Here is a 72,089-nt window from a genome sequence, read left to right as displayed (position 1 = left end):
GTATTTAATCTGCAGGACCCATATGGTTTTGAGTTTTTCAGCCTTAGTTCCATGTTGGCTAACCAAGTGTAAATGTTGTGTGTTACAGCCAGATTTATAAATCAGCACTCAGAGGAGCCTAAATAGACCACTTGAACACAACCAACAAAATTTTCAACAAGATATTTAAGAAATCCATTTAATAATAATAATAATAATAATAAATAAATAAATAAATAAATAATATTGCTTATGTCACAGCTAGTACCGGATCTAAAAATGACAGAGCAGAAGAGATGAGTCATATACAAAATTAAGTGGGGTTTGTAATACTTACATATTTAGTTTAAGCCAGTTCCTTATCTTTAATATGGGCTATTCAGCAGTTTATGTTTTAGAAAAACTGCTTATTCTGGGCCCTACCTGTTTCTATACAGCCTCTTTACACATGGACTCTTTATTTTCTCAATAAGCTTTCTATCTGATTGAAGCCAATGCTGGTTGTTTTTCTTGAATGCAGATTTGCATTCCTTTAAAACATAGGCTGTTGCAAATTTTTTTCAAGTGGCTTAATATAGTTTCACTGTATATTTGGCCAAATATATATTCTTCTGCTTTCCTGATTTCACATTTCCCATTTAAACATTTTCCTGAAAATTGATGTAGTATTGCAACAGTTAAAGAATCCGAATACATAAACAGCACCTCTATGATGATTTCTTATTAAAATCTTAACATCACTTAATTTATGGTAATTTAAGATAGTCAATTTTAAATATCTTTTCACTTAAATTCATTTCATTTTCTTCAGGCTACAACACCCAGACTCCTGAGGTTGCCATGTTTCTTTTCTCATGGATGATGATAGTGTTCAGAGGTAGAGAATAGCTCTGGAAATGTCTGTTCAAAGCCATATTCCCTGAATCCCAGTGAATTATCCTGCTGTCATGGAAAATCCATAGATGTACTGCATATGGGGAAGGGAAATATTATGAGGAAAATCAATAAGATTATTTGTAGGAATCACATTTAGGCTAGTTTAAATGCTTAAGACTGAAATAAAGTGACCATCATGTAAGCTAAGAATGGAGGAAAGGTCGCTTCAGGAATACTCTGGCTTTGGAATCGTTTGATATCCAGTAACAGCTGAAGTTTTTATTATATTCCAGAGAAGACTATTTAGCAGAATGCTCCAGAACCTCACACTTTCAGAAGTTAACTTTTTGAAGTATACACTGGGTAGATCCAAAGTCTACCAGATATAAACTAGTCTCTTCTTCTCCATTTCTTGATTTTGGTGACAGTTAATGAAATCTGAAATGTCTTAAATGATAATTCATCTGCCAGTTTACAGCAATTACTTTCAATGAGAAACTTTTCAGAGAGAAAGAAAGCAAAGTCTTATCATCTTCAGGATACAATAAATTGAAAGTGATGTGATTTGGAAATTGAAGTCTGTCATAATTAGCCAAGATCAATATCTTCTATTTTCTGTCTGTAATCATTATCATTGTGCATTCAAAAGTAAAATCCTCAAAGCTTAATTTGATGGGAAGTAACTGCCTTTTTGACAGGTTACTGGAAAACATAGAGCTAAGAATTTCAGTCACTTCAGGCTTTCTATAACCTTTTGAGAGAAAGATCTCAGTATTGACAAAAGGATAAGCTTTGAATCTAAGAGATTGCCCATCAACTATAGCACAAGAACCATGTCAAGATCTCTGGTGCTCACAGGGCCGATGACATAAACTATAAGGTTATGTATAGCAATGCACACCAGTTTGCTTAATATCCAGAGGCATTCAGACACCAAATAGTCTTTCAAACACTTTGAAAAATGATCTGCTTTGTTTTGTAAGTAGAGGAATGATATAGATGTTAGCTGTCAAATGACAGCAAATTACACATCCTCTTCCTTTTATACTATCATTTATCAGAATCAGGTTTTGTAATATGAAAAGTGGTTTAGATCAATAGCTAGAAATCTCCTTGTGTTGTATTGATTTCCTGAGAAGATTATATATGAAAATGACAAGTAGTTATGGCTGACACAGACCAATTTCCAATTGCCTAATGGATTTAACACTTTTCAGTTCTGTGAGTACAATAGACTATTGAAAGTACTTTAAATATTTTTTCCAGTATGTTCAGTGACAATAAGAATACAATCTGGAGACCTTAAACTAGAACCATTGGCATGAAAATATAATTTTTATCCTTTAAGCATCATTTCGTAAACAATTAGTAAGTCAAATATGTGTAGAAAGCAGACTTGTTTCTTGGTATTATATTTTTTAATTTGTGTGGCTAAACTACAGATACAGAAAACATTAACAAAGAAATCAGTTCTGTGGTAAACATGAGTTAAGTAATGGGAAAATGTGACAGAGCATAACTGAAGCTTCGTTTATAAAGTATCTAAGCTCCATTTGTTCACCTCTTTTTATTAACAAACCTGCATCCATTCACAGTTCACAGCAGTTGAATAAAACGCAACATTCAAAATAATTATGGGTATTTTTCTTCTAATTCTTGTCTTTTAATTGCTAAGTGTTTCTTTTTTTTCCTACCCACTTGATATTACTTTATAAAAGGGATTATTTGAATTTAATCTACTGGGACATCTGATGTCACTGGGAGTGCTGGTGGAGCAGAGGCTGGACATGAGGAGGCAATGTGCTCTTGCAGGCCAGATTAGGAATTATAATTTCATGGGGGTTTTTTGTATTTTTTTAATTTCATAAAAAACCCAGCGTATATGTATTTCACACATACTTGTTAACTACATTATATTTGAGACAATGAATGCTTAAATATTATGAAGCTCTCATGACATGACTTGGTTTCAACTGGATTTTAATAAAGAAAGTTTTAAGAGCCTGTCCACAAGAAATAAAAATGTACCACTATGCGAGTAATTTTCATGAATGGCAATGTCTTAAGAACAAAGGACTGTTGTTCCTGATGGGAAGGACTTGGAGGTATTTGTTGCTATATGTTATTGTTAATTTTGTGCCATAATTTTGTACAGCTCTTAATACTGACATCACTTAACTTCTGTCAAACTTCCTGACACTGTTGGTGAGGAAGCCAGCTATTGGAGGCAGAGGTACCCCACTGGACCTGCTGTTTGTGAACAGAGAAGGACTGGTGGGTGATGTGATGGCTGGAGGTCATCTTGGACATAGCAGTCACAGAACGATAATTTTCAATTCTTTGAGAAGTAAGAAGCAGGGTCTTCTTAACTGTTATCTTTGAATTCCAGAGTGCAGGCTTTTCACATGTTTAGGCGACTGGTTCATAGACACCCCTGTGAAGCAGTCCAGAATGGCAAAGAAGTCCAGGAAGGCTGGACAATCTTCAAGAAGGAAATCATCAAGGTACAGGAGAAACCCCATATGCTCAAAAGATTGGGCATAACAGAAGAAGACAGGCCTGGTTAAACAGAGGACTTTGGCTTTAACTTAGGAAAAGACCAGGACAGTTTATTACCTTTTTATAGGAGCAGCCAACTCAGGAGAACTACAAGATTATCATGAGATTATGGATGGTGAAAAATAGAAGTGCCAAAGCCCAATGAGAACTTAATCAAGATCCTTCTGGAGAAGATTAGATGTTAGGAGAAATTTCTTCTCTAAAAGGGAGCCCTGGAACAGGCTGCCCAGAGAAGTGGTGGAGTAACTATCCCTCAAGGCATTTAAAAGACCAGTGTATGTGACACTTAGGAGCATGATTTAGTGGTGTCCTTGGCAGTGCTGAAGTAATGACTGGATTCAATGAACTTAAGGGTCTTTTCCAATGTAAACAATTCTTTGACTATATGGTTCCTTAGATTTCTTAAAATGCCACAGTACATGAAAATGCAATAAAAATTTTATTTGGGCCAGTGTTACAACTGTTGGTTATGCAAAATGAAATAATTATTTCTTAACAGAATGAAATTATTTTATAGTGTTTCAAACTTTATAGGTATTTATTCATACATTCTGGGCACCACTTTTTACCTCACTAGAATCTCAGTTTACACACACTTTTTACTTAGCTTGTGTTGGCACTTCACACACTGAAGACTTCACTCATCTCTCTGCAGTACAGCATTATAGAAGCATTGATGATACAGGATTGGGTACTAACACAAATCTAAAGGTTTAATGAAACAGAGAACAATCACATCTGATTTTCTTTCAGTCCCTTCTAATGGAAGATTTTAATTTCACCATATCGAAGTGAACATTATATATTTTTCTTTCACAGTGTCTGGCTTGGTGAACCCCTTTAGCCTTGATGGGTTGGTATTTGTTATAATCTAACAGCTTTCAAAAAAGTATTTACCATTATTACCAAGCTAGGAAATGTCACTCTGGTGACAGGCTAACATCGGCCTTGGAGTCCATCTAGATGGCTCAACAGAATATTTCCTCAAAGGAATGCATTGCATGGAGAAAGAAGGTAAAGAAGAAGAGCAAGTGCAAATAAATTAATGTATTTATATCTTTGTATAAAGATTGTTTTCATCACTGGAGCTAAGATCAGTCTATTTGCCTAAAACATATTCTTCAGAGCTTGCACCATAATTTACTGAGCCTGAACTACTAGTGAGGACAGGCCCTCCTTACCCCTTACACAGAGAACTTCTAGAAAAGTTTTCTTCCCAAATCGTGCTGTAGCCATGGAATCACAGCAGTCAGACGGAAGAATACCAAGAAAGTAGATAAAAGATATGCACTGCAAAATTAGAGTTGGTGTATTATACACCTTTTTAGTTTTTGAGTGTGTTCAAAATAATGAAAGGAGAATAAAAGAATGTATAGGCACAACTTTGTCTGCCAGCTGTTCCTAGGAACATGTAGAAACCCACATGATTCAGCTCCAGAAATACTAAACAAAAATATTTTGACTGATTATCTTACAAAGTATGGAGTTAAGACAGAAGTTCTACATCTTTCCACCTTTTCAGGTGTATGACAAGGACAATCAGAGCTGGCTGAAATAATCTTTTGTTCTGTCCTTTATTACTGGAATATTATAATTACTATATTTTATAAATTTGAACTCTTTAGATAACACCTCAAAATGCTGAATTTCTCTTGTTATAATGCATGATTCTGGCCTGAAATTAACTGCATAGAGTTAGTGGACTTAGAAGGCTCCTTGCTATCACCAAGATAACAGCAGTTTTACCATGTATTCATCAAGTATTTCCACATAAGAATATAATTTATTTATCTGTTTTTTCCAGATATCCTCTAACTTCACCAGACTGGTTCCTGTGAGGTAGTGGCTGAAAGTAGAATTAATGATTGTTACAAGGATGTTTGACATAAGGCTTCATTTCTCCACCTCCCCCCCCACCCACCCCCCCCATTTATTTATTTATTTATTTATTTATTTATTTATTTATTTATTTCTTGCCATTTCTTATTGCCCCAGGTAGTACTGGACTACAGTAGTTATTAAAATATCTATCTATATATATCTACATCTTATCATACAATGTATTTTCATATGGCTAGGCTCTAAAACATTTTTCAAAAACCTATTAAAAGGGACTTGTAAGAAATTCAGTTTTTTTCCCCAGAACATTATATTATTTCATTTTGATGGAAAATATTTTTGTTTCTTTTTCTTGTGTCAATTATTTAATTTTATGTGGCTGGTTCTGTCCCCACACCAGGCAGGAGCTGACCTCTGGCTAGCTCGGGTCAGCACAGCCACAGAAGGTCCCAGTTCGGATGGGCACGCAGGCTATTACCTGCTGGCTTGGTTTCTCGGCAGCTGGACCAGATAGTTTCTTGACAGCAATGGCAGCAAGAAAAGAATGGCTCTCAGCAGGTTAAAAGATGTTTATTCAGGCCGGGCTGCGGGAAGTCCGCAGCTGGTCCAAACCTCAGGCCACGGGGGCCAGCGAGCGAGAGAGGAGAGCAGAGCTGAAGAGAGTTTGAATCTCCCTCCTCCACCTTAAAAGTGGGGGAGGGGTTCAAGGGAGGTTACAACAAGACAACAAATCAGGGGATTCAAGGGGTAACAAGGTGTGCCCACCCCCAAGCCTCTGACCAACCACCTCCAGAGGAAAAGAATTTCCCCCAGGCTACCTATCACCTGAAGCCCTCTCCCTGAGATTTTGCAATCTGGGAGGGACCCCCAAAGTGACAGACAGGCTGCCCCAGAGCGAGGAGGGGGCAGAGGGGATGGTCCAGGATAGGTGGGGGGTGGGAGGACTGACACAAAACACCTTATTATACAGAACTCACAAAAGGGTTACAGAACTGGGATACAATGAAATGAACCATAACATAAACTTCTTATAAAAAACCTAACAAAACACTTCTTGCAGCACCACAATTTTAGTTTATATTTTTTCTTATGCAAATTTGTTTGATAATTCAAATTTAAAATAGAAATTCAAATTTAAATGTGTACAGTTTTAATGTAAATGTGTCTATTTTATCAAAGAGTATAAAAAATACACAGTAAAGTCAATGAAATACACTTATTTATATCTGAGCAACAAAAAGACTTTTGAATGCATTTTTTAATTTTTACTTGTTCAGTTGAATAACTTGTGGAGCAATTTTTTCACTAGTTGATAAGTCAGAGTAGCATCATATTAGTAGTTATATATGGATGAAAGGACTGACGTAATTTGTGTTAAGATTTCACTTTTGTCTAGGCTATTACTCTTACTATTATCAATAGTGTTAATAAAAAAAACTCTGATGAGCTAAAAAATATTTAAGAAAAGCATGAATAGTTTTTTCGTTTATTAACTGTGAGAAACCACTCCCTGTCTCACATAACATGGGTTTTATCAAATTCTCTTTCTGCACCTTCTGGCCTGTTTATTTCTAATTGTAAATTAAATCACCACAGAATTGTATTGCAACAACCCTAATACTTAGTTGCTCTAATTTCCAGTCTGTTTCTTCTACTGCACTCACGATTATTCAATTGTCCACTGTCAAGAAATGCGCCTTTTGCTTTTTTTGGTACACATTCTTAGTACACATTTTATTTCTATAACTATTAGATGAAATAACAGTTATCAATATAAGCTTTCATCTTCTCAATGGGATTAGTAATTTTATTATTTAAATAAGGTCAAAGGCAAAATGGACAAAACTCGTCTCTTTTCAAATTCACCATCATGTAATTTTCATAATAGTGTACTTACTGCAACTCTATTATCTTTTAAATTATAAAAATAATTTAATCCAGTTGCATTTAAATCCAAGACTGAAAAACACTGAGTCTTCAGGTCAGGTAAAGCAAGTAAAAAGGGAATATTAAGATCCATCTCATTTATTCTTTATTTTCTCCAGATATAGCTATTACAGAACAGACTGGTAATGCATGAGAACAAAATGGCAAGACGTAAGAAATTATTCTATTGTAGCAGCTGTTTAAAGAAATCAAAACTTCCTGAGATATTAAGTGACCTATTTAAGAGTTTTATTCCTAGACAGAGTAATACAAGAAATTTGGATGTTATAAATGAGCATCAGGTATGGAAACACAGTTCACAGATTAGATACTAAGTTAAAATTTCAATTCCGCCATCCTATCTAGACTGTTTTTCTTATGGCAAGAAATTCACTAATTCAGCACACTTAACTGTAGGGACCAATCAGTAAAACAAACATAATTGTCATATTTGTGACATTTCCAGAGGTATCTGAAACATTCACAGAAGTCTAAAAGACAAGACATAGAGGGGCTTCTTAATGCCAGAGAAATTATTCAAAACAACAGTAGGCCTCCTCATGCTTAGAGATTAAACACCTACTTCAAGCGAGGTTTGCTTCAGTTTCCTAGTTTGCCACATATTCAGTGCTAGCAGAGATACCTTGCAATCCCGTTTGATCCAAAGTCAATACTCAGATGAATGGAGGACGTTGTATCTACAACCAGAAACAGAATCACAGAATCATTAAGGTTAGAAAGGACATCTGGAGATCATCCATTGCTCCTGATCCTGTCATTGGGAACAAAGAAGAGTCTAGCACCATCCTTTTGGCACCTAACTTTGAGAAATTTATATGTATTGACAATATGCCCTCTCAGTCTTCTCTTCTCTAGATTAAACAGGCCCAGCTCCCTCAGCCTTTCCTCACAGGAGACATACTCCAAATCCCTAATCATCCCAGTGGCCTCCACTGGACTCTCTCTAGTAGCTCCTTGTGTCTCTTGTACTGAGGAAACCAGAACTGGACGCTCAAGATGTGGCCTCACCAGGGCAGAGTAGAGGGACAGGATCAACTCCCTTGACCTGCTGGCAATGCTATTCCTAATGCATCCTAGGAATATCCAGGCTCTTCTGGTTGCAAGGGCACACTCTTGGCTTGTCATCCACCAAGACTCCCAGGTCCTCCTCAGCAGAACTGAGAAGTCTACACAGCAGCCTTTGCTGGAGGTCTGAACCACTATCCAGCAGCGCTTCTCAGTGTCCCTGGCCATGCCGGCAGTCTTACCTGACAACTGAAACGGATGGCTTAACTTGCCATGTGAATAAAAGTGTATGCAATGAGTGCCATAATCTCTTTCCCTTCTTTGTGTTTCTATTGACTATCATACTTTACAGAGTAAAAATCTTAGAGCTGTGCAGGATGAGTAGAACATAAATAGTTGTGCGGAGCTGTGCTCCTTGGTGAGAATGGGTGACAGATGCCAAATCAATATTTCTTTCTAGAAAAAAAGAGTAACACTCAGCTATATGGATTTATGAGGTTTAGTGCTGAAGATGACTGTCTAAGCTAACAATTAAAAAAAGGAGGGTTTTTTTTGTTCTGTTACCATTTGTCATTTTTAGATTTTCACCTGGTATTTGGCTCAGAGGATCACTTAAATAATATAAAAATACATGAAGCTATTCACATTTCTCAAAGAAACTGAAGTACTTTTATGAGAAAGGGATATTTGACTATAACACTTGGTTATGCAAATAAAGTCATAGTTGAATTTGCAGTGCAAATATATATTCTCTCCCTCTCTTTAAAAATTTGACCAACTCATTGCAATACATCTAAGTGAACCCCAAAGGTTAACAGAAAATAGCACATATTTTTTGTTTGAAATCACGGTCTCCCTTTTCCTAGTTTTATGTGTAAAAAGAAGAAAAAGTCTAACTTTCAATTAGTATAACTACATTTATATTTTATAAGAGTAATGGTGGTAGAAAAGATAGATATTGAAGCAATAAGTCAGAGGTGTGAACTAACAGATACCAAGGGAAAACAGGCTGGAAGAATAAAATACCTGTACAGAAGTTGAGGACTACTATATCTGACAATTTTATTATTTGGTGAAGATGACATTTCCTCTGTGATGTTCAGTAGAAGACTGCTAGACACAAGCAGTACAAGCTGAACTCAATATTCTGCAACAATAAAAGTTGTTAGTGAAAGCACAATGCATGCCTAGCATGAAAAGCAGACTTCATCAGCTACATAGACACCTTGGTCCACTTTGCAAATGAGGATGTGATGATTGGATTTTCGTGGATAGTAGGTGGGTTTAATCTCCTGTAATATTGAATGCTTACAGTGCAGGTAGCTATATCTGAGCCTGTGATCAATGATTTTTTTAGTAATCCCAGGCACTACTGGGCCATTCTAAAGAGTAAATGCATACAGTGTGCATGTCAAATGTGTGGTGTATAGATTTGCTGCCAATGTGATGGCCTAATTGCTACATTGTAAACATAACCCTTAGTATCTAGGTCATATTGTAATGAGTAAGACAATGGGTGTACAGTGATATGAAATTAATCTTATGGTTGCAATATTCATTCAAGGAAATTTTTTTCTTCCTTCAGTTTTTCTTCTCATATTTTTTCTATTCTGCTTTTTTTTTTTCAAAAAAAGAATCCCAAATATAATCACATATACGTTTGTGTATTTATTTGACTAATTCAGAGAGAGATAATTTCTGTCTCTTAATGTGAAAAAATATTTTGATTCTCTGTTATAAAAATATGAGTTATTTAAAGGAATTCCTCTACAGCTGAATGCTTGGAGCTTCACCAGCTTCACTCATCAGCACATTACTGCAGCTTGAAAAGGAAATGGGTGGTATGGTTAGTAGCAGCCACATAATTTGTGATGAAAAATAAAGGGAAAATAAAAATAAGCCTTCTTAAGTCTTTCAGTGGGAGCTATTTCTTAGTGTTTCTATTAATTCTAATATCTCCTTCTACTTTCTCCCTCAATCTGTCTTCTCAGTCAAGCACCTCTGGTATTACAGTGGAGATGGATAAACACTGAGATACAACAGCAAAGAGGGTGAATAATTGCGTGCCAGCATGCCAGAAGCCTCCATCAGCTGCTCCAGACAGGTTTTTTAAAATGGAATGTATGAGACAGATGTTTGCTGAGATGCAGATATTCTCAGAACCAGCACGTAAAATAAAAATGTTATCATACCTTCTGATTGTTCTATGTGTAAGATTGAGTCATCATTGTGAAGTAACCACTTACAGAAATACTCTTCCTCTGATACTTCTAGGACAGCTGGAATTTACCCAATAGCCCCAATATAAATATTTTTATTTGTTTGGGAGATAGCTTTCATTCAAATTTTTTCCTCCTGTGAGGGAGTTAACTTCTTTCATGCAGTCATACAAGTGAGTTAGATTTCACGAGTGGAAATTTTGCAAAATTAAGAGCAAAATTTATGGGGCAGTGAGGGGAACTAATAAAATTTATGAGACTGAAGACACACTGAAAGATCTTCTTAGGCGTACCTAATGAAGCAAAGATACGACAATCTAAAAATCCCCTAAACAAAACTCTGTAATGGAGCAGAAAAGAGAAGTTCTGCTAAACAAGAAGCTGTTAAAAAGGAAGGTGGATAGAAGGTAACTGGTCAAAATTCAGGTATGGATGGGAAGTCTAAAGGAAATGTTTTTACCTCTTATTTTTGTGGAAAAAAAAAATCAGGATTTTTATGATGTCAGTACAAAAAAAAGGATAACAAATATTAAACTCGGTGAAAAATCCATGCAGTTTAATTATATTTTAGAATACTTAAAGACAAAGCTCAAAGTCCTACATAGATTACTATTATAGACTACTACTATAGATTACAGATACTCTGTAGACCCATAGTCTGAAAACAGTCTGAAAAGACCCAAATATGCAAGAAAGGCAAACATGAAAATGCATTAAGGAAAGATAAATGAAAGAATAAGGATTAAGACCCTAGTTGTCTCAAGAAGTAATATATTCTGCCTCTTCAAAAATTCTAAAAATTCTAGAATGAATGAGAGCCAAGAATTAAAAATTGAGTAGGAAAAAAGAATAAAAGCCCCCCCCCCCCCAACCTCTAACTACCAGACTACCAAATTTTTGCTTTTGCCAAAGATGAAGAAAAATAAGAGAAACTCAGCAATGTTTCTTAAAAAAAAAAAAAAAAAAAAAAAAAAAATAAATAAAATAAAAATAAAAAAAAATTGGAGCTAGAAAAATTTTTTTCTAAGCTTGCAAATATGGAGACTTTTGTGTAAAAAATTAGTAAAAATATGTATATTAGCAAAGTGGTTTTTAGGTTCACTTTGAGATTAGGCAAAATAATCCAAAGGAATATCTTAGGAACTTCAGTGGATGCTTCAGCATTATATACAGAAAGATCTGTGAGAAATCATTCTTGTACTGCTTGATAGGCTCAGTAGATTTTATATGTATTTTCTCTTATTTCACACAGCTCTGGGTAGTGTTTAGGTGTGAGCCTACTTTTCTCCAAGATAAGGAAAACTGTTCCCTGCTATGCGGGGTTATTTCTCCTCACAAAATGACAGTGGCATAGCCTCTTTTCTTTCAGTGATGCATGCATTTGTAAAATATGTAATACTTATTTTCTGATTTAAGATACAAAAAAAGAACCTTGACACTACCTATTTTTCTCTTTCAAACACTCAGTCTATCTGGAGAAAGATAAATATGATGTCCATTTTCTTAATAGCTTTATAATCATGACTTCAATGCCTGTAGGTCTCAAGATGCATAACAATATATAACTAAAGATACAAGGCAAATCATGACATGACTCATTGAGTTTCAGAGGCCTTAAAAATGTAGGGAAAAATCCCAACCACTACTATGAAAGTATATAAACCATTCAGTGAAGAAAATTTTTATCTTTTTATCATTTACAGTGTTTCATTACCAATTGACAAGACCTTTAAGGGCTTTAAAGATCATCTACTTACAATCCCCCCTGCCATGGAGAGGGACATCTTCTACAAGACCATATTGGCCAAAACCTTCATCCAATCAAGCCCTGAGCACTTCCAGGAGTGGATTATCCATAACCTTCCAGGACAACTTTTTCTAGCACCTTACCATCCTGATAGTAAATATTTTTTCCCTAGCATCTAATCTGAACCTACTCTCTTTCAGCTTGAAGCCATTTCCCCTTGTCCTATCACTACATGCTTGTCACCGTGAAACACAAAGAAATCACACGAAGACAAGAGATTTCTGCAGAGGTTCTTCTGATCCAGCTTCCAGCTGAAAGGGTGGAGAGAAGACACCCCTTTGTTTATTCTTTTACTTTTATACATTTGTGGGTCTAGCAGAAGATTGGCTTTTTGGGGTTTCCACCCCTCAGCCTCAGTGGCCAGACGAATTGTCAGTTACAATTGTTTTCAGGTTAGAAATATGCAAACAAAGGACAAAGAATGAAAAACAAAGGGTTTGTTTATATTACTTCTGTGGGAAAGGTAGAAAAACTGCTCTAATATTCTACAGTAACTAAAAGATCTGACTCCATTTATGAAAATCAAAAGGCTAATAAAAAACTCAGAAAAACCAGGGTAACACATGCTCTTATAAAAATGTTCCTCTCCATCTTTCTTGTAGGCGCCTTTATGTTCTGGAAGGTGCTATAAGATCTCACTGGAGCCTTCTCTTCCCCTGTCTGTACAATCCCAACCATCTCAGTCGGTCTTGTTAGGAGAGGTGCTTCAGCGCTCTGATCATCTTTGTGGCCTCTTCTGGACTTGCTCTAACATGTCCATGTCCTTCTCATGTTGGGGGCTCCAGAGCTGGATGAAGGACTCCAGGTGTGGTTTCACCAGAGCAAAGAAGGAGAATCACTTCCCTCAATCCGCTGGCAATGGTGCTTTGGATGCAGCCCAGGACTTGGTTGGTTTTCTGGGCTGCAAACACACATTGCTGGGTTATGTCGAGCTTCTTGTCCACCAGCTGTAAGTCCTTCTCCTCAGAGTCTCTCAATCCATTTTCCATCCCGCCTCTATGCCTGAATTACCCCAACCCATGTACAGGACCTTATAATGCTATAAAGATCCTTGCATATTTTACACAGTGTAGTAGAATTATTACAATGAAATAGGTTGCTTCACTCAGCTGTTTTCTGCTGGGACAGATTAAGTTTTCTTCATCTGTGAAGGAGCTGTGTTCTGAATTTGTGCTGGAAAGTGCTGAAACAGGAGTGTTTTCATTACTGCTGAGCAGTGCTTACACAGTATCAAGGCCTTTCTCACTCTACTAGTGAGGGGGCTGTGGGTGCGTGGGGAGCTGCGAGTTGACACAGCCAGGACAGCTGACTCCAAATGACCAGAGAGATATCCTGTACCATACGGCATCATGCTTACCATGTAAGCCTGGGAGAAGAAGAAGGAGGGACTGTTAAGAGTGATGGTGTTTTCTTCCCAAGATGCTGCTACATTTGGTGGAGCCTGGCTGAGAATCCACCTGCCCACAGGAAACAGTGAATAAATCCCTTGTTTTTTTGCTGGTATGAATAGTTTTCGCTTTACCTATTAAAGTAAATTTATGTTAACCCACAACTTTTCTCACTTTTAGTCTTCTGATTCTCTCCCTCCCACCACCAGGGGTGAATATGTGACCAGCTGTGTGGGGATCCTCTGCTAGCTGGGGTTAGGTTAAACCACAAGTTTTACATTAGAGAATTTTTCAGGATATATTTTCCACCCCAGTTTATTGGTTATGAAATGTCTCTCTTTAAAGAGTTTGTCACTATAACTGTGTCAAATTCAAATTTTGATAGCTACATTCTCTTTATGGATATTACTAGTAGGTTTAATTTAACCAAAGTAACTTTTTTCTATTATTCTCTGTTACTTCAAGTCACATCCTCTATTGCTAATCAGCTGATATGTTCAACTAAAAAACTGGCTGGAACACTGTGAAAAACTACATAGATGAACTTCCATGGAGCTTGATGTCTCTTTTTTAATAAAAAATTGGTATTTATGGAATATACTTATTTAGTAATTTAGAAATACTTTACAAACATTTAATTAACTTCAGAGAGTTACTTTGCTAGTAAATTAGTGCAATTATTATTCTAGATAATAGTCATTGAGGTCAGAAAGCTGCATAATGATGATGACAGTTTCCGACTCCCACAGCTTATTTTCATTCTTGAAGTTTAATCTTGAATAATTACTTTCTAAACCTGAAAATGGACATTTCTAAAAAAAGTACATATGCAAATAGAACAAGAGAGTCCATTACAATTTAAATTATAAAATATTAAGTTTAAAATATACTAATGTATAAAAATAATCAGCCATCAGCATGAACCATACAATAGCTGTACATAACCATTTCTCTGCATCAGGTGATTGAGCTATGTTGTGTTTTCTGGCAGGCTTTGTTTTGCATATAAATGTTAAAATAAATTCTATTTCTAACAGGAAGGGAATGAATTCCCAAAGTGGTTGGGGTTATTCTGCTGCTTATTTGTTTTCCTTTCTAGGAGAGCATGAGTACTTCAAGATTCAAGAAGAATCTGTTTGGGTTTTTTTCCTATAGAACTTAGTTCAGGATTTTTGATCATTAGGCTTGAGTTTATCACCCATTTATGCACATGACACTTTTACTAAAAGATAGGACAAGTGTTTTACAGCTTCCTAGTTCCTCTCTTCCTTTTTAAATGTCTGGGGGTGTTGTGCTTCCAACATCTCAGGGAATCAAGCTCAGAGTTTTTACGAGATAGGAGGCTGCTGACTTCTGATCTTACTTCAGTACATTTTATTGCAGGGCAAATCTCAAGCTCCCACAAAATTATATATATTTTGTTGATTGAGGATTTTTTTCTCCTGTTTTCTTCATTTTTCTTCTTCCTTGACCTCTGCCCCTCCCCCTTTTTATTTTAAATATTCAATCAGCCCTTACTAGTTTAGTGGCCTGTGCAGAGCAGGTTATAGTTAACAGTAACAATGTACCATTCTGAGATTAAAGCTGTTATTCTTGTGACACAGGGACATCAAAAGCCATATAAAAATACTCAGTGACAGGTGGCATTTACTTTGTTACTGTGCTTTTGCATGTGTCTTTGACATCTCTTCACAGAGACAGTGCGGCTTTGATTCCTTCATGGTTTGTATTCATGCACTTTCCACAGTGCTGCTGTGGCTCTACAGTATGCTAGGAATTGCAGAAATTCAAAGCATGCATGTAAAGGGAAAAATGATAAATTGTTGATGGGGAAAAAATGGCTGTGGTCAAGCATGGGAAATAACCCATGAGAAATTTGTATTCCAGAAAGAGTAAAAACTCCCATGACGAACATAAATTATGACTATTGTTTGTCCTACAATTTTCAACAATTCCAGAGAGGTTTCCTACTAATACTAATCTTAAAAATAGTTGATCATCAACAAAGGTCAAAAATGAATCCTCTCATGGCTGGGTAGTATATTTTAATCCTGTAAGTGTCATTGTGCCACTCTCTGGTTCAGGATTGGTTTCCCAGTTTAGTATTCAGAGAGCTAATTCATTTTGTTGCTGGCAGCAGTGCATTAATGATCAAGCTACGACAATGAACACTGTCTGCATAACAAATGTGTCTTTCTCAAGCTGCAGTAAATACAAAGTGATTAACATGAAATAACTGCTCTAGCAAACTGCTTCTTGGCTTTTAAATAGATACTAGTGTTATTATTTAACCCTGCATTTGTCAGATATATTTTGAATGGCCTTGTTTTCATTTATTTTTTGGAGGAGGGGCAATTGCTACCTTGTAGCTTTATTTTACAGAGTGCATTCTCTTGGAGATCTGCTGCTAGCACACTGGATGCAAATGATTATTAATACTCCGTTCCCTGCTTCTGACATTTACAAAGGCAGAAGCATCCAACAGAACTAAATCACATCATGCTCCTTCCAGCTATCTTAATCCTGCCGTCCTATCAGAGATAATGAAAATAAGGTCTGAGTAGGTTAATGTTGCAGTTGTTAATAACCTTTAAATCTAAAAGAACCCAATGTGAAGTTGGTTTGCATCCCAAGTCAGGCAGGAAAGTACAAAGAGAGAAGGTGGTGAACAAGAAGAATCAAACTGAAGTTGCTTTCCCCTCACAGCTCCACCCCCATTTTTTTTTAATTCTTAATCCAGGCATAATGAAAAATCTGAGCAGTGCCACTGTATTATGAAAAGATATGATAATTCTATTCTTAGAAGAAGTACGACAGAGACAGAAACAGAGGTAGAGATAGAGACAGAGACAGACAGGGACAGAGATAGAGACAGTTGATTTGACAGTTAATGTCCCTTATCCTTGTTGCCACTCAATCCCTGTTGGGGGAGCCCCTACCTGAAATGTTACAGGAAAGCAGAAAAACATAGCACCCTCCATGAAACACTTTGAAATGGTTCTCTTGTCCTCCAGACAATCCTCTAAAGCCGTGCTGTTCACATTCCTGCTGTCATTCACTTCATCTCGTGATAATGTGCCAGTAGTGTCACTTTCTACTTCACAACAGTCTTTCAGAGACAGAGTTTTATTAGAAAATGTTGTATAAGAGAGCTCAAGTATTCATTTTTTTTTTTTTTTCTCTGCTAAGGTGTTGCTATAAGGACTAGAATTTTTTCTCTTTTACACTGTATATGTAGCACTTTTGCTATCAGTTTATAGAAATGGAATGACTGCATTCTGGAAATACATGTTTTTACTGTTCTATGAAGGCCATTAAAAGGTTTATCTCAGTGAAAAATAAACAACATCATGACAATGTCATGCATATTCAAGAGTAATGCAAGAGGAAAATCAGAAGACAAAATTTTGCTTTCCTCAGGGAAATTGCAAAAAGTATTAACATTATGTTGGGACTTTTGAAGACATGCTGATCCACTTACCAGAAGTATTGAATAAAATTTAGAGGGCAGGGGGAAAACAAAGAAGTATCTTCAGGCTCTGCTTAAAATTTTGAAAACTCTTTTTTTTTTCATTTGTTAAGCACAAGTCAGGTTCATGGAAGCTTTAAATCAAAGGGAAATAATACCCTCAATTCCTAAGAATGTGTATGTGTTATTAAAAAGGAAAAAGGATTTGGCAAACAATTTCTCTTGGAGTAGGATGCATATGGACGTGTGACCACAACATAACCTATCAAAGCCCATGAGTACTGGAGAAAGAAATGGCTGGTAAATAGGCAAAACACATTTCCTGAAATATTCCCTTGACAATCAGAAGCTCAAAAATAATCACATTTGAATAGGGTGAGATGAACAGAGAAGTGCTGGTTCAGAGACAAAAAGATTCTCATAATTACAGCTCTCATTTTTCATTTTGGTAAGCTAGGGTAGTTTGAAAGTAACATCCAGGTAAGGTAAGATGAGGTGTGCCTGCTGTGCTCAGGGGAAGGATTATCTGAAATACCTACAACCAAAAGACCTGCTGGCATTTAAGTAATCGCAGAAGAAGTAACGTCTTCCATCTCCCATTTTTGCAGTGTGTTAGGTGTGCAATGAACCGCCATAAGCACTTACTCCCTGCTACTTTACTCCCTGCTTTTTTCTACTCCACACACTAAAGCTGGTGGCATGGGACAACAGATTCTCTGACATAGCAAAGCTAGGTTCGGGAAACCTGAGAACACATAAGCATCTGGACCATGGGCCCTGCTAATATTTGTCCCTGCTCTTTTAAAATTATGACTACTGAAGTTTTAGTTGGTTAAATCAGATTCATATTGAGATCATTGAGCTAAGATTTTTTCCTTTCGCTTTGCCTAAACTAGGGGTTATATGCCAAGCTTTAAATGACAGACAACTAATGAGAATTCTGTAATAATGAAAAAATATATCTTTTTATGAAAATGATGAAAAATAGCAGCAGTTCATGAAATCAAAGAAAAACCACAGGCCCAAACTCACAGCTCTCATCAGTAAAACCAATTTGAAGTAATTTCTGTATTAAACAAAATAACCAACTCCCTGACAGACTGCATTATTGAATGAATCAAAAATTTAAGAGTATGAAAGAAGTTCTGATTGTCATGTGCTGATGATGAAAGTATCAAGTCAATAAATTTTCAGAGAAAGTTGTTTAACTAGCAATAAACTGCTGTGGGGCCAACAGTCACTGTTTCTGAAGGGGTTTATTGCCAGAGGTGTGGAAATTCTGATGAAATCAAGGCATAGTTTTTGAACACCATGGAGAAGCCATACAGAAAAAAAGAATCTCAAATATTTTACAGAGTCCATTTAAATTTTACATTAATAAGGTAACCATTATTCTTTGACTAAATTATTTGGACAGTTAGTATGCAATCAGAAAACTAACTCTCACACTAAGGAAATTTGACAAGAAATGTACCTCTGCACCATCTGCATTCTTGCAAGGTATTTGGCAGCATTATTTATGGTAAGATCATGAACGGAAAGATGGTGGTAGTGATTGGAATTTTTGAAGAAAACTTCTAAGTATCCATTCAGAGTCTTCCTTTTTCTGCCCTGACTTTTCACTGGAGCGATATTAAGTCATAAAAGGTTTTATTGACACATGCTTTATGTTTACTCAAGCAGGAAAAACATCTGTGCACCGGGTCTGAGGTAAAGACTTTTAACCATAATTAATTTTACTTCTAGATCCTGGCCTCTTTTTTTTTTTTTTCTTCCCCCTCCCCCCCCCTCCAAAATTGCTTCACTCATACAGTTCTTTTTTATTATTTTTTCTTCTTTTCCACTTGTTCACAGAAGACTAAGTGCAAAGAGATATCAAACAGGTCAGAGTTGAATAGTTTTGGCCTTATGTTGGTGCTATAATCATACTTTCTCAAACCATTTAATTTTATACCGATTAATGCAAACAACTTTCTCATCCAAGTTCTACCTTTTACAAGTCTCCTACATTTACATTACTGATTTGGTTTTTCCCAATTTTGATTAAAAAACTCCCATGCGATGTAGATTCTCTTTTCACCATTATTATCAGCTAAACTGTATTTTACATTATTTATCAATAGAAAAAAAAATCAAAATTTATACTGTACACTATAAAATTGCATTGTGTCCTATTAAAATTTATGTTGACTGGATGCCAAATAATGCTCTGTTTATAAAGTCTCCACTGGAGTTCTGTGGTCTGTGGTAAGCTACGTAGTGTTTGGGGATAGTGGAGTTTCAAACAGCTTTTGGCAAACACTGAAACACAGATAAGAAACATCAAGGAAAAAAACAGTGCTGGCACACCACATTAAGGTTGCATTAGTAGAGTTGTGATAAATTGACAGTTTACTGCCTGGTCTTCTATTCATATGCTATCACTGGGGAGAATCGGGCTGCTGAAGTAAATATCATGGATGGAAGAAACACACGGAAGCCCACTGGTCTGCTACGAGCAGGGGATGGTTTGGTAATTTATCAGCATATTCTTAGTGCTTTTCCTTCACTAGTGCCAGGCAACAATTTCTGCCCAAATATGGTTGCAGGTTCTTACTATCTTGCTTATATTTCTTCTCAGTTGCAATGCTAAAAACAGGGAAATCCAGAACAATACTATGTCTTTCATAGTATGAAATTTTACTATTAGGAATAGTTGTGATATGATATGATGCATCACACCAGGAATATTGATTAATGTTGAAAATCTTGTGCCAAAATTTTAATTTAAACTATTTGTTCATGGAAATGTTAAAAGGCAGAAACTCTTTTGTAAAAATGTATGATCGTGATTGTGATTTAAATGTCCATATTTTACCCTATTCTTATAAGAGGTATCTATTTAGTTCAGTAACAAAAGACAGTCCTTTTTTCAATTTGTAACAGAAAGCTTTTTACAATAAGTCTATAAAGATTTTGAGTAGCAAAAAGTTATTGTATGTTTTTTTCAGTTTAAATAGGTAAACTAGGTAAAATACCTAGGTAAAATACACATGTGGATCATATTATCAGTGATAAAAATAAGAAATGATGAATATAAAAGAAAAAAAAGATAACACTTCCTTCTCCCCAGTAAAACTTCCGCTGGTTGTGCATTGTATTCTTTTTGCTTTACATTGTTGCATTCTTACTGTTTCTACTTAGTCACATAGGGTGGAGTGAAATGAGGATCTTGACAACCTGTTTTCATGCCTCTTGATACTGAAGTGATGAAGAGCTGCTGGATTCCCACTGGTTACCCCTGTGGATTAATGAAGGGCAAGACAAAAATTGTAGAGCTGCCATGCAGAATGACCTTACCTGATAAGACTGTTCTGCCTTCACTGCAGTAGGTGAGAAGGGCAGGCTGTATGCAGCAGGCTGTTTTTTCTGTACCTTAATGAGAAAAATTGACCTGTTTATCCACCACCTGTCTTCTTTGTTTTTGATTCAAGTAATTTTTGGAAAACCTTTTCTGAACTTAAATGTTGTATTAAAGCTGAATCCTCCAAAGAATGATTTATTGTCAGCAAAATCTGGTGGATTGCTACAAACTATAGAAAAACACCTGCTAATAAATGCATTTATAGGACAATGATATTCACAGACCACTTCAAGAGACATAGTATTACTGACTTAATTTATATGATTTGAGTCAACAAGAGCTCTTTTTTCCCCACCTACTAAAGAGATTTTATTGTCTTTTATAAACATTTTGTATAGCTTAGCTTTGCTTTTTTTTTTTTTTTTTTTTTTTTCCTGTTGCTTGTTTAAGACATACTTGGATGAAAAAATAAAAGATGAATACCTCCAAATTATAGCTAGGTGAGGGGGACGGAGGGTTTCATGTAGGAAATAAACATTTCAGTAACATGACTGCTTGGCTTCCGTCTCATGCAAAAAGTTAAGTATTTTCTAGTACATGTAATAGAAAGAAAACCTGTGCCTCTCAGACTGTACAAGAAAATGAAAGTATTCTGTAAGGTTCAGTATCAAACATTGATGAATTAGGAAATGCAAAGGTAAAGGTGAAATGAACAATTCATTTAGAATCAAGGTAAACTGAACAATTATCCATTTCACTGCTCTTTTTTGGGTTTTCTCAGTTCTTGAATCTAGTACTTTTGTGCAGTTTGAATTTTTCCCCAGATGCTCATCTCAGCATCTGATTCCTCATTCAGCCATTAAACTCCTGCTGCTCCTTGATTTTCCTTACTTGCTTCCAAATCACAGAAACACAGCAACCCTTCTCTCCCCCAGTTCTGTATCATGCTCAGACTTTCATTCTCCCCATCACCCAGGTTGTCAATTAACAGATCAAAAACTACTAACACCAGTATTCACCTCTGAGGGATGGCACTGTTAACCATTCACCATTCACCACCAGGACTCATCACAACATTTTCCCCCTGATGATCCAGCTGGCTTTCAATTCATCTTTTGGCTTGCTTGTCCAGTTCATGTGTCTGCTAAAGTGCTATGGGAAACCATATAGAGGGCTTTACTAAACTCCAGGTAAACCACACCCAGCTCTCCCTTGAACCTCAGTGCATCATTTTAACATTAAGAAAGTAGTAAGTTTTGTCTGGCACTGCTTCTTCTACATAAAATCATGTTGGCTGATCCAGGTCACCTGCTTGCCATTCCTAAAGCTGGCTACCACTTACAGCGTTAGCTGCTCCATTGTTGGAGTCCAGGGCATTCCTTTGGTTGCCCTGGAGGGTCAGAGACCTGGACAGGGGGGTCTGGGACCCCAGCCCAGAGCTCAGAGAGACACTGGCTTTGATGTCAGTCCATGGGAAAGGCTTCTTGTGCTGCAAGAGGGTTTACAGGCCACAAGAGTGTGAAAAATAGTAGTTTAGTATATCACAGGGTGGAAAAACACTAGGTTTGGGATTTTTGGCATTTGAAGTGAATGGGGCAAGATGGAGAATTTGGGGCGTTGTCTCCTTCTTCTTCCTTCTTTTTCCCTCGCTCCATTTCTGCAGTGACGTTGGCACAAAGTAGTTAGTGAGGATTGGGTCAAAGTAAAGATGACCTTTTTAGTAATAGTGATAGACATTGGTAAGAAATAGTAAATAGAGAATACGTAGCAATTAGTATAAAAGATAAGGACAGCCCTGGGACAGGAGGAGTCGTCAGATGTCCGAGCCACGGCAAACATCTTGCTGGACACTGAGAAAATTGTAAGATAAGAAACAATAAACATGAAGCATGTAACCTTGAAGACTCTGTCTCTTTAATCCGTTTAGCTCAGGAGCTTTGCAGAGGGCAAAAAAGACTCTAAAACCACCTGAATGCCAGGGAATTTAAACTCCTGCAAAGGAGCCCCCGAAAACTGGCGTCCCTGAGTGGGCAGAAACACTCCATCATCTTCTCATGCATTCAGGTGAGGCTGAGCAGCCTGTTTAGCTAGATGCCCCATTCTGCCCTTCTTTGAAATGAGTGGGAGCTTTTCCTTTTTCTCATTTTCAGTCACCCATGAAAATCTCCCCCAGTCACCATGATCTTTCAGATAATAGATATTGGCTTCACAGTGACATTGGCCACACCCCTCAGCACCCCTGGATGCACCCATTTGATCCCATGGACTTAAGTATGCTCAGAAGTCTAAAGTGTTCCCTCCCTCCATCTTACTTTGCTCTCTGTAATGCTTATTCCTATGCACTACCACTTAGACCTGTGAGCAAATTTTCACCTCACCAATGAAAACTAAGGCAAAGCAGGCAGTGAGAATCTCTGTCTCAGTTTTTTAAGCCTTTTCTTGGCCACCATTTTTTAAAATAATCCTTTCTTTTTGCCCTTCACACCTCTTACTTTGACGCCTGAGCTTTGACTTCCTTATCTCCTGTATTTTTGTACTCTCAGACAAAAGTCACTGTTAAAGCCTTAATTTGCAGATGGCTGATTCAACCCTCAACATCCACAAACTACCTTTTGCAGTACATACTGCACAGTTATTTGCTGTAGGCCATTTTCACAGCCACCTTAACCTTGCTCCTATTGCAAACACAGATTTCAGCTTGTACAAAATATCTGAAATTTATTTATTTTTTTAATATAATATTTTAAGCAATTCTTTTTCAGTCCATAGGTTGCTTATTAATTGTGTGCTAAGGTACTTCTTTTAGTAGTGTCTTATAACTCACTCATTTTCATGAAGCAGCACATAATTCCCATCTACTGTGATGTTTCAAACATCCTAGTGCTTGGCAGAAATCAGTCTTGACAGCTCCCTCAGACTCTGGGAGTGTGTATTTTCAACATTCACAAGGCAGTTAAGTTCAGTTAGCAGGTAGTGATATATGTCAGTATTGCCATACTTGCTCCACATGATCAGTAAGGACAGCCCAAGTCTCTCAGACTAATTCACTTACCACTTTGTCATTTCTACAGTGTACTTTGTCATATGTAGCTGTTGCTCAAAACTGTTGTGAATCAGCAAGCACTCCCTTCCTCAAGCATTTCTGGAGTGAGGACCACAAAACAACAAGTTCCCAACAAAAATCTGAAAACAGCACTGCCAAATATATTTGTTTAGTCACTAGGTTTATCAAAACTCCATTAGACAAGAGCAATGTGGGTAGTCAAAGACAGCATTTCATGAAAATATTTGTTAGGTTTTTATAAGAAGTTTATGTTACAGTTAATTTCACTGTATCCCCAGTTTTGTAACTGTCCATTCCCTTTTGTGTTCTCTGTATAATAAGGTGTTTTGTATCAGTCCTCCCACCCCCCACCTACCTGTGTCCATCCCCTCTGCCCCCCCCCACTCTGGGGCAGCCTGTCTGTCACTTTGAGTAGCACTCCCAGGTTGCGAAATCTCAGGGAGAGGGCTTCAGGTGATAGGCTCCCTGGGGGGAATTCCTTTCCTCTGGAGGTGGTTGGTCAGAAGCTTGGGGGTGGGCACACCTTGTTACCCCCCAGATCCCCTGATTTGTTGTCTTGTTGTAACCCCCCTTGAACCCCTCCCCCACTTATAAGGTGGAGGAGGGAGATTCAAACTCCCTCTGCTCTTGGTCTCTGGCCTCTCTGGCCTGAGGTTTGGACCAGCTGCGGACTTCCCGCAGCCCGGCCTGAATAAACATCTTTTAACCTGCTGAAAGCCATTCTTTTCTTGCTGTCGTTGCTGTCAAGAAACTATTTGGTCCAGCTGCTGAGAAGCCGAGCCAGCAGGTAATAGCCTGCGTGCCCATCCGAACTGGGACCTTCTGTGGCTGTGCTGACCTGAGCTAGCCAGAGGTCAGCTCCTGCCCGGTGCGGGGACGGAACCAGACACAAATATTAAAAAACATTTGGATATCATAATAAAGTTTGAACAGATAAGAATTGATGGGAACTATATCTATATTTGGATTAGATATAATAATCTCATATAGATTAGATTATATATGCAATTATATGTGTATATAGATATGTTTTATATACAGATAGGCTGTGTGTTCTATAAACAAATGTGTTCTATAAATAAATAAATAGATAGATAGATAAATAAATAAATAAATAAATAAATAAATAAGTAGTTTTCATGTAGCTATCTAGACCTTGGTGGCAGGGTGTTGTCTGTGAGGAAAAGGCCAGGAGCTGCCTGAGCAGGATGCACCAGATTCCAGCTGGCTCCTACAGACCTAAGATGGTCGTGCCTCTGTAAAAATATACCTTAGAAATAGCGGAACACCACAAAGCCGAAAAACGTGAGGGAAAAATCTGTGAGACAGCCCTGCAAATACAAAGGAGGAAGGAAGGAAGGAAGGAAGGAAGGAAGGAAGGAAGGAAGGAAGGAAGGAAGGAAGGAAGGAAGGAAGGAAGGAAGGAAGGAAGGAAGGAAGGAAGGAAGGAAGGAAGGAAGGAAGGAAGGAAGGAAGGAAGGAAGGAAGGAAGGAAGGAAGGAAGGAAGGAAGGAAGGAAGGAAGGAAGGAAGGAAGGAAGGAAGGAAGGAAGGAAGGATTAGGTGCTCCAAGGTCTAGAGCAGAGAAAGGACTACACCAGAGCAGATACCCACACTGCAGTCCATGGAAGATTCTGTGCTGGCATAGATGAATGTACCCTGAAGCAGCTGCAATCCAAGGGAAAGGCTGTAGACCTTAGAATCAAGTGCCTGAAGTTCACCAGTCAGCACGGTTTGCATAGTCCTAACTGGACGTTATCAAACTCTGAGGTTGTTGGCTTCTCAGGAAGAATACCTCAGTATTTGAGCCGTACACATGGCCATGCTGGTAAACACAATGGGCCTCTATAGATGATATGTACCTGCCATATACAACTTGATCTATGTAGTTATAGACATGAAGTACTTTTACCCACACTTTTTTTTTTTTTTTTTTTTTTTTTTTTTTTTTTTTTTGGTCGCCTTCTTTTTCTCTTCTTTCCACAAAAGATCACAACTTCAGTCATGATCTGTCTCATTCAGAGGCACATGCCAATGGATCTGATCCTTTAGACAACAGGCCTTTGTCATCCTGAAAATCAGTGACATTGTCTCCAGTCATGTGGGACAACCTTGGAGTATCTCTGAAGAATTTAACATAATTTTTAGAGAAAGGTGAATTCTGTATGCCATGGGAAAGGTAGAAAGCTGCAGGTGTTTGGACATATGTCCCAGTGCTGGCCCTAACTTCTTGGTTAGGAAGATGCTTCTGACTATGCCAAGACATAGAATTATGACTGCAAATCTCTTCTAGCACAGGAAATCCTGCTGCACTGTTAATTCTTAGGGCAAGGTGTAGGGATACATTACTTTCTTGGCAGCACTGCGGAGGCAATCTGGACATGTTCTGTGAAAGACAGAAAGATAGATAAGATTGGAAAATGGAATAGTTACTGCCTTACATTTTCAATAGCATCTGGCTTGAAGAAAAAGCTCACAATATTGAAGTCTACTGAGCTGTAGGCTGACCAAATGGAGCTGTTGCTGGCACTTAAGAAAGAGCTCAGCATCACCAATCACATCACAGCATCTTTTTCCTGCATAAACATGTTAGCAGGAAGTGTGGAGTTAATATTAATAATATTGTGATGTTTTGAGACAATTGTCCTGCTCTATCCCTTTGTTTGCTATGCATTTTCATCTTTTTCTGTCAAATTTTCTGTCATATTGTGTGGCGGAGTACCTAGCATTGTCCAACTGATGTCGTGGGAAATCTAAGAACTTGTCTTCTAAAGAAGACTTACAAACAATCCTAAGATTTTGGGTTAGAAATTGTTGGCAATAGATGGAGGCAAGAAGAGTAGTAGATAATTACTTGGGGGAGTCCTGCTCATTTGCTCCTTTGCAGACGTGAGGGGCTGCAGCCTCTCTTCTCACTCCCCTCTTCTGTCCTCTTCTTTCCATTGACTGGGTTAAGTAGATTTCAAGAAGTGGGCATGTGGCTGTGATCTTAGCTACATTATCTTTAAGAGATTAATACACAACCTTTCCCTATTTATTCCCATTTTACATAGATGAAATCCCTGATATCTTCAGTTCTTCTGAAGAACTACACAGAATTTGTCCTATAGCTTGTTAACAAATAGAAGTTTTTGTCTTATTTGACATATGCTCTAATAAATTGTTGGTTTTTTCCTCACCTTATGGATGTGAAACTTATAAACATGGCTGATTTTTGCAGAAATTAATGTAGAGATAATGACATCCACATTTCTAATTATAAGTCAGTCATGAGGTAGAGGTCCTTATTAAATCAATAGGAATTGTACATAAAAGAAAATGTTTTACCACATCCTTTTATTATTGAAGTGGGGAAGATACTTTTTTTTCCATTTTTCTCATAAATAGAAACTACAATTTCTTATGACTTTTTTTCCTAGACCGATATTAGTGTTACTGAATTCCATATGAAAAGTTTTTACTATCTAAAATGATTTTTGTAAGTTTAGTCTTTCATCACATATTTGTAGGGTATTGATATGTGGTCAAATGGAAGACAGTAATTTATTTACTTACTGTAGCTTAGAAGAAAGAGTGTCAGACTATCAACTACTACAATAAAAAGTACTAGATTCCATAGCTAATTTAATACTGTCCTGTGCCTTCCTTAAGAAGAAGATATGCATGCAAAAATATTGTGCTTTTCCAGCTGACTTTTGTTGCCAGATTTGTAATGCTGTTAATGATGTAAATAAAAAGAAGATAAATCCCTGTTAGATCCTAGTTTGTTCACTGCTATGAGAGGTCTTGTTAAAAGAATGAATATTGTGTACAGGTATTTCACAACATTTTGAAAATGATCATTAAAATAAGGAGTGTAGTTGGGAGATAGAAAATTTTCTTGTCTTATCCTGCTACCAGAATTATCTTTCTATGAAATAAAAGTGAAAAATTCAATTATTAAATTATAATCAGCCAGCATTCTTGGCTTTTCATAGCAGATTTTCATTTAATAATTAAAAAAAATTGTCAAGCAAACAATATAATTTTTTTTAAAAAAATATTTGAGTGGCAATATTGCTGTGGCACTATTTTGCAAGGCACGCCATTTTGTTCTCTGCAGTTATATGCGTCATGCCAGTTAGGTGTCATCTAAAAACTACAAATAACAGTTTTTTATATCTTAAAATGAAGAAGAATATAGTAACAGCTTAATGCTTTTGACAGAGATTTATCAACATAAGAGGGAATTCTAGTTTTCCCAGATTGCTTTGTTCAAGAAACTGTATAATGATTAGAGAGTGATTATAATACAGTAGTCACTGAGTATATTAACACACGAAGTTAATTTTCAGAAAATCAGACAGGAAAAGAGAGTTACTATTTAGCTTTTAGATAAATACCATACATACATAACCATACATTACCATACATAAATAACATTCATTAAAAAAAAAAAAATCAGAAAATTGTAAAATATCAAGCAAGTTGGGTGGAGAGACCCATGCAAATAATTATCCCCAAGAAGCACTGTAACTTCAACAGACCCCTGTCCTACCCAAGTTGTTGTCCTTCCTAATTTAATTCCCTTTAGCAGTACACAATAAGTGTCTGAAACACTCCGGGAAAGCAGGACTGATGAATCTCAAATTAAAATTATAGATCTGCTGTTATAAAAGTACTAAATGCACCTCTTCTAGGAGAGAGAGAGAATGAAATTGAGAGGATCCATGAAGATTTAATCTATCTTTACTATCAGCCTATGGTGAATATGTTGCAATGCCCCATCATGGGATGATTCAGCCCTAACTCACCAAAATGGGTTTGCTTCATCCTCTGAAAGAAACTTCAATCCACAGGACAATATTCTATGCAGATGAGTTACATCCTCATTTTTGGGAAAGAAGACTTCAGACCAAGAAGTAAAGATCACTCTTTCCTTTATACTATTGTCTCAGGAGGCTGACAACTCTTGGGCTGACAGATTTTCCATCCTGATGCTGTGCCTGGTCCATAGAATGCTACAACTTTCCTACACATAACTTACATAGTGTTAACCAGATTATTTTCAAGATATACAGAGACAAATGTGGTCTATCTCTTTATTCTACTTTTGATCATGACCCTTTGATTTTTCTTTTGATTTCCTAACAGCAGAGATTTACTTCAACACTTTCAGCTTTTCAAATGAAACTGTAGTGGTGGTTTGGAGTTACATAGACTAAGCCACAAGGGAACTCCACAGAAAAAATCTTCATATACTGCAACACTAATGATTAGAAATTTATGTAAATATGGGAGCTTACATTCTCCTGTCTACATCCTTCTCTTTCTAATATGTCTTTATATTAAGCACCTCACAATGGAAAGGATTGCTTAGTCATATAACTGTGAATTAATTGCATATCACTACTCTGCCATTTAAAATGAAATTTCAAAGTTCCTTCTCTGTTTGCAAAACAAACAAACAAATAAAAATCCCAAAACCCCAAAAAGACACTTTTCCTGCCAGACATTGTCTAGCCCAGGCAATTTGTAACTGAGTTTTGAGCCTGCCCCTCATGCAGGGTGTTTGCTCTCATCACTGCTACATTGGTGAAAGTAACATGCTTGAAATTCTGACTTCTGTCTAGGATCTTGAGGAAGTGAAGAAAATTATCTACACGAAAAGAAACAGTGTCTTCAGTTTAGTCCAAATTTAGAATTTTTCAGGAATTTGTAGCAACCAAGTAGATGGAGAGTGAGAAGTACGAGAATGCCATAGATCATTCTGGCATTCTCATGCAAATTGCTTGTATCAGCAACAAAGTTCAATGCTGACTATTATGGGAATGGTCTGCAGTCACTTATTTTCCATCATTGCATGTAAGAAATGAGGTATCTGACCCATCAAAGAATATCAAATGTAGATTAAACTCTGCAAGTAATTTCCTGCTTCTGTGAAGACCTGCAAAATATTTTATATCTGTTTAGTTATTTTTGCTTGCATGCATACTGTGTGTATCAGTTAATATGTGGTACTCTGTTGGCTGAAATGTATGTGATGAGAGAACGTAGGTGAATGGAGGAAAGCTTTTAGTCTTCTGCTAATGGCTTGTGATTGCTTTAACTTTCCAAAGGGACACAGAGATTATAGTTGTACTACAGAAAAAAAAAAAAAAAGGATTTTTAAATGTTCTTTATATAAAAAGATTCTTTCTTTTTCTTTGCTTCTAAACTATTGATGAGCAGGCTGTTTTCTAAATAAATTCATAGCTAATAGAAGAGAGAGCTTGAGGAAATAATTACAAAATTGTGTCCAGAAGCAGAGTTTTTTCTCAGTCTTCAACCGCAATTATTCTTTTATTGGAAACCAGAGGTATTGCAAAGGATTTTATTGAGTGAATTACGGAGAAGAAAATAGTAAGGGCTTTAAAAGTGAAAAGGAATACAGAGAGTTTCTGGTCACATTTGTTTTTTGGATGAATCAGTCTAGTTATTATTGGGTTTAGAGCTAAGAACGGCTGAAGGACGATTTTCAAGAAACACAAAATAAACCACTTAACTAGATATAGTATTTGAGAAGCAAGAAATGTGCACTTTCAACAAGAATTGCAATATAAACCACAATACTTTAAAATCTTCTGATGGTATCCATAAAACTGTTAAATCCTCTAAGAGTCAAGAACTTAGGCCTCCGGCAGTGTATGAACAGTAAACATTTAACAAAAACAACTCCCATCTCATTTTTCCTCCTCTTACTTCATGCAGTTTAATTCTTTTTATTGTTTCATATTTCAGTTGATCGCACACTACCTTTTCCCTCCCCGCAATACTAGTCAAGAAAGTGTATGGTAATTAGATAGCATGCCTCTGGCACAAGTTGTTCACTGCAGTGGAGTCAGAAGGAATTTCTTCCAGTTCAGAAGGAATTTCTTCCAGTGCACAGTTCAGAGTTGCATTCTGTGATAATTTAATTTCAAACTCCTATGTATTTTCTGTGGTGAAAAAAGAGCCCAAAAACTCATTAAAAGAATAAACATGAGGGAGGGGAAAAGAAGGAATTGAAGGTGTTTTTTTCCTTAAAACATGAAAATTAGCCATGCCTGATGGCCACGCCACTGCTGTGAGCCCTCCAATTTTATTTTCACTGCATATAGATTCTTTTAATGCCCATTTGCATTCTGTCCACCTCCAGAGCTTCTCCCAGACGAATACATCTTTTCCCAAGCAAACTCCCATAACTTATCTTCAGAGATTTTTCCTATTAGAGTAAGGCTTTGGGTTTTCCTTTATGTATCTTTTAAACCAGGCAGCAGACATATCTCAGGAACCTCTGGGACATAATGCTATCTGTTCAGGACAAAAGTCTTAATAAAATTTATCTTAAAGACAGATTCTACTGGGAGATTTCTAAATACCTCCAAATAGGAAAAGACAACAGAAATAACATAGAAGGGAGGTAAATACCCTTGTTCAAGACAGTTCCCTTTCAAAAAGAAAATGGAGTTTCATTCTACTTCTCTCAGTCCCCAAAATTAATACAGTAAACTTTTTATTCACAAACTGTAGCTGGCTGAAAGGCAGGTTCAGAAGGTATTTTTTTGTGCTTGAGTTTCTGATTTCTCAGGGTCTTTTTTGGAGCAGGTGCTCAAGAAATCCTATGAAAAATTGATAAGCTTCATTTTTTCAGACATGACTATGGTACAAAAAGTAAATAGTTGCTTTAGTGCACAGATATACCTTAACTAAACTAACCCCAGGACAAAATGCGCTTGGAGAGTATATTTTCCGTTAATTCATTTTCAGAAATGTCAGCAAAGTCTTGCATTCCTCAGAATTTCCAGGTGAATCTGGCAAGACTGTTATTCTATAATTTTGCAGGTATCTACACAGATCAAGAGAAGGTGGGGTGGGCAGTGGTCACCTACCTTACTTAATAGCATTATTTTGCCAGAACTTCCCTTAGGGAGGCAGCAAAATCTTCCAGCTGTCCCAGCACCTGACTTTCAGCAATGATTACACAGTGGCAAAAGAAATACTATTAGCACACAGATAGTGCCAAATCTGCTTCCTGCTTCTGAAAAAGGGATACACCCCAGGAATGATAAAAAAAAGTCTTCCTTGCTGGTGGATATTGTATGTAAGCCAGGCTATATGTTGCTGGGCAGGACTCTGATGGGGTAGGAGAATTGAGCTGGCACGTTGAAGACCCTGGGTAGGAGTGAGTGCATTGACCTACAAGTGTTATGAGTTACCCACAGCATGCATATGACATATCTGGATTAGCTTTCTTATGTGTACCCATAAATTAACTAAAACTTGGCTTGGATGTGAGACAGCTCTATGTGGGTTTCATCAATCTACTTCTAGCTATTTGCCTTGCTCCAAGACCATGCAACTGTTTAGAAGTGACCTCTGGAAGTCAGTTAGTCAAGGCATAGTTAATTCAAACTTAAATCAGATTGCTCAGAGCTATAATCAATCAAGTTTTAAATATCTCTGAAGACAGATTCCACAACTTTCTGAGGCAACCTCTTGCAGTGTTTAACAAGTCTCTTGATGACTTTTTCTCCAGTCACAATTTCTGGTTTTGCAACTAGTTGCACTAGTTTTTATTTTTAATTTCTACCTGAAAATAGTTCTGCATTGCCTTCTCTATAGTCACCCATTAAATACTGGAAAAGAGCAATCAGATCCTGTTTTAGCTTTTTTTTCCCCCTCAAGGCTAACTTCTCTACTCACTCTCTCCAACTTATCAATATTTCTTTTGCGGCAGGGAGCCTGTAAGTGGTACAATATTCAAGATGAAGACTCTCAACTGGTAAGCAGAAAAGAAAAATAATTTCCTCCAACCTGCTGGGTCTAATTCTATAATGCAGTCCAACATTCAATTAGCCTTCACCTCTGCAAGATGTACTGGTGATTCAGTCAGCAGTCTCTTTCCGTAGGGCTCCTTAGCTAGCCAGTCTCCTGCCTGCGTGGACACATGTAGCTATGCAATAGAGGAAACCTATGTCCAGCTGTTGATGAACTGTCATTTTTATTTGCCACCATTTTGTTTTGGACCTCACTGACTACATCAGCTTCTCCCATGATCACTGGAGCACTGAAAGTATCTCTTGCTATCATTATCCCCGTTCTGCTCACCTTTCTCAGATTGTGCTCCATTTCAGCAATGCAGCATCCTGCCTGGTCAGTACTGGGTCACCTGTGGCTCCCAAGTCACTTTCCCTGGGGAGGAGGCCTGCTCTAGCTGCTCTCAAGAGTGGGAGGGCCAGACTTCCACTCAAACAAGTCAAAATCTCTTTGTCTAAAATCTGGGATCTCCAGTCTGCAGCTGGTCTTACTGCAGTTCCTCAAACTTAGATATTACCATTTCATAGCTGCTTCAGCCAAAGCTGTCATCTGTTAATCAGTTTTTCTTTATAGGTATGTGCATAGCAGATCCTCCAATGCACTTTCCATTTTTGTCCTTTCAGCACAAACATTTAACAATTGTACCTAGCATAGTCCAGAATTTTCTGTGTCAGCATGGATTGGAAGTCCAAAGTTTTCCATGGAAAGACAGTCATGTGATTATCACGCTTTCCTTAGCATTTCCATTTGTGGACAGGGCATTCAGGGTATCAGAGGCATGGGGTAATTGTGTGAGAAGGCAGTAGAGTCATAGGCTGTACAGTAGAGGGAATGTCCAGATAAAGACTGGATACACGGCCTACAGTTAAACACTGAAAGAACAGATACCAAGGATTTTGGAAATACATCAAAGTTTTGCACTTAACTATCCTTCAAATTGATTGTGATTGTGATATTCTGACATTACTCCTGGTTAGGAAAGTGCAGCACTGGGTAGCCCAGGTCTCAACACAGTGCTGGCAGTGGAATAAGGTTCGCAGAGAAAGTGAGGTACCCTATCTCTCAGAGCCACAACATCAGGGAAGACAGGACGTTGCTGAGGCAGATGAGCAGCTCTCTGTTTATGAGTCCATATGCATACAGAAAACTCCAGTTCTATTAATAATTATGCTCCCAGTTTTTTGATGACGTGGAACATGATTCCTTCACAGTATGGAGGGGGTTATCCTGCTGCATAGAAATCATAGGCACATACTCTGTAAATGAAACTGAGTTTAATCTTCTGCCTTACCTTCATGACAGCATAGTATGAACCCCGTTGTGCATCTTTCCCAGCATACTTTTAAGGGTTCTAAGGCATGTTATGGAAAGACCATTCATGACTGCTGCATGACCTCTGGAGCACATACTCAAACAGGTGCCTCCTGTGTGCTTTGATCATGGCTCGAATGTGTTTCAAAATGTCATGGGAAGCCCGGAAACTTTTCTTTGTGAATATATCTAAAACTGTTGAAAATAGGAAGTGTAGACACAGTTAGGAAAGTTAAATGCTGTCCCAAGACAACCTAGGAGACTAGTGGGGAATTCAGTGTTGAGTTCAGGCTACCTGAGTCTGAGTTGAGTGATTTCACAACGACATGGGCACTTCTCTGGTGTTTATCTGAAACCTCTGGCAGAGGATGGCTTCCTGCTTCTGATACATTATATTGAGTTCATGTGATTGAGGTTTTTTTAACACTGTATTCTCCAAGATAAGTCCTAACTTTTGGTATTGAATTAAAGCTGATAAGAACTAACCAGAAATACCTAAGAAGGCATGTACTCATGAATGGTAGGAGACAAACAGCAAAACTAAGGAAAACAGACAATCCTTAGTATCAAAGATCATTTCCTAGCTCTGTATCAAATTATGTTCTATAATTTACAAGAGCTTTCTTTTTCTTTTTTTTTTTTTTTTTTTTTCAGAATTTCTAGCTTAAACTGTCAGATAAAAACTCAAAACCATCAGATAAAAAAATCAGGAAAAATAAAACCCAAAACACACACAAGCAGCCCCTCCCCCAAATCCACCAGCACCACCAACCAAAACCAAACCAATCCAAAGTAAACCAAAGCAAAGCAAAGCAAACCAAAGCAAAGCAAAGCAAAACAAAAACCCCCAAACCCCCAACCCCCCTCCCCCCCCCCAAATTCTAAAAACCCCCTAATCAAGAGAAAAAAGGCAGCAAAAAAATCAGATTGGAAAATTATATGGGGTTCTAAATTTAATTTTTTTCCCTTCTTTCTAAAATTTGAAAAACTAAACTATCTGTTGTAAGACTAAAAGGTAGCACAGAGAAATTAAACAAACCAATAATGTCAATGATAGCTTATTGGTATGTTTTTTCCATTATCTAATGATGCTTATATAATAAGCTGAATAAAATTTCAATCCTTGCTTTATTTCTTTCTAGTTTTTAGATTATAATTGTATTATATTTTTGAATCTTCATGTTGCATTTTAATAATTACATTTACTCTGTGCATGGCAATATTTGTTAATGGAACTACAAGTTGACAGGAAAATAAGATATGTGATCTTGATTAAAATGTTAAAGCATAAAAATTGCAATAAATCAAAATTTAAGTGGTCATTTCAAATTTTATTTAAATCTATTGGATAGCTTTTAATTTTCTGAGTTCATTTAAACAGACTATGATAAGTCTGATTTACACAGTTTTCTGTTTAAGTGCGAATGTAGATTCTCTTTATATTAATACAACAAGGCTGAAAAACAAGACACAAAACAGCCCTGACAGTATCACTCTCCTGCTCTGACAGTTTATAAAAGCATGCAGAGATGAAATGTAGGTTGCTTTTCATGAAAGCTCAGACAAGGTACAGGAATGGAGGAAAGGTGGAAATTCAGGTTACCTAAAGAGTGTCTGCTGAACCAGAAACTTCAACTACTTTTATAGTCAATGGGGGATGTGTTGACAATTTTAGAATATGACTCATACAACCTATTTTAAATGCCTGTTTGAGGATGATACAAAGCCTAGTCTATAATAACTCTTTCTTCTGGCTAAAACAGGAAAATAACATAACTATTCAAAAGTAGACGTCTATTTAACCAGATGAGCTATACCCAAAACCTTAGTTTCTTCCTCTATTTACTTTGATAGAACATATAATCAGTAGAAGTCCTACTGATTTTCTTTGCTCTTTTCTAAAGTGAGAATATTTCTCCATAGCTTGCCCTGAGAGATTCATCACATTGCTCTAAACAGGATGAGACAAGGCTCTGGCCTCTCCTCCCATGTTGACGTGATGGTTTTTGAGAACCATAGAAACCCTTCACATTTCCACAAAGAAAACCATTATATGTCCTATTAAAGTTAAGTTTCCCACTTAGCTACACCTAAGAGAGTAGAACTTGTCCTTTGTTGTAATGCATTAATTGGGTTTATATTGTGTTTCATCAGATTTGTAGTTTTCCCTGTTCCCCTTGGAAACAGTATCACATGGTTTGTCCCTGCTCGACCACGCCCATCCCGAACACTGGAATGTAACCCAACTCTGTTCCACTCCCACCTTGTCCCTGATTGGGCAGTGGCTTGTCCCTGCCTCTGGGCCCGTCCCTCCTGGGAAAAAGCCTGGGGACAGACGGGGCCAGGCTCTTTCTGGCACCGGGGTGGATGAGAAAGAACTGCAGCTGGCAGGAGCAGGACTCCAGAATAAAGCCGTGATATCCCCCCAGTGAGAGAGTAGGCTCTTTCCTTTTGCCATTGACGGTCATCTGGTCTCATAAAGAAACACCACAGTCCTTAGTTGAACTTACTGGCTAATCTAAATTAGTGAATTGAATAGTGTTCCTGGATGTCGAAACTCCACCATCCGTGCTCTTCTGTGGTTAGAATGGTCCCTGGCATGATTTTTTCAATGGACCAAAAAGCTTTCTCAAAGGCGTGTTCTGGACTCATAGACATAAACAAAGACAAAGGATAATCTTCCATATGCACTCTGCATACAAGTGTCATTTTGGGGAGAGTTAAAGCAATTAATCATGCAGACACAGGCTAGTGCATGCCAGTAGATCTAAATGCTAGAGAATAGTAAATCTTCTGGACATATTTATTTTTCTACTACAGACAAAATTCAACAGCCCAGGTGAAGGAGATCATATATTTCCTTCAATTAACATGTCTGTCATTATTTTTCTTCTTAATGATACTAAAAAAAATAATTAGATATGATCTTCTTCTGCAATATCCTCATTCTTCTGCTTTGTTTTGCAGCAAAATGGCTGATCATAAGGCAGGAAGCATAACATACACTAGATTTAATTGTCACTGAATAAAGTAACTAGGAAAAAATTAGTTTGTTGTGACTCTTCAGGTTCAAAGCAGACAAAAAGGGAACAAGGGATAACAAAAAGGTGTATCACAGTATGATGACATTTAAGTAAATCTCTAGAAAATGTAGCTATCTTCACAATGGATAACAAAAAAATTATAATTGCAGGAGGAGGTTATTGAGATTCATTACCACATATTGAAGTGCTTTTTACTGCTGTAATGCATTAATTTGGTTTATATTTCATTGGATTAGTAATGTTTTTTTCTGTGTATCATGTGATCTGTCCTTGCCCAGCAGTGCCCATCTCCCACACTGAAACGTAACCTAACTCTGTTCCCCTCCCGCTTCTCCCTGATTGGGTGGTGCCTCTGGGCCCTGCCTCTGGGCCCTGCCCCCTGGGGAAAAAGCCCCAAAGGGGGAGGGGCCAGGGCTCTCTGGCATCTGCGAGTCATCGGGAAAGGTCTCCAGCAAGCAGAGCAGGACTTGAGAATAAAAGCTGTAATATGCAACCTGGTGCCAGAGAGCCAGACTCTTACTTTTGCCATCGGTGGCCGTCTAGTCTCATGCGGAAAACTACATTTTACAATGAAGGAATATGTAAAATACACCTGAAATTAATCAAATTATATTATACTTCAGGTTACATTTTCACTTTAAAAAGGTATTGCCCGTAATTAAAAGAGCAAAAAAGGTAAATAAGAAGGCAGCACAGCTGTTACTTTCATTCCTTAGACTCAGTGATTTAAAAAAAACCCTCTTGCATCTGTTTCCTAGAAGGATACAGTTTTAAGTTGTCCCTACACAAGGAAAATAATGGAGTTTGGACTTACACTGCTTTAACATCAATAAATAGAAATCAAAAGAAAACAAGGGCCTAGTCCCACATCCAAAAACACTGTCACCTTAGCATCATTCTGGACCTTTCTTGGTTCCAGGTCTATAATTTATACAGGTTTGTTATTTTTTTTTTTTTTTTTCTTCTTCTTCTTGTACACTTCTTTATGCAGACCACTTTTAACAGAATATTACTTTGTATCTAAACCCAATGGATTTGACTCCACTACAGGAAAATTAAAATCATGTATTATGCAGATGTTTTTATTTTTTCCACTATTCTTATCATGTTCTAGTATTTTCAGTGTATTCTTTGCATGAGCAAAGAAAACTTTCATATCAGAAGTGTTTTACAACTCATTAAGAGACTCCTTAGTGCTTTACATCTGAGGCATTCACTGTTAGCAAATAGTAGATAATTCTTTTTTTCCCTTGTCTCTTTTGCAGTAAAAGTTAAAAAAAATATCTTTTATAATAGGACTTAAAAAATAAAACAAACTTTTCTAAAAAGTGTGTTAAAAACCTTATTATCTTTTTTTAGTGACAGTACAAACCAAATGGGAAGGAATTTATTGTTCAAAATACTAAGCACAATTTCCTTTGGCATTAGAACAAGTACTACATATGTATATATGTGTGCATATTTTTTTCCTAAATAACGTATTAGAAACAGAAGTATACTAGACAAAATTAACCATATCGTAAACATTGTTCTGGTGAGATATTGATAAAGAATGCTGAGTTTTAATTTATTTATACAATTAATAAGATTTCTAATAAAACTTAATAAAACAGATTTACAGATTCTATATATTGGATTTTGAAAAGTTGTAGCTATTTCTATGATATAGCATAATGATAAATATTTTGTTGACTGATGTGTTAATAAGAGGTTAACTTCAACCTAAGTAGTGGAAATTAAGATCTCTAAACCCAAAGATTACCCTCAGAGCTCACAAGTTTGCCAATTTCCTCTTGATGGTAGTGCATATATACTGTGTAATTAGAACAAGTAAGAATTTTCTAAACTAGTATTTTGGATACTCATCAGGACATTCTTTAGTCCTAAAAAGCTAGGTCATTCCTCTCAAACTCAATGTTACCTTGTTTTTTTGGAAACCAACAGCTAGATAAATCTTTTTATTCACTTTGTACATGTGTGTGAAGTGCGCACACACTGAGAAATTTTATCTTGAATAAACATATTTTCATTATAGAGGTAAAAAATGACCTTTAATTTGCTTCCAGGCATCAGAAAACATTCCATTTGAGATGTATAGTCTATTCTCTACAGCCAAGTTAAACCCAAGTAGTGACAGTTTCTTTTGTCACCTGTGAGACATGGCTCTGCATGGCTGTACCTGTCAGGTATTGATGTTTCCAGTTTGCAGTGACTAGTTTATTTACAGACATACTCTTTCTGGGGTATGATTGGAAATGTGTCTCTTTGCAGGATTTTACTGGTTATCACAATGACTACCATGCCTGAACAAGATGTCAAAGATGATGCCAAAGAGGGAACGCAGTTCTTCCATACTAATCTACCCAGCACGGTTTGCATATTGGTAAGGCAAATTCCAAACCTCGGAGGGAAATTCTAGGTGAAAGAACTAGTCAGAGTATTCCAATTCACAGAGAGACATGAGAGGTTACACTATCCAGTTCCCAAGAGTCTTCACTAAAGAACTGAAAAATGTAAAAATGTCTCCACAGCTAATCTCTGTAACTAGGAAAATGCAAATAAGGGGTGGGTCTGTGTTGTTTTGTTTGTTTGTTTGTTTGTTTGTTTGTTTCCTCCTAGTTGTTTTTTTTTTAATGCACAGTTTTTAAAATTTCTTTCTTGCAGAAGGCTAATTGCAGTGTAGCTACACAATTATATACCCACACTAGATACAATTATTATCCAAGAATTAAAAAATCCCCAAAACAACTATATCAGAAATACATTGGAATAAAGAACACCCTTCCAGAGATAATTAATCAGGACTTACACAAAAGTTACTTCTAATGCAATATGTTTAGTTCAGAAGCATTGGCCAGCTTCTTTGGCATATATTTATCTTATTCTTCTTATCTGAGAATATTGTGTTTTGCAGCATTCTTGCCAGTTTAATAATTTTGGATGCAAAACTTAATGAGCTGAACTAATATAATTTTATATCTCTGCCTGTCTGGCCATAGTGACAGTTTCTTTTTTTTAAAATTATATTCTTTCAAAGACTAGCAAATTGGATACTTCAAAATAGATATATTTTTCTGTTTCTATGATTTTCCTTTCCTTTCCACTTTCTCATCATCAATTATTCTTTGGCAACTTGTCCATTAACACAACACAGAATGTAACATCCCCACTAGAGAAACAAAGTTAATTCACTATGAATTATTTTTTTAGATGATTTTTTTTTTTTTGGTATATTTTTTTCAAGGCCAAAATTGTTTGGTTTTCTTACCTGGTTTTATACTCTGATGTAAATGATTTTTCATCTCTTTCTCAGTGTTCATTTTCAGTGTGAATAAAAGCTACAAAAAAGCTTTGAATAGACATTTTTCTTCTATTAACTTCTGATAATTCAGCTGCAAAATGATGGTTAGGGTTTTCCATGAGTTTTCAGGGATAAGAGTGATGCTGGTCCTTTTATAGCCCTAATGGAGATTCTGGCAAAGCATGTTTTGTGCAAACTGTTGGCTGATCATAGTTCTCAAGTCTTCAATTTTTTTTTTTTTTTTTTTTTTTTTTTTTTTTTTTTTTTTTTTTTTGTCATTTTGTCAATTTTTGTTCCCAATCCTTTCCCAATATTGAGGGAACTCCCCACCACTTCCATACCTAGAGTGAAACAGTGGGTTTGCTTCTTTTACTCTTCTAGTCCTTCCTCTAAAATCTGGAAATAAATATTGCATTTTTTTCATATCTTTTGTTCATATGAGCCAGGAGTATGCTTGTAAGCCAAACATTTCATATTGTAACTCTTTGATAATATCTATTACATTAAGTAGAAAAGTACCAAGGAATCTGAATAGAAAATGTAAATTAGAGTGGTGGAAGGATGAAAAGTAGTCTGATAAGCTGAAAAGGAAATTACTTCATCTTAGCATGTGTCACTTTGTATATTGAATATATCTTACAATTTTAATTCTTGGTATAAAATTTAGCCAGTGAAATGTTTACAGGAGGAGGAGAAAAGATGCATTTTAAACTCCACTACAAAGCTGTACTTTTCCTGATCTTTATACTTCACTTCATTGTACCTCAAGGAACAACAGTCGATAAAGAGAAAGTTATTTAGCAGTAATACTGATGGATTTACCTCTAACTATAAATATTATATCTAAATATAATTTCTGGGTAAGATTAGTTTTAGCAGGATTTTTTGTGTCTGTGACCATATCTTGACTAACAAATTTGGTACAGTGTTCCCTTTTCACTAAATTAAAAGCTAACACAAATATTGGGGCTAACAAAAAGTCTGCATATGAGAGCTTATACCTTCATTTGTAATCATCACATGATTGTGCATCTGCTGTTGTCATTTGAAGGTTCAAGTGGTGTTCAAGACAGTGATTATGATCCAAAGATGATCCAATGGGAAATTAAAAACTTACCCAGTTCAAAGAACATTCTTTCCAGTTCAAAGAAAATCTTAGGTGAGACTATATGCTCCTAGTTTTTTATAGAACAAGTTGGAGAAGACGTAGAAAGGTCCTTCAAAATAACTGTCACACAGTTCATCTTATTAAATAAAACACATTTTATTACTACACATTCTTCTTTATGATTTATTTTTAGACAAGTGGAAAAATCTGTTTTCTGTGATCTTCTAAACAATTTCCAGTGATCCTGTGGAGTCTTGACAGCCCTGATAATTTTTTCTAAAGTGGTAGATCACTGTCAGTGCAGTTATATCCACAGAGCCAAACAACCTAAACTTGTGATCTACAGATTGATTTGATTGAGACTCTAGTATTTTTTTCTATGACAGTTGATATAGAACATTACCTTTTCTTCCAAAAGGTTTCTCTTTTTCCTGCCTTCTAGTATATAATCCTGCATGATCATAAATCTTTTCAATTTATCAGAGGCTAAGATTAAAATTGTTTAAATAAAGCCTTAAGCCTTTTCACATTCAGCTTATGGAACTCACACAATACAAATTCTTATCTTTCAAAGCAGTTCCATACAAGAATTTAGCACATGTCCAAACTTCTGTAGTGCTGGGTTTATTTCCTTCTCACTTTTATTTCTGTCATAAAGGCTAGTATTCTGTACACACAGATTACAGCACTCTTAATTCAGTCTGAAGATGTGGACAAATGAATATGCAGCATTTGCTGGAACAGCTGCCTTGGAAAATAGGCATAACAGGTGACATAATTTTGTGTTTGTAGGGTCATCTAATTATTAGTTCTTTGTTTTTAATGAGTACCACCAAGATAATGATAGATTAAAAAAAAAAAAAAAAAACACCTTCATCCTTGTTTCAAGAAACAGTCAACACAAGTACTTTTCTCAACTGTCTTGTGTAGAGATATGAATTCTAGGAACATAAAAAGAACAAACTCCATTTCCATTGCAGTTCTGTGAAGTTCACACTGTCTTCAGTGTCTCCTGTCCCAGGATATGATCTCTCACTAGCGATGGTGAAAATGCTTCCATAGTCACAACTCCTCTTTGCTGATCTTGTAGCAGTAATATCCTTGTGCTATTGTAGAATGCACAATGTCCCCTTTCCCTTCCCTCTCAGTCTCCTTTCTGCCTAAGGTACTAAAGTCAACTGGCTCTGTTAAAACAGTAAGTTGCATTTATGGTGTTTGGGCTAGTTTTCAGCCTTTTGAGCAGAAGGTGCATTATACATCACCACTTCCAGAGGCAAAATTTAATTTCCCGGTGGTGCTAGAGCTCTGGTCAATCCTTTGAAGGGCTCTAGAAAACATGTTTTAGTTCTACACTACCTGTAAGTTCATGCTTTTCTCTCATAGCCTGATAATTCTCTTGAGACAGTTTTGTTCAGCTTATTTCTTTTGTTCCTCTTTTTGTCTTAGACTTTATGGGACAACATTGGATCAAATGCAAAGATTTGTATTTGTAAAGGTGACACAAAAAATGAAGAGGCTGTGTTAACACCTCTCTATTACAAAAGTATGTGAAATCCTGAATCTTAATTCTATGCTATTAGAATGTTGACTGAAAGTACTGTTAAAAATAATCTTATGCATTTTTATACTACTTACTGATATTGAAATAAATATTATATATAAGTATAATATATATGATTCAAAAGGTCCTAATAGGATTAAAAATTTGACTTCTTTTTTTGATGGCCAATGCAGAAAGCCTTATAGATATATATACATGATATAAATAAACAAATAAATAATTAAATAAATGTTTGTGCTACTTTTTCCATTTATCTATAACAAATAGTAGTTGTACTAATCTGTTTGCTAATGACAGGCAGAACTGCAGCAGAATGTTTTGGCAAGCTGAACACTTCTGGTTCCCACATCACTGCCCTTTCCCCCCCGGTAAGATCTTCTAGTCTCCAGGACTTTCCTCCTCTACCATAGACTGTAATGAATTTTTGGGCTCCTTATGACTCCCACAGAACACCAGATCATGAACAGGTTCCATTAGAAATCTGACATATTTTCCCTTCTTGGCAAAATCCTCTGTATTCTGAGGTGCTAAAATTGTGTACTTCATTTAACCTGTGATACTTAACTTTTGACCATAGTTGCCTGTTTCTGCATAGAAAAGGATTTTCTGGTCTATAAAAGGTTTTTTTAATTATTATTTGAGAGTTTTTCCATCCTGAAATGGACTGAAAACTGATCTCTTAAGTTTCTATAAACACACTGCTAACTAGAAAAGGTGATTAAGGTGTTTGAAACATTTCAAGTTTGAAATATTTTTTATTTAATATTTTCTTAAATATAAGAACATTTACATAAAAATGATGAATGAAACTTTGACTTTTAGAAGTTAGAATAGAATAATTTATAATATTTTTCTTTTATTCGGACAGTCACTTAAATGAGGACTTTCTCTCAAGGTGATTTTTTTTGTAAGTCCACTGTTTCTGTTAAAAACATTCAATGAAATATTTACAACCCCTTTTACCTGTACAATCAATGATTCTTAATAGAGATTTGACAGGACAGAACACACATATGCTGAAATGTAATCAGAAATTAGTAAAGAGATCAAAATAAAAAACAAAAGTGAAAGAAATCATCATATTTGAACTTATGTATGGAAAAACCTATTGAAAATAAACTTAGACAGAAAAAGAAATAAGATGTCAAAACCTATCCTGTATTTGCCGGAACTGTAATACTGAAATGTAAAATATGACTGAGAAATTGTATCTGCAAATCATGCAATAGCTTCTAATGCCTGTTAGAAATACAGAGTTTAGTACACTTAGAAAGACACAGAATTACAGGAGAATTGAAAATCTTCACTTTGAATGTCAGAAAAAAGCAAAATAACAAAAACAGCCAACCAAAAAATGAACTAGAAAAGTTGAGAAAATGTAAGATAACTTGAGGCAATCCTTGTAGAAAGCAGTCCAGTAGAAAAAAAGAGATTCAGTAGATGCATTGTTGCTACATTCAAAGGAGTCAGAAAATAGGAAGATTGTGTCCTTTACATATTGATTAACCAGGAAGAAAAATAAACAATTATTTTGAATTACTTTGAAAAGTAGAAGAAATTTGAAAGACTCTTTTGAAAACGCAAGAAGATGATATTGTTTTTTATAGTTATATGGCCATTATTAGTAACAGCTATGGTCTTAATTGATCTCAGTTGCCATAATTTTCTAATGGTAGACCAAAAAGGATAAAGTAATAACAAAGGAAAGCAGATGTTAAGGGACACTTAATGAAACTAATTTGCAGGAAAGTAATAATATGTCTCTTTGATTTTGTAGTATCTTTTGTATAGCACTATTACTTTGTATATTTTATTATTATTATATTATATATTATAATATTTCCATATGTTGCTGCTTAAGATGGTGTCAGCAACTGTAAGATGAAAATTTCTAAATTACTTATTTTCTCCATTTTCTCTCTACTCAGTATTTTCTATCTGAAATTTACATTTATCTTTTTTTATTGTGTCTATAAAGTATACATAAAATTACTAATGTGGGCCTATTTACTAGTCCTCCTATTGCCTGGGAATTTTACTTTATTACTTGTTTTTTTCTGTTTTCATTTTTTCTCTTCTACCCAAATATTACAGGTTTACCTGCTAATCAAAACTTTTCTGATCACATTATGTATTTAAATGCACAAAAGTAATTAAAAGCTGCATTTCAGGTGTCATTATCTTTTTACATTCTCTGAAAATGGATAAACTCTGTCTTCTGTGATTTAACTTGAATCATTGTTTTGGTAGCTCTGTCAATTCAATCTGCAAAGATAATGTTGTCCTTCCCTGGAAAAGTGCCCAAAATTTCTATGTGTGGAAATTTCTAACATTTTGAAAAAGCTTTAAAGTCTCATTGCAATGGAAATAGAAACCTAAAACTTAAAAGGAAAAGAAAAAAACCCTGAACCACCAAGCAAATTACAACTTTAATTTAAAGTTTAAAGAAAGTCTCTGTAAAAGATATTGTCTCAAAAAAAAAAAAAAAAAAAAAAAAAAAAAAAAAAAAAATCAAGCTCTACATGATTTCTTTAGCTAGAAAGCTCTATGAAGAGCTGAACCCATTTGTTGTCACAAAGACAAGTCTCACAGAAGCATTTTGAACCATGTCATACCTGGGAGAACCCAGATGCTCCACGGAACTGAAGTCTCTAACAATCACACATCCGAAACTTCATCAACCGTATTGCCCAAGGGCAAGCTGCCAGCTCCAATACCCCAGGCTGTGTCCCCAAATCAGTCTTGTCTTTTAGCAGAAGTTCTCAAAAGATGTCTTTTTGTTTTGTTTTGCCAATACTAGATTTTGTGCCAAAAATGTGATGGAATTTTAGTTTGTTTGCTTTGTTTCCTTGGCCCATTCTATTTCCTAGCATATTTCTACAAGAAATAAGTACTGAGAAGCAAAGACTTGCAAGGACCTACAGGCTCTGTCCTATTCTGGAAGTCCTTATCAACATTCTGACTCATGTGTAAATAAGCAAATTATATCAATTCCCTAACTGGTTAGAACAAACTAAAGCATGGTGTTGCCTAAGACAAGGACTGGTTTTCTCAATTGAAGCAATTCCTTCATAACATAAAAGGAGCCTTAATTAACAAACAAACAAAGAAACAAACAAACAAAAAATCTTGTGCTGATTACTGAGATAAATCCAACTCATGACACTGAAATAAAGCCATAGAATCACTGTGGTACCTCGTGTTTTCTGCTTGATTTAGTTCTATCTCTGTAGGTGTGGTGGGCTTGCATTTATCCTCTCATTGTCAGAAGGTGACATTAAAGTCATTAGTACTAAAAACAACTAATAGTAATTGTTTCATGTTATCTTTTTCCTTAAAGACATCTGTGTGCTTAGAATCAGAAGAAATTTTTCTAGCCTAAACATTTTAATAGTAGCCAAGGGAAAACAAAAACAAACCAACCAAACAAAAACAAACAAAAAACCCCCCACAAACAAACAAACAACCCCCACCAAACCCAAATACTAATCCTTGAATATGCCAAAATGTGAGCACTTCTTTTCTGAAAATCTCTTACATATTTGGATCAACAGAGGAACAAAACATTAGGCAAATAGAAGGATATATAGTGCAGTAACCTACTGTTACAGATTCATTTTGAGTGCTTGTCCCTGCTCTGGTAATTTGCACAAACTAAACATGTTAAAAATCCTAGGATCAGCTAGTGGGGCTTTATTCCCCTTTTCATGTGGATACTTAGTAACTCTGACAACAAAATACTATTTATCCTTGTGTTTCCTACCTCTGAATTAATTCTTGAGTTCTTCTCTGTAAAGATTTGTCTGGAATAACATTGATTGCTTCTAATATTGAACATCCCAACCCCCCTGTACACTACTGACTACCCGATCCACCAGGAAATACGAGGGATTTGAGTTTTCTCAGGCAGAATAAAAGCTTTGATCTCCTGCATTTTCTGTGCATGTTCTGACCATTACACTAGACTATAAAAAGACCAAGTAACTTACACTAAGGGCTATCCTGCTAATGAGGATTTCTGTAGCAACCATGAGAAGAACAAGAAGACCATTCAGGGATTAAAAATATAATCTGTAACTCCTTTCTGCATACTAGAAAGAAAACATCAGTTTAGGCCAAAAAAGTTTTTGCATCCTTCGCAATTTCTTTGACAATAATTAGAAACTCACTAAAGACAGAAACTCAGGGCAATGTCCAACTCAAGTGGTTTATGGCACTTTAGCTGCCTCTTCTGAGAAATATCTGAAAACTCTAGCTCTGCTACACAGTCTGAAACAGGGAGACACAACAAATAAGCATGAAAAGACTACTGAATTGGGAAAATTTACAGTACCTACAATAGCTTGCTTGCTGTATGTGAGTGGCAAACAATCTAAAGGATGTTTGCCAGTCAAGGAGCTATAATTGCTGACTATAAACTAATTGAACTAAATACCATGATATTTTTAAGCCCTTCCTTGTTGTTCTCTAATGCATCTCTGCTTAGAAAAACTGGCTAAAAAGCAATGCAATCGATCTGCAATTCACTATCTACTCCAGGGTGAGCTGGACAACTTTTTGACCACACAGCTAGATTTACATAAACTGTGAAAGAACATCAGAGACTTGGCTCACACACAATCAAGTGGATGAGTTGGGATGACACAGATCCTATGCACAGAAATGATGCAGAAAAGCAGTGGCCTCAGGAAGGGGAATATTCAAAAATTTTAACCTCTGTGTGTAAAGATAAAGGTCACCAAGGTATTATGAAGGCTGGATTTACTGTTGAATTGATTTTATTTTGAAATACTACTTATTATAATAATTGGAATAATTACTTTAAACTGAAATGTATAAATATCACCGGCATAAAAAATAAATTATCCCTGGCATTCCAGTGTCAGAAGACTCATTGCAAAGTCTTTGGACTGAAATAGACTTTGTATGTGCATCAAAAAATAAAGACAACACTTTTACTCATATCTTTAAATGGGCTTCTCTTCCAGCATTCTTTGCTTCTACTTTAGTTCATTCATAGTCACTTTGATATTAAGAAGTACTTCAAGAAAAGTATCAAAGTAATTTTAAAATTTAGACTATTAATTGAAGACTCATTAATGTTTCTAAATTTTCCCTTTTAAGGATTCAATTATGTGACTCTACCATAAGATTTCATAAACCTTCATTCTTGCTATCAGAATTAAGGTCTATGACAGTAAGCACATGGTGCTAAATTTTACAGTGCTGGAGGATCAACAAAAGAGTAAATCCATAAAATATAGCAGCCTGCCAGTACCTAAAAGGTACAACAAACCCGGAGAGGGAAAGGCCCTTTTAGAAAGCCCCTAGTAGTGATAGTAGTGATAGTATAAGGGCATAAAACAACTTTAAATTTAAAGATGACAGCTTTAGATCACATATTAGTAAGAAAATCTTTACTGTGAGGATGGTGAGGCACTGGAACATTTTACCCGAGAAGCTGTAGATGCCTTATCACTGGAAATCTTCAAGGCTGGGTTGGATGGGGCTCTGAGCAACCTGGTCTAGTGGGAGGTGTCCCTGTCCATAGCAGGGATGTTGGAAGTATAAGATCTTTAAGATACCTTACAACCCAAAATGTTCTCTGATTCTATGAAATACATCTGAGATTTTGCGTTAGTACATTGGCCTCACATTGAACACTTAGTGGCAAGGCACCACCATTCACATGAAGTGCAATCTGAATATGGTAGAATTTTAGATACAGTTTGCTTTCTTTAGTTCCTGAACATATTAAGATTCATTTATACCTTGTATGTATACCATTTCTTGCTTTCAGGTAAGAAAGTGATATTTTATGTATGGGATTGCTGCTGGCACAACACCATGTCATCAAGATATTTGTAGGATACAGAAATGGAAGACTGCAGTATTTGCTGATCTCCATGAGCATGTAATTTGTTCACAGTATTCCATGAACAGAAAGTGAAAAAGTGTGTCTATTTACATATACTTTTTTTTCTTTTAAGTTTCTGTACTAAATGTCTTTCAGTACCAGATTTCATTAAACTGGGAAAGTTGGAAGAACATTTTGTTTTCTTCTCTTTGCTCTTCAGTTTCTTAAACTGTTTATGCAACTGTAGCATAGAAATGGTGAAATAAAAAATATTGTTATCTTTTATCAACATTTAAAAGCCAGAATTGATTTGATTATCTGAGGCTTTTGTGTATTAATCTTCACTCATATCCCTCAGCTGGCGTATATTTTGTCAAACTTCTGCTCCTTGTTTGCAAGTCTGCAGGATGTACTTGCATTTTCTTGTCAGGATTTCTCCCTGAGAGAAGCCATGTTTACAGTTTCAGGGCTTAGCTTTGGGAACTTGCAGATGTTCCTCATTGTAACAACTTTACCTCCTTCAGTTCCTGCTGAATTCCCTTTAAATACCTAATTCTAGTTCTCCCTTTAGAACTCACTTAACATGACGAAACTAGAGCTCTTTTATTTTCCAAGTTTCACATTTTTCTTCTTTATGATAATGTCCACAATACTTTTTCATGAAGATATTTTATTAGTTAGGATCTGGTTTTGCTTGGTGCAACCATAGTTCTCATTCCTGGACACAAAACCTCCTATGTTTACCTTTCTCACATCACACAAACCATTTTAAGCAAGCTGATTTTCACAGTGATGAATAAAAAACGAGACTGATATTTTGACTGCTCCCCACTATCCTTCCATTTCAACATTATTATTTTAATATTATGAATAGCAATTTTTCCACAGAATTTGCTTTTGTCTAAACATTTGCGTACCAAACTCATGCAGCCTCCTATATGTACTATTACCAATATAATGGCTATATGAGAAAAAAAAAAATGCAGCTACAATAATACCAAAATATTTTATCTTTTCCCTTTATCACATAATTTCCCAAATGTCTTCTTATAAAATCTTTGGTTTAAAATTTTCTCTTACTGTCATGCTTTAGACTGGCTCAGAAATGAAGGGACAAAAATACTGGGAGAAATATTTTAATGAGTAAAATGTGTGGTGTCTAATACCAGAGAATTTGGATAGAATTCCCCACCAAGTGATTGTAAGATTTCCATTTGCCCTCTTAATAAAAAGACCCCAAAATTCATAAAACAGGAATTGCAAAAAATGGATGATGAGTTTTGTATAACAATATCAATGAATTGGTAAATATAAATGCTAGAACTTTGGTTTCTGGTCCTATATAAACAAACTGTTTATGTTGTATTGATCTTACTGTGAATATGCTTTAAAAACTACTTTTTTTTTTTTTTTTTTAAAGTAAAGACACTGTTAGTAGTGTACCAAAAATTTACAACAACTATGTTTTAAGACAGACATTTAAGCTCATCGTATCTGCTTGATACCTCTTTGTCTGACTGACATCCTTTTGTGTTCATAATATGCATGCTTGGGGTACATTATTGACTAATTATATTAATGTTAAATGCAAATTGAGGTAATAGCTTATAAATGCCTCATGTATGCCTTGCTAGACAACATGCAAGTTAACCTGGTCTTTATAAAAATCTGAACATTATAAAAACATATCATTGAAGTAGAATTTTAATGAGGTGTAAAAGGAATTGCTATGTAGAAATTATATGGTATGGTATTATATAAAAATGTGTACAATATCAGAATTTCTTGGAACAATTCCTTGTAGACACCACTTCTATATACTCAGATTTTTAGCTAACAATCACTTTCTAAAGGCTGACAAATAGCAGGTCACACTATCCCACTGATTACCATGCGTGAAATCTGACAAATCAACATGTCCCTAATAAAGACACAGTGAAAGTCGTAATATTTCATGTTCTGGAGAACTGCGTTTTGGCAGTGTCAAATCAGGAATGCACATGGAAGTAGCTGTAAAGAACTGGAGACTACAGATTTTTTTTTTTATTTTGCCTTGCCATGTGCTGATGTGCCAAATGCCTTAAAATTATCTCTGTGCATCCTTTCTCTTAATACAACAATATATGGATGCAAAAACCAGCTTGTCTCACCAGGCTTTATGAAACTGCCTCTCTATTATATGTGCTGAGTAAATCATACATTTTTCAACCCCAACAGTATAAAAATCCCTTGCAGCAAGCATATAATCTTTCCATGAATGAAGAAACAGGTAAGATGAATTTGGCAATTAGAATAAAACTGAATCAGAACTGAGGAGAACAAGAAAAGAAAAAGGAAGAGACTGAGCTAGTCATCGGAGGTACATCTACATCCACAATTGTCTCTCAGCTGCTTCCTCCTTGGAGAAAAACAGGGAAGGGTTTACATCTATTACAGGATGTGCCTTCACAGAAACACACACACTATGAGCAGCTTAAGCTCCCAAGATGCTTTTTTGCACCTTAACAGGAAATATTTTTCACCTACTTTAATTCAGTAGACACTGAATTAAAGTGCAAGTCAATCCAAGGTACCATCACACACTACTTTGCTTGGATTTCCTCTTCCATTCTGATACACAACATGGGTTTGACTGCCTCACCCTGCCTCAGCCTGTCTTTCTCAACAGCAGCAGCTTACTGTGAAACTAAGAAGTTTCCTCAGAATGAAAAATAAAGATAGAATATTGCTTAGAAGAGTGGAAATAAAAAAGCATGGAAAGCTAATAGTAATGATATTTTATTGAAATGTTACCGGCCTGTGGTTGTTCTGTTTTCAGATACTGTTTTTTTACCTGATGAAGTTAATATAACAATAACTAATATACAGAATTTAGATGGTCAGTCTTACTGTATTACATGAACTTCTTAACATCATAAGTCTGCTAAAAATTTTTCACTAAATTAAGTTTTCTATAATCCATCACATAATACTTTACATGTTTGGCTTTTCCGTATGACCTTTTACAAAGAGCACAATGTCTATTTCCTATGACTTTGCTATAGCTATAGCAGTATCAAGGTTGATACTTAAGTTAGTCTTCTTTTGTAGCCCCATGTAAGCTCTGAAGAATGTAGCTGTATTGCTACCAAGACATAAGACTGATTGCAAAATTCTCTGCCTACAATACATTGCAGCCAGCTTTCTCATTGTAGATATATTCTGAGCCTTATGGAAATGCACAAGGTCCATCAGAAATACTCCATTTCAGAAACTGTATTAAGACTCATTAACTAGTTCTTCCATGAGAGCATTCTTTCCCTGTAGAGATGTATTTCTCACTGAGCAATATTTCAAATGAAGTCATGCATCACATAAGTTTATTGATTTTTATTGACGTCAGCAATGAACATACATAAACCAACAAAAACAAATAAACATAAATCAGCTAGTTACAGAATAAAATAAAGAATTTAAAATCTGGCAAACCCCACACTCAGCTCTTTGAAGCTGCATAAGTCCTTAACAGTTCATAATAAGAGTTGTTTACGGTATGAAAAATAATAAATAAAAATAAATAGACTTACCTCATTATGAACAACCTGCAATGAAATGGAATAATTTTATTTTAGGAAAATATTTATATGCCCAATAAAGTAGTACAGAGATTAATAAAAAATTAGTAGCTACTTGAAAAATCCTAAAAGTGTGAAGAACCTGGCAGTGTCACAGTATCAACTATCTGATGTGTGAAAAAATCTAGACACAAGGACATGGGATGCTTCACAGCTGAGAAGAGACTCTAAGACACTCAAGAAAGCAAAGTGGTAACATAATAATTTAGTCCCAAGAAGTCCATAACTATGTTTTATCCATATGGTTGTTCTAGATACCTTTAAAATAACAACACAGAGAGAGATCAAGGTAGTCTTCAGTGACTTACAGTCATTCTGAAATTATCAGATTTTAGTTTCAGTTATGTGTACTTCCAGAAATTTTCTGAGACTTTTTCAGGTGTAGGTTCCCTCAAAGAGTCCCCACAAAAAAGCTTCACCTATGTTCCAGAATTTTCTAAATTTTTTTTCCTTCTGTAAAAAGAAAATGAAAAGGCAATTGAAGTTGTGCAAATTACAGGAAGTACAAGTGTGGTACAGGTAATAAAATCATTATCAGACACCCCACTATGCCATTAGTTATTAAGAAGTCCAGGGGAAGTTCGGTTTTCAGGATCACAGTTAAACAGTAATCTAGAAAAATTATCTAACAAGGTATTGTCTGAGAAAATTCATTCTCCATGTCTATTCCCAGGGGCTATTCACACACTCTGTGTTTTCACTATCTAGATGTATATAGTAGGCTTCTGAGTTACAGTCAATAGAGACAATAAACACTTCTAAAGTGCAATTAATTTAATTTTAAAGAGATATTACATCAAACTATAATACTCTTCCTACAAGTGCCCCTTTTTTCCCACCATTGCCTTTGAAGGAAATCCAGGCAAATTAGCTCAACTTTGGATGTCTGGACCTTATATATCTATTTAAATTAATTACAGTAAATGCATTTCTAAAGCTTTCCAATTCTCTCTTTCACAAAGCCCCAGTTCACAAGGTGTACTAAACAAAATTGTGTTGCATTCCTAAAAATATTTGACTTGCCATTTAATTTGTTTCTGAGTCTGCATACCACACATGTACCAGACTACTACACTGCCAAACGTACAGATTCTAGAAGTTCATGCTTTGTCCTCCAGGCCCAAAAAAGAAACAGAGGAGCTCGTATTCTCTCTGCTCAGGGATAATTACTTCTGGTGAAACCTAGTGAGACCCATATGAAGAGCATTTGGTCATGAGTTGTCTCATGACGATCTGGTGCATTTATGGGGCTAATAAATTTATGTGCTCTCTTTCTCCTTTGCATTTAGTAGCAAAGGTGTTAATAGTAGCAAAAGAGTCATTTATGTACATACAGAAATACAAGATATTTACTTTGGGATTACTTTAATTTGGATCAAGTCACTTTAATTTGGATCAAGTCTTGACTAATTTAGGTGTGCACTGACTTCAGAGAACATATTTCAGTCCCTTGTCTGTGGAAAAAGCATGCACAGGGACACACTTACCATCTTTGCCTACCATTACTTTGCTGCTTGTAGTCTCATTTTGAGCTGATAATGGAAAGGAATAAATGTCTTCTTAATGATACAATCAGTTTCCTATTAAAAAAAATTGTTTTCTTATATATAGGAGAAGTATTCCTAGGACTATGAAATTTATCTTTAAACAGAAAGACTAAAAGATTTTTAACATCCATTCCAACCCCTTAACAATTTATCATTTTATGACATGCTTTGATTGTTCAGAGTCCAACACACACGTTTTCCTATGGTAGGTATACTTTTACACTCTTAATTAAGTTTCATGTAACATTCTGCTCTCTTTAGCTCATCTGAAGACATTTGTGCAAAATTCTAAATACTTAGTGTTTAGGAATGAATCATAGCTCCAAATGTTCTCATTAACACAAAATTTTCAAAATATTTGTTCTAGACACAGAGTTAAGAGGAATATTAGGCAGAATTTTGATAGTAGATGTCTTTACATCACCCTAGGAGAGCGTTACAATGATTACTTTATTTCCTCTGTGTCAATGCACGCCTATTACAAGATCTGATTTTCTTTATTAGATGAATCAAATAGCTGAGTGTATGAAACACAGTCTGGAAGTCTTAGAATTTAAAAACAGTCAACAGCATCTGATCTAACATGATTAAAAAATTATTGCTTCATTATTATCAAATTTTGACCAAAACCAGTGTGCAACATGAGATGATGTTTTCACCTGAAACCATCCCTTCTATGATCAGAGTCTGCTACTTGCATATTTAAAGGCACTCTTGCCTTTACTAATTATCATGTAAAACCCCATGATTATTCTAAATTTTGTCTTCTTCCCATTTTAACATTTCTAAATCAGTTTTGTTTACCAAATTCAGGTGTCCCATTCCCACTCATATTTTAAAAGTAACTCAACACATTCTGTCTTATAGGAAGATTGCATACCTGAAATTTATAAACTGTAACTGGAGATGCCTCATTTAGATTAGTGCCTTTTTTTTTTTTTTTTTTTAGATCAATAAATTTTGTAGCAGAGTACAGAACTATAAATGGGAAACCCAGTACTCATACATCTTTGTTTTAGTTTCTATTTTTGATACTAATCTCTGTAGTAATAAATAAATAAATAAATAAATAAATAAATAAATAAATAGCACATTTAGAAATATGTTTCAGACACTTCGTTCTCTGATTGTCAATTTTCTGTTTTATAAGGCATGTAATGCTCTTGCTTGGAAGGGTGCTCATGTCAGTCTAGGCTGACCTCTTTTTTTTTCATTGGTCAATGCATTGTCAATGGCTTTGTGTGCACCTGCTAAATGAGTTTCCTTTCAGATAACTCTGAAGAGGAGTAAAGTTGCCAGATGTCCATTTAACTTAGAAGCTGTCTCTGACTGAGGCCAAAGGCAACTAGCAAGACAAAGGGAGGAATTGTCCCCACTGAATGCAAAAACAGATGCAGGACAAGCAGAAGGACAACAGACAGGTCAGATATGAGAAAAGTAGAACAATTAGTGTGATATAACGATGAACATATTATGGTAGTGCTCTCAGAAATGACAGCTTCTATCTCTTGTTGTGCTTGTCTATTCTATTAACAGCACTTGCCTAAATTATAGGCTACTGGAGATCAAGATTTCATGCATATTTTTCTTCAGCAGTTGGCTGGTGACTAGTGAAGTTAGAATAAACATGACTCTAAACTTAGGTTGTTAGAGACCTTGAACTGTACTGATTTGTATGGTGCTAAGAAGACAAGAATTATGGAAACATACTCAGTGTTATCTGATTGTTAGCTAAATCAGTTAGCATTTCTGTTTCAGTGAGTAAGGCCCACACAGAGGTGTTCTAGGTACCCTCATTGCTTTAGGTCTGGTTGGTTCTTTGTCCAGAAGCTGGACAAGAAATAAATACTTGAGGTACTTTCTAAGACTTTATTTGAGTCGAGAATGAGGAATCATTGTAAAACATAAAGATCCTGTCAACTCAAGTATCATACAAGCATAATAGGGCATATTATTTTTGTTTCAAAGAGATGTATGTTCTTTCCTTCCATTTGCTGTTCTTTCATGATTTAAATGGTTTAAAATCTTAAATTCTCTCTAAGAAAAGATTTCCTAGTTCAGAAATCACACTCTGAATGATTCAGAATCACATTCCCTTCCTTGGCTCTTGAACGTAGCTGTTGTGAAGTTACACATTTTTCAAGATGCCAGAGCATGTTACAAGATTTCCAGGAAAATAACCTCTGGGTTATAAGTAAAAACAATTATCAGCAGCAGTGCAAGCTATATGCTTACTTGGTAGTGTAAAGAAATGTTTTATAGGTTGTTTTGGTAACTATCCTTCGTCAAGATTCATTGGTTTTCTTCTTGCTTTACAAAAACCCCCTCAGGTCTCATTTTATACATATTGTAAATGATGGAGCTATACTCATGAAAACTTTATATCTTCCATAGATGGAAGCTTATTTAACTTTGTAATAATATAACCAGAGGCTTCTTCCTTCCACAGAGTAGTATGTTACTGAAAGGAACAAAATTATCAGAGCTGCTGATAGTCTTGGCTTTGCTGTGGGGTGGGGGACATTCATTTAGGCTATTTACCATTGACATGGAAAAGTCATTGGAAGATATTAGGTAGACTATGACAGCTATATTTGCTTCCCTGTTGTTTTCTTTTAATTTCTGTCCAAATTTTCAATACAAACAAAATAATTTAATGGAGAAAATAAGAATGTTTCAAAGTAAGTAGCAGGTGTGTTTTTTTTTTCTTTTTTTTTTTTCTTTTTTTTTTTTCCTTTTTTCCCATATTTATATAAAATACTTTAAGTTATTAAACATACTGTGGTGTATTAGTAATCATTTACAATTTTATGTCTTATGTAATACTGTCACAGACTAGTTAAGAATTAGTGAAAATATAATCAATTATGCAACTTAAGATAAAACAAATCTTACTGTTTTTTAGTTCAAAATTTCTCAGAAGATATTTCTTATTGTTGAAAATTTCTTAAAGAAAAGATTATATTTTGAAATTAAAACATGCATTTTAGTGAAGAATTCTGAGATTTGACCAGCTTTGAATTTAATTCTCAAAGCTGAATCAAGAAGAATATCAACAACACAAAAAGCTGTTGAAATGTGAAGCAATTCAAAGAAAATGCAGAACTACTCATCTCTTTCACATTAATTACATTAGTATTGGAAAAAAGAGTGGGATAGCAGTGACCACTAATAGAGAGAATTTAGGGGATGGGTTATCTAGCTGTTAAAAACATGCAGTCTTCATAACTTACCTAAGGTCTTTCCACAAGTCTGTTCTTAAAAAAGCCTCTGATCTTATTTATTTCCCTCAAAGGCTTAGAAAATAGGGAAACTCAAATAAGAGTAGGCAAAGAAATAATAGTACTTAATTAGCACTTGGTGCTGAAAATCTCCAAAGTGCCCTGCAAATACAGACTAACCACCACAAGATAATTTTTAAGGAGAGATAAATGTTTATATGCTAATAAAAAAAGTTTAAAAAATATTCCCCAATGTTAAATGTCTTCCCTCAAGGTTAAAGCAAAACAGCCCAAGAATTTGGAAATTAAAAATTCATAGGTTTTCATCTACATGCCATGTTTAATCTAAGTTCAGGGTCAAAAGTAGCTTTTAATTAACAGAAAAAAGAAAACTAATTACTTTTTTGATAAATTGTATTGTCACAAAAACTTATAAATTGCAATTACAAAATATGAAAACTTCTGTATGATAAATTTATAAGAAAATTTTTTACTATTATGTATTTTAAATCAGGAAATTTAAGGCTCCAGTTGCCCTCTCCTTGCAGGAGGAGTGTACCATCCCTCTAATTACCTTTGTGGTCCTCCCTTGGCCTTGCTCCAACAGGTCCATGTCCTTCCTGTGCTGAGCACCCTGGAGGTGGATGCAGCCCTGTGGGTGGGCTCTTACCAGAGCTGAGTAGAAGGGCAGAATCCTCTCCCTCACCCTGTTGGCCCTGCTGGTTTGGATGCAGCCCAGGGTAGAGGTGGTTTTCTGGGCTGCGAGGGCACTTTGCCAGGTCATGTCTAGCCTCCCTTTGACCAGCACCCCCAAATCCTTCTTGGCGGAGTTGCTCTCAGTCTGTTCATCCTCCAAGCTGCCTTCATACTGGTTCTCGCTTGGTTATTTGTACCTACTACCCATATTTGCTATCAAAAGAATTTGAATTTTGATGTGAGACTGCCTGTTTCATCCTGACCTGACATATCCTTAACACTGACATCCTGTCCCACCAATGTGGCAAGCTTGCCACAGAAACCAAAGTGAGACAAAACAAACTTTGTACAGTGAGAAAAGGACCTTAAGCAGACCTTTTTTAGAATCTGTTGGTCCACATGAGGTTCCATGGAGGTAATGTCTCACATTTTCCTGCAGCAGAGCAACCTCCTCCTGCTGATCTGCACTTTAAGGGCTATAAGAGAAGAGTGGAAAAATAGATTTAAATGAGTTAGGATGTGTCTAAGTGGAAGGATAATCTCAGACTTTCTCTTTGTTTGTCAACTCCTCAACTGAAAACTCACAGAGGTGACAACTGTGCATTTTATACCTACAGGATATCTCATCTGTGAAGGGGGATTATTACTGCTTTTTGTGAGCTTTTGAGCTACTAAAGTCTTTCTATGAAGTGAAAGAGAAATAATCACCACCCTTCACAGAAGAGATTTTATTTGTTCTGCAAGAAATCATGTCTTCATAAAAGCCCACATTTGAGGACTGAATTAGTAAGCACATCAGCTTCAGTCAGTCAGTTTTTATTTCTGCTTTCTATCCTTAAGGAGGAATGCTAGTTCTTAACTCTCCCTTGGAAGGAGGCCAATCTCTCTGACAGAAGGAGAAATTCTATGGAACATCAGGAATGTACATGTCACAGGGAACAGCAAGTCACAAGTGCTGTAGAGCTCAAACCTTTCCATTAGCTGAAAGTAGGTTATATATTGGATATTTCTTCAGATAAAAAACAGTAACCATATTTCTTGAATTTTTCAAAATACATTGCCTCTCCCCCATATCTTGAAGACCCAAGTTTCCATTTAAAATTTATGTATTAAAGTTCAATGATTTTAGTGGTGCTTTTTTTTTTTTTTTTTAAACACATTTAATTTTCAAAATTATGTGTTCTCTTTGCTGGCTGACCTGGGTAAAAGTGCACAGCTATAACATCTTGACACCCACTCAAGTACACACTAATTTTCTGCACTACATTTCTAAGGAGTGTTTTGTTGAAGATGCCTGGATTGCCTCAGCATATGGAGTTCTGCACATTATTATTTTTTGTACTTCTGAAGTACTACTGGCACTGAGTGTTGTATTAATACATTAACACACTGAGTATCATATTGCCCCTGATTCAAAAGGGACTGCATTTAGGTGTTTCTAATTTGAAAATGGATGTGAGCTGTAAAATTCAGAGTAGGCTTTCATGACTCTAATCCCTCGAAGAGGAATGGTAACACTATGCCTCACAGAGTACAAGTAACATTTGCTTTGAGTATTTTACTTTTTATACATGAAGTAGAATTGTATTAACTTCACTGAATTTAGAGTCTATCTTCCCCAACACTTAATTCTAATGTATTCACTCTGTAAGTCTTATCTGGATGATTTCACATTTCTATTCTCATTCTAGTTAGTCACTTGCTGTTTAAAACATTTAACAGCTCTGAACTCACTTCAGAGTATGGAGTCATGCTTTTGGGATTTAAGCTTTTGCCATGCTGCCCACTGCAAATGTAGGCACTGATTCATGAGTTTTCTAATCTGGGCCTTCTTTAAATTAGGTTTATGGATTTGTTCTGAACTCTGCATATTGCAAAACACCATTAAATTGAAAAAAAAATCAAATTTTAATCATTAGAAAACTGCAACAAACTATGATATTCATGGTAAAATCTCCGTTTCTTTGGCAATTAGAAATCAGTGAGATGTGCTGGATGTACTCACAGGCAACTTCACTGGTATGGAGCTGCTCCTGAAGAGCACAAGGTTGGATTTCCCTAACACTGCAGGCCCTGCTGTAAGCTCCAGACACCTCCAGGGGCTTCTTGCTGCACATAATAATGTGTGCTTGGCCCCACCAGCTATCCCAAAGTCTTTGAAACGGCTAAGAAAATGCCTGCCACCCATCTCTAATTGTGAGGTCATTTGTCCATATCCCATAAAAACCAAAAGAAGCTCTGGGTGAAGGGCCCTTGAATGGCCACCTAAGTTCTGCAAAATGACCCAAGTTCTGCAAAATGACCCAAGTTCTGCAAAATGACCCTATCACAATTGGATGAAGGGAAACAAGTCATAGCTCAAGAACTTGAGGGAGAATCAAAGATGGGAGATAGAACAGAAGGAGAGACAAATTACATAAAACTTTTTATGCAGCTGTCACCTTTCCCATGGTAGCACAAAATGAACCCACTACTTGCAGAAAGCCTAGGAAAGATACTGAATTGCAGCTCTTTAAATGCTGTTTTTAAAAAAAGCCAATGAAAAGCAGGCAGTAAGCCATATTAATCTATAACACAAATTTTACTTTCTCTGATGTCACTATTACTTAGAAAATGCTGAAGCACGTTTTCTATAACACTGTACTACATATACTTTATACACCATGCTGCAATGTGGTGGGCTGACCTTGGCTGGCCACCAGGTGCACACCAAGCCACTCTCTTGCTCCCTGTCATCAGCAGGACAGGAGGATGAAATAATAAGAAAAGATCATAGGTCAAGATAAAGACAAGGAGATCACTCACTAGTACTGGTTTTGGGCAAAATACACTTATATTTAGGGAAATTGATTTAGTTTTTTTGCAATTAAAAATAGAGTTGTATAGGAAGAAACAAAAACAAATCCAAAAATACTTCTCCTAACCTACTTCCTTCTTCCAGGCTCTACTTCAGTCCTGACACTTCTACCTCCTACCTCCCAGGTGGCACAGGGGGATGGGGAGTTAATTTTGCCTCCAATGATTCTTCCTGTTCACACTCTTCCCCTACTCCAGTAGGGGAAGTGAGGTCCCTCTCACAGAAGATTCTCCTCCATGGACTGCTCCAATATGAGTCCTTCATACAGGCTGTAGTTATTCAAGCACTTCTCGAGCATGGGTCCTTTCCTCTTGGTACATTCCTTCAGGAGTAGGCTGTTCCAGCACAGGTTCCACACAGGATTACGGGTCCTGCCAGAAAATCTTCTCCAGTGTGGACTCCTCTGCATGGGCCACGGTTCCTGCCAGATGTCTGCTCTGTCATGGGCCCCCCATGGGCTGCACAGCACATCCACCAATTCTGGTGTCTTCCACAGTCCCACAGAGGGTATATCTGCTCCACTATGATCTTATCCATGGGCTTCAGGGGACTCTGCTCCAGCATCTGGAGCACCCCTTTGACTCCTACTCTTACTCCTCTCATTTGCTGCACAACATTTTTAACCCTTCCTTAAATAAGTTATCACAGAGATACCACCAGAGTTGCTGATAGGTTCAACTTTGGTCAGCAACATGTCTATTTTACTACTGGCTGAAACTGACTTTGTCGCGCGGACTGCTCCCAGTTTTTTCACACACAAGACACATCTGCAGCCTCTTCACTACCAGAACAGTCACATTGCCATGACAATCTAATACAAACCAATAGAAAAACTTGTCCCAAGTTTATGAGGTGATGGGAATGTTTTTCAGATATCTAATATGATTGAAAAGTGTCTGTTTCCCAGTAGATGCTTAGCATATTTAGCAATTCTTTGTCAGCCAGACAGATTAAAAGATGGTTAATCCAGAAATTCAGAGTTGAGACATATGTGATAAGAAACATTTGATCTAGGAAGAGCATGAAGTGTTGAAAAGGGAAAAAAAAAAAAAAAAAAAAAAAAGCATTCATGAAAAAAATTCATCATATTAGTTGCTATATTGGTTCTATTGCAAGTAAAGTAATGATCAGTGTTTGGGTGAAAGACAGCTCTACCAGAATTGCAACTGGTCATAAACCAAGCATCTTCTGTCTTACAGATATGATCTACAGTCTTCAGAATTGAAAGTAGGGCTTAATTTTCATTAGATAAACAGAAAACAATAATACATTTTTATCACATAATTTATTGCATGATGTTTCCAGATTTTACATCATCATCATCATCATCATCACTAATGAGAAGTGACATCTGATATATCCATTGTTCACTTTTTGCAATTTTGCTGCCTCTATTAGCCAGAAAAATGCAGTTTGTGCAAGGGGACTAAATTTTTTTGGCTTCTGAAAGAAATTACTATTTAACAGATATGCTAATTATTAAATATTGGTCAACAGGTACAAAGCACCAATGACAGACTGTGCAATCTTCATTGCTAACCATGGTAAATAGAGATGTGACTATATTTAGAAATAAGTCACCTTCTGTAATTAATAAAACACTCAATTCAAGCTTATTCAAATGAAATGCACTGAAGAGTTGAAAATAGCATATGCAATGTAAGGTTTATTCACAGAGAGGAACTTCCCATGGATCAAGTTATGGCTTTGAAAAAATATCAAGTCAGAAGGATAAAGAGAAAATTCAGAGCTCTGTAATTTTCTTACAGACTTCACAAAGGTTGTACCAATATAAAGAAACAAACTGCCTTTCTCAAAACCAGTAGCTTTATTTTTCTGTAATTTTTAGTACTGCTGCATGACATTTGTGACTTTTTAGAAAAGTCATGAAATTGTCAGACGTTTTCCATGTTTACCACATTGTAATCGAAAGGAAAGAAAAAGAAAATGCTGCAGAAAAGATGCAGAGCATATGGCAATAAATCATGTAGTTGAAATTAAATACACAAATTTTTATTTTAACTTTTTTTTTTTTAACAGAATAAGACAATCAGCTAGGGATGAGTCACGAGCAAAGATTACCTTTATCTCTATATGTACCTTATTAATATAAGGTACTTCAAGATAAGGACAAGAAGTAGAGAGGTTTTAAAATCAGTCTTTGAAGTTGCTTATGGCAAGACAAGACACCCCATCAAAGAAATCAATTTGCCAGCTATTCAGGATTTACTAAAAAAGCAACCTATTATAAATGCTTTTTACCGGAATATTCTGTGACCCTAGAAAAATCTCAAAAGTTAAATTGAAAACTGAAAGATAAGAGCTATACACATGGTTGGAAAAATCTGGCTAATTTTTTCAGTTTTGAAGTAAGTTCTGATTAAGGAAAAATAAAGGAAAGATAAAGTTAATGGCAAACTCCCTTGACTTATGCCTCTGAGTCCTGCACGGATTCCTGTTCAGACAAAACATGGAAAAAGATATTTTTCCCTCAAGATCTGGAAATAAATTGACCTTTAACAAAGATGAAAATTACAGTTTAATGGGATCTTTTACAAGTTCAGCTTCATCCTATTCCACATTCACTTACATGAGACAAAAAGACAAAAATAGCTCTAAAATGTATTTGGCTGTTACTAGTATTTTGGCTTAACTCAGGAATAAGAGTCTGACAGCTATGAAAGAGATGTGAATATTCTGAAAAAAATATATTAGATTGTTTCATAACTGCATTACCTCCTTCTATGCAGGTAAAAAATTCTACTGACGTCAGAAGAGCTACAGTCGTGCAGACAGGCTACAACAATTGTTCCATTGAAAGTTTAACTCGAAAGCTGCAGAATTGTCAGGTTACATGAGTAGTCAAAGATATATTAAAGCTCTAAATCTGCAGATATGAATGGTATTATTCAGCCAAAGTTCTATTTCTGACTAAAGTGGAAAAATATGGCGTCAGGACAAATTATTTCAAAACCTGGTTTCTTTCTGCAGAACAGAAGTCCTTGATTACAAGGCAAAATATTTTGACCAGTGGTGTGGACTACAGAGGATAAACTAAGAAGGAGATAGAAAAACAGGGAGGCATCTCAAAACTGACTTTTCTGTTCCTCCTCAAAGTGACTGATTCACACTGACTACACAAAACAACGTGGTAATTGTGCAGTTTTGGCTTCTGTTTTATAGTTTATGGCTAGGTTATGGCTGGAGGTTGACAAGAAACACAGCTTATTCCTATGCTGCAATCCCCTATCATGTTATAGGGATACAGACTCAATATACTGGAGGTGAGACTGACGGTCTGCTTGGGTTAAGAAAGATTCTTTTTCCTTCTGTGATGAAAGCGGTAAAACCTTAATAGCTTGTTCACCTTTGTTCACCTCCATTTCAGCAATATTTAGTGAATTAGATTTAGAATTAGGTAGGCTTGTTAGTTCTTTACAATATGCACCTCATGCCCACTGTGGACAAAGGAGCCAGGTCATACAAATACGAGAGCTCTAAGCAGTTTTGGTCACTGCAATATCAGAAAGATGTTACTCCATTGCAGAGTCCAAAGGAGGGCAGTGAGGGGCCTTAAGGGGAAGCCTGTGAGGAGCGGCTGAGGTCACTTGGTCTGTTCAGTGCAGAGAAGAGGAGATTGAGGTGAAACCTCATTGCAGTTACAACTTCCTCGTGAGGGGAAGAGAAGGGGCAGGCACTGATCTCTTCTCTGTGGTGTCCAGTGACAGGACCCGAGGGAAGGGCCTGAAGTTGTGTCAGAAGAAGTTTAGGTTGGATATTAGAAAAAGGTTTTTCACCCAGAGGGTGGTCAAGCACTGAAACAGGCTCCCCAAGGGAAGTGGTCACAGCACCAAGCCTGACAGAATTCAGGAAGGGTTTGGATGATGGTCTTGGGCACATGGTGTGATTCTTGGGTTAGGAGCTGGACCCAATGATCTTTGTGAGCCCTTCCAGCTCAGCACAGTCTGTGATTCCGTGATTCTGTATCAGCAATATAGAAACTATATTACTAGAGCCCGACAACCCCCCATAATGCGCTTAAATGCTTGTACGTGAAGGGGAAAAGGAAGAACATGTCATTCTCTTCTTCATCATTGAGTGCCATACAATAATTTTATTAATTAACTCTGTCTATATTAATTTCCATGCATGTCTTTGTGTTTGCCTCATAATTTTTCATTTTTGAAAATAAATTATCCACTTCAGGATTGTGAAAAGTGCATATTATATGGCTCTATGCAAGATGTTTACTATATGTATTATGTTGTATTGATTGTTAATGTTGTATTGATGTTTTGATAGTATGGTAAATATAGTTTTGTAGTTAAAGCATAGTTTTTGTGTGCCAACCACAGGAAAACGTAAATCTTTCAGAGAAAAAAAGAATTTGCTACTTCCTTATCAGAAGAGACCAACTCCTCCTGCCTCTCTCAGCCTTGAGAATGCCACAGAGATTAAAGGAAAAAAAGTGATACTAACCAGAGACGGTTCTTTGTTTGAATAGAGTTTATGCATCATGTATGAAATATATGAATATTCAACAGGCTATTGCTTTTAAGAGATGGTCCTTTGTTAGCAGGCGTCCTTCTTCAGAGCTTTTTGCTCGGCGAGGCACCCAGACATCTGTAAAGGTTTTTTATTGTCTCATATTGTCCTAACTCTAATTGTTCAATTTTTTACTCTAATTCTATTTTTATAACCATCTTATTTACTATTAAACTTTTAAAATTTTAAAAACAAGTGATTGGCATTTTTCACAAGGATAAATTGAATAAATAGAACATGAAGACTAAGACAGTAGAAATAGAAGTCACTAGTGCAAATGTACCACGCTGCAATGCCCTTTTTACTGTTATGTGACATGTTCTTAGAGTACCTCCAGGCCATGCCAGTGTCATTTCAGACTACAGACCATATTACTGCAGATTGTATTTGCATGTGCACACTCTCCTCAGCTCAGCTCCTCAGTAGAAACTTGTCTGTTTCATGCACTACTGCCTTCACCTTGCTCTAGTTTAAAAATAACTCAGAGCAGAGGCAATGTACAGTGCATTTTGTTCTGATTCCATCTGAGGTGGAGTTAGTTTTATTCCTAGTAGCTGGTACAGTACTGTGTTCTGGTTTTAGTATGGGAATAATGTTGATAACACACTGAAGTTTTAGTTGTTGCTGAGCACTGCTTACTGTAAGTCAAGGACTTTCCAGTTTCCTGTGCTCTGCCAGTGAGGAGGTCCACAAGAAGCTGGTGGGAGCATGGCCAGGACAGTTTACCCAAACAGGTCAAAGGGATAATTTATGCCATATAGTGTCATGCCCAGTATACAAAGAGAGGGAAGTTGTCCAGAAAAGGCTGATGGCTGCTCAGTGTCAGACTGCATCAGTCAGTGAGATTTGAGCAGCTTAATTGTGCCTTTCACTTGCCTTTCTTGGGTTTCATTTATATCTGTTTTTCATTTTCATTACTATTAGTAGTAATAGTAGTAGTATTTTTTAGCATGTTTAGCATTTTTAGCATAATTAGTATTATTATATTTAACTTATAAACTTTAAATTTACTTATAAGGTTGGGTTATAAAGTTACACTTTACTTGAATGGCTCTTATTTCAACCCATGGGTTTTTTTTGTTTGTTTGTTTGTTTGTTTGTTCCTCCCCCCCCCTTTATTTTCAATTGTCCTCCACATTCCACACACAGTGAGGGAGAGAGCAAGTGTCTGTACAGTACTTAGCTTCCAGATGGCATTAAACCATGATGGCCCATTTTGGTGTCCAATGTGCAGCACAAAGGGTTGAGATCAGAAATCTGACCAGAGTGTGTAAAGAGTAAGTTGCCCTAAGCATTCACTGCATAGGTTTAATAGTTGCTGGTCACAATTTATTTGCTCTCAAAGTTGCATTCATGGGGTCTGGGCTAAGACTATTATTTTGTTATACTTCCTAGTGTTGGCCTGGCCTATTATAGGATAGAATCACTGGCCATGAAAATAATCTGGCGCTTGTTCTTTGCGTTGCTGTCACCTCTTTACTTTGGGAACTACCTCTTGGGACCTATTATTAATTACACCTTTTGCCTGTTCTCCTCTGAAAATCAGCCTAGGGGAAAGACACCTTTCCTTCCTTCCTTCCTTGCCCATCTTCCTCTTTCTTCACCTTCCTTCTCTTTCAGGTTGATTACATTTTGCTGTTTGAGAATTCAAAAAAATTTAATATCCTTTGAATACGCTTGAAACAAGCTTGGTTCTTTTTTGCCAGGAACCAGCATATTGCTGCATGTGAGTCAGGTCTTGTTTAAGGTTAGACAACTATTTCAGAATATCACCTGAAAATCTACCCAAAGCTTGGATAGATATGAGTGGCAGAATGTCCATGATAGCATGGGAAAACATTGACTGTGGGCACCTCCAATGTTTTGTAATCTCACTTCTGAAAAAGTGCAGAATCTAGAAAACCAGTCAAAAATATTTGATAAAAGGTATGCTGTCAGCTTTGCAATTCCAGAGAGACACTAATCACTGCAACAGGCTCAGAAGTGCACATGGATGTGGTATATCTGGAAGTGCTGGGTTACTGGTTGGACTTGATGGTCTTAAAGGTCTTTTCCAACTTAAATTATTCAATTATTCTATTCTATGCTGGGGATTGCTGCAAAGAGTGCTTTAGGTTGCTCAAAGAATCATGACTTTGAGTCCTGTTCAACATTTGTCAGTACTTTCAGAGGGAAAAGCAGGTCTTTGTTTCTGACATTTTATGCTGTAATACACTAAACTCTTGCAAGCTTAGGTGAAGATGAAGAATCAGCACACATTGTTTAAAATACAGTTACAACACTCATGGAACAGACATTCCTTCTAAATTGCATCAACAAGGTCTAATTCACATATAAGTTATTCTGATTCCAAATACCTTCTTCCTTTTTTACTGGCTGTGACCATACACACTTCATGCAGTCAGCACATGCACATTTATTGCCACTAGCATAGAAACAGAGCAATAATGAGAAACAGGCCTGCCTTTCTTATGGGATCTTAGCGCCCAGCTGTCACAATGGCAGTGACAAATATGATGGCTTAATGGAACATATTTAAAAAATCCCTTTGTTGAGTTCTTTGCATAAAGATTTTTCACTATTGTGATATTTACAATGTGTGGTTAACAGAGTTTTTAGATGGATCAATCTTTTAAATTTAAAAAAAAAGGACAAAGTATCATAATTTCTTCATTATTTAGGGATTCTATTTTTCACCTTTTTAACATTCTTTTGGAACCCTGAGACTGAGAATAATCTAATTGCCTAAAATAAGAAATTGTTTAAACTATTATCAATATATTGTAAATATAATTCTAATTTAACTAAGAGCTATTTCATTCTTGTCCCCATTCTTGTTATTTCTTTGAAGCTGAAACTTTAAATTTAGTCTCTGGGCTTATTTCAGAATACATTTCAGAAATTTGTTTTCATGGGGTTCTATTTTTCACCTAAATATTAAGAATACGTTCTTCTGTTTCAAAGTAAGACTAAGGCTCGGAGTTCTTGACTTTCACACTGCGAACTTGATCAGGAAATTTAAGCTTCACAGATCTTTGGTACTGAAAGTTCATATAATGCAAGTTACATGATCCATTTTATCGTCTAGCTTTGAGCTTGTAATTTGTACCTTCTGATAGGATCATTGATAAAAACATTTTCTTTTTTTGTCAGAAAAGGGAGAAAATTATTAGTATAAATAAAATAACAAAATAAAATAAAAGTCTAAAATTCAAAATTGTTTTAAATCTGAAAAATTACTGAAAAAAGCATACATTTTAACTTAACAAATTATTTTTCCATCACAATACTGATCAGAATAACTCAAAAGCACTTGCACATATTTATAAGGTGGATAAATAAAAAGTTCAAACATCTAAATCAGATATAATTCTTCTCATCTATGTAAATTTCCTGTTCTCCTACTTCTGCCCTGTAGTGAGTATCCTAAATTACAGTACTCTCTGATCTTCAGATATTAAGGGTCCCACACTGCTGCTCTGTTTATAGTGTGTTTTCCAACACCTCTTCACCTTTTGATTCTTGTTTCGTTCCCAGAGGGGGCTCCAATTCTGTGCTTTTGTTAATATTTCTGAAAATTTCTATATAAATTTGTATAACAAATGCATTATTTCCCAAGTGACAGAATTGCATGTGCTGAATGAGGCATATGATTTAAATACAAGGCAGGTGAATAAAACTGTAGGGAGAGATTTAACTCCTGCTTTTAGGACAGCAATAGAATTTCTCTCAATCAGATGGTAGTTTTATAGTAAAACCTATTTGAACTTGTCTTAGAACCATGTCTATCACAAAAGAGTTTGCTGTAATATAGTTTTTTACTGATTTTTTTTAATTATTAGAGTGGTTCTGTTGGTTGGTAATGTGATGCAAACTTATTTTCTGATTTGTGATAAAAGTACAAAGTGCTAGTATCTCAAAAATTATATTAATATGTCTATTTTTTTGCTTATTAATGTTAGGTGCGTAAAGTGCTCTTAGGTGCACAGCTCTTTATATCAGAAATTTGAAAAACGATGTTTGAAACAAACATCAGCTCAAGAGCAAAAGGATAAAAGACCATATGCAAGGGCTAGAAAAACTGTTTCTCACAAAACCAAAGCAGTAGTCCTGCGCTTAGACAAAACTAATGCAAAAATATAGCCAATCATGCCTATTTCTGTGGAAGAGTATCTTCTTGCACTGTGTTTATACCAAGACTAAGTTCATGCTTACTTTTAGTACAGAAAAGACAGGCTCAAGTAATGGAAACAATAATGTTACTAGGAAGCTGTGCATATGTTCCATGTCTCCTGAGTGCAGAGGTGCATTAAGAAGCATAGAGAGATAGTTGTGCATATCCTGTTATCTATAGTCATGTTTGGCTCTTTAGAGAAGAGCCAAGCTCTACCTGGACTCCAGACTGCACACCAGAAAGTTGCATATGTCCTATAAATCCTTTGTTATATCTGTCCATCCCATCTTGAAGTCTTTAGTACCAACATCAGGTCCACAGGTTCATGCTGCAGAATCACTTCTTCAGATTTCTGAACAGTAGGTATAGGGTTCAGCTCTAGAACAGATGTTCTAAGGGGTTTGTAGGAAGGTATCAACAGATAGGCAGAGCTCCATCTCAGTGGAGATGTAGTTAAAGGTAATCTAGAGAGATATCAGATAACCCTAAACCAGTTACTTATTAACTCAATTTGACATCTTAAATATAGGGTTTCAGTAATACTTTAAGTGACTTAATGGGTCTTTTCTGACCTTGGTTTAACTTGTCTCCCATAGATGCTCTGTTATTTTTGTTATACTGCTATCCCAGATAAAACATGGTATAGCAAATATAATTAGATTATTCTGCTTACTGATTAAAATTAAACTTTGAAAGTTTTTTAGGGTAATGTAGGTGCATTGATAGCATGAAGATATCTGAGATACTTTACAGGGCAGTCTTACTCTTCATACACAAATATCATCCCTTGCATGCTTCAGAATACTGATGGAAAACTCAAAGAAGGTTTAAGCCTGTATTTAGGATAGATATTATTTTTTTAAAATAAACTATACAAGACATTATTCAGTCATCATTGAAATACTAAATTGTACTAAAAATATTTATGATTAATTCTACACAGATTTTTCCTCCTAGCTGTCGTAGACTAGAGTTTCCATGATACAATGGATGTATATAGAAATTGATACCATTAGTCACATTGTGATGTTGGTTCCTTTCAGCTAACAAAGCTGAAATTTCTGTTAATTAACTGACTGGGATGACTAAAAGTTTTACCTGTTTTGAAAATCAAATACACTGTCTTCTCCCTCTAAAGACAAACATGAGAATGCCACCATGCATTCTACCTTATCTTAATAAAATAAGTTAAACTAAGACAAAGACAACTTTCAGTGTTTATCTTAAAACTGCAGAAATTAAGATACAATTAATTTCTGTGGTTTCTGCCACATAATCTATATATACTTGGTCTTAAACTTCCACACATTTGTGTCTTGGTTTTGAAAGATAGCTGTCTGCCAGGGAAAGCTAGAGCTTCCCTTGGAATGAAGAATACAACCCCCATTCCCTCCAAATTATTATAGTTTTGCAATTGGGGGCTTTCAGAAAAAGATATGGGACTAGGACTAACAGTTCTTTACTAGGAATATTAAAAAAAAAAAAAAAAAAAAAAAAAAAAACACAAAAAACAAGCAAGAAAGCAAACAAAAATCCTGGAAAAAACCCTGACAGAGTCAGGGGTACGACCTGACACCTTGTTGGTCAGGGTGCTGGAAGCTGTCCAAATAAATCCTTCTGGAGTAACAGATGTGGTTCTGTCCTGTAGAAAACACAGTGGTGGTGAGACGGGTCTGGTCTTTTCTCCAGGAATCCAGGGGAAAAACAGGATACCTTGTGTCCTTCAATCCCAGTTTTTATCTAGCTAGGAACAGCTGGCTCCTCCCCCATTGGGTGGAGCTTCTCACAATGGGATGATGGAATGTGTCATGTCATTGGTGGGCTCTAATGGCCCATTATCAGAAGATGTCCCCCTGGAGGATGAAGGGGTGGTGAAAGAGATAAGGAACACTGCCCCACCTGGATTTAATGGCTGGGCCATTATCAGAAGGCATCCGCCCCCCTCCCCCCTGGAAGGGTGAGAGAAGGATAAAATGTCTCCTAAAAAACAGCTGTCAACAGATGAAATAGAATATACATTTTTAGGTAACATAATCCAAGACAATTTTCATCAAGGCAGGGCATAAATTAATTTTGATTAGAAGAGAAATAAGGGAATGCCTTTAATTATAAACTACAGATATGAAGAACTTAACCTAAGTGACTTTATTCTGGGTGTTCACACAGACATTTATTCCTCTACTGTGATGGTGAAGATAAATTGGGCATTTCCTTTAAGAAATTTACTTCTGCAGAGATCTAGAATTTTTGTTCAGATATCTATATAATAAAGAAATCCCATTACAATAAATAAATAAATAACTATTTACATAAACTAGGTTAGACAGAGATGAATCACATTCTAAGAATCGTGGAGGTTTGAATCCTAGTATCTTCCTTGTGACTAAGTAATTAAAATCAATAGGTTTTGTTCACTTCATATTTGATTGCCCAAAACCGAATGCTATTTCTGGTATTTTGTATAGGTATATAACGCTTATCATCAACTGTGTAAATATACCCATGGCCATATGGTCTAAATCTTTTCAAGGGCTTTTGAAGACCTATTCTTTGAAAGTCACTATACATACCCTCAATGTATGGATATTTTAAAAATTTCACTAATAATACAGATGGGAACAAATGTTTCTTTTTCTCACGCAAAGCTTAAAACTTTGCAGTAATTTTAGCAAAGTTTTTAAAACCTTCAAAAGACTTGTACAGATGCAACTCCTCTGAAAGCTCAAAAGACACAGTGAAGCTCAAAATATCCTAATTCCAAGTAGTTGGTCTTTAGAAAGTCTGAAAAATTCATTGCTGGAGACCACAGGGTCCTAAAAATCTAGCTATGGGTTAAGGAACTTAAATCTCCATAGACAGTCTGGACAAAGCAAGTAAACTTCATAGGCTTAAAAGCTGTGATTTAAGAGGCTTCAAAGTTTTAGCCACACTTCATTAAAACC

This window comes from Hirundo rustica, chromosome 2 (assembly GCF_015227805.2).
Source record: "Hirundo rustica isolate bHirRus1 chromosome 2, bHirRus1.pri.v3, whole genome shotgun sequence".
Classification (NCBI taxonomy): Eukaryota; Metazoa; Chordata; class Aves; order Passeriformes; family Hirundinidae; genus Hirundo; species Hirundo rustica.
The sequence above is the reverse complement of the archived record's forward strand: the minus strand, read 5'-3'. Positions refer to the sequence as shown.